Source organism: Myzus persicae, unplaced genomic scaffold (assembly GCF_001856785.1).
Source record: "Myzus persicae strain clone G006 unplaced genomic scaffold, MPER_G0061.0, whole genome shotgun sequence".
Taxonomy (NCBI): domain Eukaryota; kingdom Metazoa; phylum Arthropoda; class Insecta; order Hemiptera; family Aphididae; genus Myzus; species Myzus persicae.
The window spans coordinates 187,425-259,513 of record NW_019102844.1 but is presented as its reverse complement, the minus strand read 5'-3'; the positions used below and the strand labels follow the sequence as shown (position 1 = coordinate 259,513).

At 30.6% G+C, this 72,089-nt stretch overlaps 2 protein-coding genes and 1 long non-coding RNA gene across 3 annotated transcripts; all 3 read right to left on the bottom strand.

Annotated features, from left to right (window-relative positions):
- Positions 1 to 1,221: 1,221 nt before the first annotated feature.
- LOC111033232 (facilitated trehalose transporter Tret1-like) lies at positions 1,222 to 10,626 on the bottom strand. Its single transcript, XM_022313882.1, has 5 exons — positions 10,472 to 10,626; positions 10,243 to 10,378; positions 7,615 to 7,800; positions 3,598 to 4,407; positions 1,222 to 1,862 (listed from the first exon to the last, which is right to left on the bottom strand). Exons 1-5 carry the CDS (start codon positions 10,508 to 10,510, stop codon positions 1,621 to 1,623), a joined length of 1,413 nt encoding a protein of 470 aa, XP_022169574.1. The 5' UTR covers positions 10,511 to 10,626; the 3' UTR covers positions 1,222 to 1,620.
- Positions 10,627 to 47,193: 36,567 nt separating this feature from the next.
- Positions 47,194 to 49,747, bottom strand: LOC111033233. The gene is made up of 3 exons (XR_002604388.1): positions 49,431 to 49,747; positions 48,557 to 48,757; positions 47,194 to 47,515 (listed from the first exon to the last, which is right to left on the bottom strand). It is a non-coding gene; the product is annotated as an uncharacterized LOC111033233 (long non-coding RNA).
- A 4,316-nt stretch (positions 49,748 to 54,063) lies between these two features.
- On the bottom strand, positions 54,064 to 71,861 carry LOC111033224 (plastidic glucose transporter 4-like). The gene is made up of 5 exons (XM_022313867.1): positions 71,649 to 71,861; positions 71,379 to 71,514; positions 64,163 to 64,348; positions 55,814 to 56,623; positions 54,064 to 54,555 (listed from the first exon to the last, which is right to left on the bottom strand). The coding sequence occupies exons 1-5, from the start codon at positions 71,682 to 71,684 to the stop codon at positions 54,314 to 54,316; spliced, it is 1,410 nt and encodes a 469-aa protein (XP_022169559.1). The 5' UTR covers positions 71,685 to 71,861; the 3' UTR covers positions 54,064 to 54,313.
- Between the last annotated feature and the right edge of the window lie 228 nt (positions 71,862 to 72,089).

The following is a 72,089-nucleotide window of genomic DNA, read 5'->3' as shown; positions in this document are numbered from 1 at the left end:
TAGTTTTATCAAATCTTTTTTAATTATTGACAAAACAAAATTTTTCTCTCGATCAAAAAAATTGAAAATGTAATACAACGTTCCTCATAAGTTTTCGTTTGAGTAAATTAAAAAAAAAGTTGAGTTTAAGTCCATAATAGTATTTTTTTGAACGTTTAGAAATTGATAAAAATTGACGAATATTGTAGTTAAAAAATTATTAAATTATAAATTTTTATACCTAAAGATTGAAAATTTAAGACAACTATTCTCGTAAATATTTCTTACTGTAAATTAAAAAAATGGGGAACCAAAGTTTTTTTTTACAAACATTTTATGTCAATACTTGGACTAAATTACATATTAATTACAAGAATAACAAGAAAAACGATTTTAGTTATTTCGTTGTAGTATAAAAATATTTATTGTTTGTGGATGTAGGAACTTTAAGAGTAAATATATTATAGGTATTATATTTTATACCCACAAGGATATTTTGAAGTGTAATTTTTTTGGAAAAAATGAATTTAACCAACTCTAACACGTATACCTAATAGTAAAATAAATACTAGTACTTGATTCACAATAATATAATCACTATATTAATAATTGGTAATTTTAAAGGTTTACAGGCCGTCTTCGCTCAGAATCGTTTTTCGTACACAAAGAATTGAATCACCAAATTCAAATTCAACACACCCATCACACTGACCTCCAGACACCTAATGTAGGTACAGCAAAGCGTAACCCACTTCCCCGCTTTTTAGTTAGTTAAGGGTAAATTTGAAATAGTTATTTACAACCAGTATCGCCTAGATTTGTTGTATCCAAATTTACTGAAATGTATTCAAAATAATATATAGTATTTTTTACAAACAATAATACTTCAATAATGGCATATTATGAACTTTTGGTAAGAACTAAAAAAGTAGAACAAATAGGAACATTTACAAATTATTATCAATTTTATTTTAACCTGAGTGATCACTGAAATTATGGTATTTGCATATTTTTTATGTGCTACTATAGAAATAAATAGTTTTAATATGCGCATAATAAATTGCTCATAGTAATATGTATTGTATATATACAATACGTAACTGTAACAATAACGTATACGTAACTGGTTTTCAATCTATTTTTGAAAATGACAACCTTATTTATATCCTCGAATATGGCGACAGACTGAAATAAACAAAAGGGTTTTTGAAAAAGTAACAAAATATAAACAAATATGATGTATAAGCAAAAATAATTCTTAAAATTTTTTTATTCATTTTTTTTTGTATAGAACTTTTTGATTCCAATCCCTGCCAAAGGCGAGTTGTGAGTTTATGCCCCTGCTCATTTTATGTTTTCGATTCGCACTTAGCGGACAGCAGTTTTAGACTGGCCTTCTGGTCTGTAAATAATTATTATATGTAAAATAAATTACGCACAAACAGATTTTTTAGTATATCACATTTAATTCTTATCTATACCTACGAGGTACCTATCATCAAATAAATTACAATATAAACTATAGCACCGCAATGCACATTGAAGAATATTATACTTAAAATTCCAATAAACGAAATTGCAATACTGTATTATGTTTCATAAAAATAAAAACAATAATTATGATTACAGTATACGATATTATTAAGGCGAGTTATTTTTTATCGATTTTTCGCGGGATTCGAACGACGATAATATTTCGTTGAGAGATTTTCCTTTTGTTTCTGGCATTATGAACGCACCGAACAATGCACTTGCAAAACAGAATATTGTGAAAACTGACCAAACAAATTCCACTCCGAATGTCGACACACACCCAGGATACACTTTGATGACTAAAAACATTAATTCGTATCCAATCACTTGTACGATTCCGCCCATTACTCCTAAAAAAAAAACAAAAACAATCAAGTTCATGATTCGAAAAAATTTAAGAAAATTATAAACTTGGCCGTCTGATGATGAATCTAACTAGATATTTTTAGACGAAAAAAAAATAAATCGTTGGACTTAAATCGTCCACCGTCTACTGGGGCTCTTTACAAATATATCTTGTGATTCATTCAACCCAGTACTATCATAATTTTAAACACTTTTTGATGCACATCTGCGGCTAATATTCTATAATCTACAATAACTCTGATATTTGGTATTTTAATGCGATTTGTGCGATGGACTTAGATAGTTGGATGTGGATTGATACACACTCGCTCTCACCACTGACTAAAATAATGTGAGCTGGAAAAGACGGGATCGCAGGGCGTGGGGAGTGCGTCTGGTTTTTGTACGGATTTCGCGTGGAAGAGGAAATTGACTGCCCATCCTGAACTTGCAGGTGGTGAACCACTATCGTTTAGCAATAGTGCAAATCGAAATCGCAAACACAGAAATAGACCTAATTCACTTTTTACGCCGGTCGATCTGTCTCACACACACGTGCTCACCACCGTGAATTGGCTCGCGGGCCTGACGGCCTCAGAAAAAAAGATGGCAAAAACTATTTTTTATATTGTATTACGATTTTATTTTTAGACTCTACTGCCGATCCCTCGATAGTGAGGAGCGACATTTCAAAACGTACAATTTCCAAAATTTAAAAAATTGAGTTATATATTGATGCTTATGGAAAAAAGGCGGGAAATCGAATGGAGTGGTCAAATTGAACCAAAACGTACTATTTCCCTTGTTAAATTGAAGTTGTTAATCTGTTATTTTGGCACAACGTACTATTTCCATGTCAAACATTAGGTCAAAACGAACTATTTACAAATTGCATCAAAACGTTCTATTTCCTTTGTTAAATAGGAGTTTGGTTTAGAAATATGCAGCAAAACGTACTAATTCCTAATATTTTTACAAAACGAACTATTGCCATATTACTTCAAAATCTACTATGTTCTATGTTATAAAGATAGGAAACGAAATTGAAGTAAACACAAAACGTATTATTTCCAGTTGTTTGAAAATACATAAAATATTTTTTGTAATTAATTCATTTATATAAATTAACTGTGCAAATTCATTTGAATGGTTTATTTATTTATTTCTACATCTTAAAACATTATCATCATACACCAAGCATTGTGATTATTGATAGTAAATTGCGCCAAAAGTGTTGATGGTCAGTGATAACACCTATCATATTGATTTTATTCATCTCAAAAACCTCAAACCACGGCCTTATACTTTATAATAGTATAATATAATATTTATATAATGTATAAATCAAGAACTAAATGCCTTGTGCATCGAGCAATACAGGAGGTAACTATTTCCATAAATCAGACCAAAACGTACAATTTTTTGGAAACAGGACGTTATGATGCAATTTAGTAATTAAAATTATGAATAACTACATTAAAATTAAAATTTTAACAATAAATGACATCATAACTAAAATAACTGAATTTTTATGAATTTTATGATGTTTTACGATATTTCCACGAGTTTCTAGTAATGCGGAACAGAAAATCGTGTTTTCTGAAAAAACTGTGAAATGGAAATAGTACGTTTTGAAATGTCACCGCTCAATTATCGGCGACGCCCCCGAGAGCCTCGACGCACACTGCACAGGTTGGGAACCACTGTATGTATAGAAGATCACAATATCATTTACGACACCTTTGACGGCCATCGGAAACACCTCTCCGCAAATGGCCCAGGGCAACGGGAGCATGGCCAGCAGGGCGAAGAACACGTACGCGATGAACGCGACGATCAGTACGAAGCCGTAGGGCGGCGTGGCCTCGTCCTTGTAAATGCGCATGTAAACGATGATGGTGGCCAGCGACAGGCCCATGCCGCCGCCGGACACTACTACCAGCGTCTTCCGGCGGACGTTGCTGCACATGGAGTACACGACGCTGCCGTTGACGCGGGCCAGGGACAGGAACGCGGTGAGGGTGACGCCGTCCCACTGGACGCGGCAGTCGCGCAGCACGTCCACCGAGTAGAACAGCAGCACGTAGAACCCGCTGCCCTGCTGGCAGACGAAGAACAGCGTGGTGATCAGGGCCGGTTTCCAGACGGCGGGGCCGGCGAACAGCGTCCAGTACGCGGCCTTGTCCGGTCTGCCCTCTTCCGCGCCGCACAGGCGATCGTCGCCGTTGACCGCCAGCGCGGTGTCCGGCGCCGGGACGGTGGCCGCGGCCGGTTCGATGCCCAGCCACGCCTCGGCCTCTTCCGCTTCGCCGGTGCGGCCGCGGTTCCGGAGCCACATGGGCGTCTCCGGCACCAGGAACAGGGACGCGCAGTTCACGGTGCTGACCGCGAACAGTATCAGCGACACGGTCTGCCAGTCGAAGAACATGGACAGCACGCACTCGGTCATCATGCCCATGCCCACGAACATGGTGACCACCGAGAAGTACAGCGGCCGGTGCTGGGAGGGGCACACCTCGGCCAAGTACAAGAACACGCAAGTCCCGGACCCTGCGAAATGAAAGAAATCGTTGAAATGCAAAAAAAAAGGTCAAGACCAGCCGAGGGCACGGGGCCTGGGCATAAACGAGTCGAAAACGTCAAGGTCGAGTTCGGTTAATTTTCATATTTTTCAACTCGGTTTTTACCTTTACCGACCGATTTTTATCCGAATAAACTCAAATAAATGACGGTTTATTACTTTAAGTCGAATCCACGTGTTCAGTTAATACACAAATAATTAAATAATTAAATGATAAAATAATATTATATTGTTGTCGAAGAAGCATATTGCGCTAACGTTAACCGTTTAGTTGTTTTTACCATAAAACCATATTACTAGCTACATTTATGTGTTCCAAAATACATATATTTATATATTTTTTCTCAACTCAAATTTAACAAGTTCACTGCAAATTGTCATATAACTCTTACCTCAACTACGAGCTTAAAAAAAAAAATGATTTATAACTATAAACTTTAGCCGGTTAACAGATTCACAAAAATCGAAACCTAAACCTAACAATTGTTTGATTTTACGGACAAATCTTAGAATTAATTTTGTGACTTACATTGCTAACTGCAGTAACTTGGATGATAAAAAAAAATGTGATGATAATACTGTTATCATAATATTTTCATGAAATAATATTGTTGAATAATGTTCGTGACTCATAATAACATCGACAGTCGACATACCTGTCATTCGACGGGAGAATAACGTGAAATAAATGTTCTTTATGCGATAATTTGATTTAAAAAAAACATTTCTTTATTCAAATGCAGGCACCTATATGTTAAATGTATCAATTTCGTTGTTCTTTATTTAAGATTTGAATTTTCTGCCGTTGGAATACGTGGTGTATACGCTATATGATAATTGGCACACGGCGTCTTAAAATCAAAAACTAGGTATGGCAACAAGTTGATTGGAAATTTTTTTTTTACTTATCACATAGTTACAAAATATATTTCCCCCGCTTACCCCGTGTAATCGTACCGATAATGTTGTAGAAAAACATGTACAATTTGATGTACGCATTCAATGTTGAACGTATAAGTAGGCGTTTAACTAGGTATGACTACTCAATTATTACCCATATCTAGTTCTCGTTACTCATTAGTAATATTGTTTATTGGAAATAATTGTTTCAATAACATGTATTACCTACCTACAGGTATTACATTTATAATTGTTTTAGCACATTTATTTATTTTTATCCGTAAATTATACCAGACCATACTACGGTTTTTTCTCTGCGACATCTCGCGTCGATTTAAGGGAAAAAAACATTGATGTAATAATGATATTTTGATATTTCAAACTTTGAGAATTGCTTCATTTTTCATTTATTATTTAGCGAAATATGTCGTCCGAAACGCGTAAATGATTTTCATCGTGTGCGTTCACACGTCAATATAATATGTCCCAACGTTAATAACTGTCTATAACATTTCGGCATGAAATTATAATATTATTATCATATCATGCTTATTTTTTATTTTATGACCGACGTGTCCCGTAGTGCGGTTAATCGAATATCGTCAGTATAATATAGCCGAACCAGAAGACACGCCTACCCCGGAGTTCGAGTAATATTATAATTTAATAACACGTCATTTTATACTGGCCGATTCACCAATCATGCTCACCCCCGTTTTGGGTTTTAGTTATGAATCAATTCAAATATTGATTTTTGAAATTTTCAAAATATATTTTTAAGAACACTCAATTAATACGTTTAGATTTTTTTACTACCTATTTAAAGCGTATCGCGTGGTTGTATACAAACTTCTGATGAAAGAAAACCCCCATTTAGATATAAAATATAATTGATTAACTATAGCGGATCTTTTTTTTTGAAAACTTCAATGTACCTACCTAGTTCAAAATCGAATTAGTTATTTCTCGTATATTAAAATGTTAATTATCAGTATGAAAGTCTTTAAAAATGATTTTATAAAAATATAAAATACGTGCAATATAGTATTTATATACCATATATATATATAATACCATATGGTATTTATTTCACTGTACTTGTGCCGTTTTTACAAATTATAAACGTTAATTGCTTAATATATTAATTACAATGATAATTTTTAAATCACTGTAGTCCCTATATTATGTTCCGAGACCGTTATCACACAAAGTTGAACAACTTAAACGGCTCGTTTGAATTTTGATTTTGAAGTCATAATTTTACCTACTTTATTAACTGGACTTTAAGTTGATGTGCGAGTTTTTTCTTTTATGTTAATAGTATTCACCGGTATACCATCAGGACCACGTCTTGCTTTTTCAATAATGGAGTTCTTCAAAAACTCATTTTTTTAGAATATTTATATTTACTATAGTTCAAATTTTCAAATTATTGAGATTTTGTATTTTTAACGATTTTTTTCAACATTAAAAATCGATTTTGAAATTTATTTCAGGCCTCGAATTTATATAAGGTTTGCACTTGTATTTTACTGAGGCAAGTTTTCCACTCGTGTTTTCTATTTATTACTTTGGCATGAAAGTAGAAGTAGTTGCATATTTATCTATATATGCTCTCGATTTACAGCAAAGCTAAAAATCTGAGCTTCGTAGTGGTGAGTTCAAAACTCGAAAATTTAAAATCTAGCCTAATTTTATTTTGGATATTTAGTCCATATTAAGGGGAATTAATTTAAGGCACATTTCTTGATTTTCATAAGCATATTATGCATAATATATTTCCTAAAAAATTTGATAATTTCCTCTCTTAAGCTGTTTGTTTCAATTATAATAATTTAACATAAAAACCAATATTGTTTAATGTAATTTGTTATTATTAAACTACTGATTTAACGACAGCAGTGGGAAGTGCATTTAATCTCTATCACACTAATATTCTGATGGACTATCGAGTATATTTTTTGAACTATTGTTTTAGTCTGATAAAATGTACAAATTCAAAAAGTTTGCCAGAATATTTGAAATATCATACATTTTTTTTACATATTTTGCATTTTTTTTTTATTGTAAATTATGAACAATATAAAATGGTTTGTTTATGAATTTTGATGAATATTTATTAAATTTGTTTGCATATTTGACGTTTTGTCATGAATATTTTACAATTTCTTGTGCATATTTTCCTTTTGTAGTTTGTACAACTTTCGAGCTTTGTGTATTACGAACATTTGAATAAAGCACAATAATATATTAATATATTAATTCGGGTTACTTACCAAGTCCAATTCCCAGAATAATTCTTCCGATAATAATGGCTTTTAGAGAATTGGCATATGCGAGTATCAGCCAACTTATAATTAGTGGTGTATAACCAAATTGAAGAGCTTTTCTTCGGCCAAGTTTATCTGTTAGTATTCCAACTATAAGTAAACCGACAGGGCATACCAGTATTGGTATACTCGCTGAAAAAATTAAATATATATAATAATATACAGTAGGTATGCTCAAAGATTACAGTTGTATATAGTAGTTATAAATGTTCGAAAGAACAGTTTTGATTGAAACTCATTTGAAAAAAAAGTAAATATTATCAGTCCTAAATAAATTCTAATTAGCTAATAGAACCTAAAAACACCCACTGTTAATAATATTGACGTAGTAGTAGTTAGATATAATATAAAGTATATACTATTATTATAGTACTGAGTGTTTAATTAAAATTTTCGAAACTAATTAATTTATCAAAGACTAATTTAAATAGAAAACCGATCGATATTTTTCAAACATTTTCAGTAAAAAATTAGTAAAATATGAGAAATATAATATAGTTATTGTGATTTTACGTAGGTAATAATAATATTAAAACCAATAAAAACTGAATATTTCGTGTTAATTGTTTGTATACTGCTGTTCAAGGACTCATTACTTTCAAATTGCTCAGCACGCACATTTTTTTACTAACAAACATCAAACACTCGGTTGTTATAATTAGACTTAATAATTTGGACCGTTTTATTATTCTCTTAATCAAGACTATATGACGAAAAATAATATAACTTCAATCAGACGCAATACTAACCGTTCTATGGCTTGCACACTTTGATGTTTATTCTAGTTATCAAGCTAAGTGTATTTTATTTGTTTTTATTGATCTCTAAAAATTGCGCCGACGGTGAATTGCAATGGTCGTAATTTGTTCTTGTGGTGGAGTCGCAGATTAAAAATTTACTATATTAAACTTGCCGTGGTAGTTTGGGTAAGAAATATAGGTAGGTAAAGTACCCCGTGTTTAGTCTTTACTAAACGCTGTCATCAAATTAAAATATTTTATGTTCACGAAACCACAACGTTCAATAAATTATGGACAAAACATAGAATCACATGAGTTATATTATTGTATTCATAGGAATTAATTCGTTCTTCTTAATAATTATGATCGAGATTTTAAAGTAAAATAATAAAAATAAATAATTTATTCCAAAAGTATTCCAACCTCTTAAAAAGCTTCTTATTTTCAAACCATAAGATGTATTTTAATGCAAATATATTTTTAAAAAATGCATTAATTGCCTATGTAAAGTTAAGTTTTGTTTACTGTTCATATTTTCATCGCTAAAATAAAATGTGCATATTACGGTAGTCTGTTTAGAACGGTTTAATGCTCTAGTTAAGTAGGACGGTACAATTTTTATTTTAAACCAATTGTTCCATTTCTTATAGGCATAATCAATTAGAAAGTAATAGCAAAGTTTAAATGTATATCCTCAATTGCGGTCCTTGTTGTGACTCGCAAACTTTTTTTCCTATCATTATTATGTAGGAGACTGTATCTATGTTGTACACGATGCTTTCATCTTGTTTTTATGTACATAATTTATTATTGCAATTAAAGAATTAACTGTTCGTAATTTTTTTTGTACTCACACAAATAATTCAAAATACCCTGACGGAGGGTAAATAAAATTCTGTTCTTGCATACAAACAAAAATATTTTGATTCGCTATAATTTTAAGAGTTAAAGAATTTTATTATAATAACAGCGAAATATAATGACATGTTTTTCAAACACATTTGTGTCGATGTCAAGTCACAACTCCTGGAATATAATATTTAGTGCCTACTATGATTGCTACCATATGATTTGTTATTATTTTTGATCGATTATTATAGTATTTTAAGGAAACAAAAATTTGAAAAAAATGTACATTAAAAAAAAAAATTTATTTTGTAAAAAGTAAATATTCAATTAAAACTACATAATATTATGATCTGAAGCAAAACTACCGAAAGTATGAAAGTCTCAATGCACTAGAAAATAACCAAAGATTTCGAATATAAAGATTTAGTGATTTTGTTGTTATTCAAAATTTAATGACCTAAAAATATTTGAAGTTTTTACCAAATATTTATACTGTAGTTTTGTAGATATTGTATGATTTTCAACATTTCTTTTTGAACATTTAAAATTGTCGACTTACTTTTTATTTTTTTATTTATGACGATAACATAAATAATTTTGCTATAATTAATTATATTATAAGTTAAAAACTCGAGGATTTTTATATGTAAGGTTCCCCATAATTTTCACTCGTGTCAATTAAAAAAAAACACATAAACGAAATCTTTTCTTTGTAAGCGTTTAAATTTAATAATTTGATGGCGATTGTTGATATCATGAAAATTTGCAAATTCATTTGTAGTTAAAAATTCATGACATTCTCAATTTCAATAAATAAAGATTTTAAATACTCAAATAATAATGCGTTGACACGGTTTTTGAAAAATTGAAATTGGACGCGAACCGTGCAATTACACAGACCGTACAAGCTTTTATTTCTGGTATACCAATATACCAATGTAGAAATTATATTTGTATAGAACATAATAATGACAAATACATTTACCTATCCATGAGGAATCTTCAATATTTATTCTTATCGTAGACGTAGGTTCTTTTAGTTTGGACAAAAGAATAGAAGAGAATACGAAAGAACATCCGACAATGAACGGGTGGCATGACATTAAACAGGCGCAAAATGCCTAAAATTGAAATGAAAATTATTCAACGATGGTAATATTCTATGTGTAGGAAGCATATTACACAAATATGTTATATTTTCTCGTCTTACTCACAAGCTTTAGATGGTAATTGAGTTTGAATTTCAACATCATCAAAAATCAGTGTACTTAACAAAAAAAAAAAGAAACGCAGCCACGATGTAATAATTATTTGTCCACGACATACAACTGTGTCTGTCAACTCATTCTCGGCTAATGATGTGCTAGGCGAGAAGCACGATCATTATTCATTGCCAATAATCGTTTGTTGTGAATTAATCATATTATTATGTGTATATTGTTATTTCGTGAGTATCATTTTGCCACTTAATTCGCGTTTTAAAAACAAAAAAAAGCGGGGGTAACGATAACAAAAATAGAACGTTGAAAAACATTTTATACCGATCATACTATGTAAGCCGTCATAAACACGAGAAAACATATTTAGGTTTTAATTTCACCTCAAGCAATATTTCGTGATTTATCTGCGTAAGTACCTAGTTAATTTAATTGAGTTTTGCCTTTTCAGTTTTCGAGCTTTTGCTTAAAAAAAAAAAAAATTATTAAATTAAACTGAAAATAAAGTGTTGGGAAATATAACGAGGCCCCCTCTACTGCTCCCGCACCCGAGACTGCCTGTGTGGCTACTCTAGTGACCCGGTCGATGGGTGTCACCTCCATGTTCTGGACCCGCCTTTCCACCACGGTCAGCTGCACTTGTTGTGCCGGGCGTGGCTGCAGGACTGGTTGCGAAGCATGGCTGATGGGCCGGATGATGCACAAGCCGTTGAACTGGTGGCTGCTCTTACAAGGAAACGACCTCGGTGACCTTGGACGTCATGGCGTTGGTATCTCTTCACCACTGATCCTGTAGGTCTAGCCCTTAACCTCGCGGCCTCTTCCTGAACACCAACCAATTGACCGACATTCTTAGACGAACCCACGATCGAACAGGACCCATGAGATTAGGCTTTCCCGTATTCGGCCGAATGATGCAGTAGCCGCGCGTTTGGCTTACCAACCACCCATTGCGTCTTTCAGACCGTTTGCCGACAACAGCCTCCAGCAACAACTGTTCCGATATTGCCCGTAGCTTTTCCACATGAGTGACAATAATGCCAGAGAATGTCGTGGGGTGGTAACGGACGGTAACTCGTTCTCCCATCTAAAACAAGGTACAATAAGTTAGTATCAGTATTACAGTAGTTATCTAACGGTCCTACACTATACAGCTCACTTCTTTGCCGAGACGTGTAAGCATAGTGGGCATAGTGGGTTGACGGACCGGCAATGTGGCTATTGTGCAGGTTTAGTACATCTGCTGGCCCTGGTTGGGACTCTTAGAAGTGCTCCTCTTGACCTACATTTTATACTATCCACTCACTGTATAAGTTCACCCTGCAGCATTGTGTGCGAAAGTTCCGATGTGTAGAGTACGCGTGCAATGTTACCGTCTCAGATACATTGAAGAATCGCAAAATTATTAGAAGTAAATTCATTATTAGTTATTTTCTAAGAGCGAATTATCGTATTCTGATTAAATCCAATTTTTAGATCTTTGCTTAAACACAAAATTTGATAGCTTTTGTCGTATTTTTGGTTCAGTTAAATATTTTAATCTACTATAAAATCAATAATTAATCAACTCGTCAGAGTGTAGGTACCATCCATTTTCAAAACTATGAAATGTAACTGATTGTTTGTGTACGAAACATGTATGATAGTCAAATAATTTTGTTACGAGGGTGGAGGATGTGGCTGCTTTTTAGCATGCACTATATTATAATTTTTTATTGTTCTGAATATTGAAAAAAGATCGCTGATGGGTCTATGGTAGGATTTATGTGGCTACGAAGGGCCCCTTACATCAATGACTGCAATAAGCAATAGATTATTATTGCGATCCGTCAGCGATCACACGATCAATGAGCCAAGGTTACGGTTGGAACTTTAAATATATATATTTTATAGTGATGAATCTAGAATTTTAGTGGTGATGGGAGGGGTACAAAAAATGTATTTCCATTTAATTAAATTTTCTATTATCGTGCGTTTAGTTATCACAGTATATAATATACACTAATTATCAATTACCTAGGTTGGTAAAACGAAAATAAATGCAATTCTAACTTTATAATTTACGAAGTACCATGCTGCAGACGGGTCCTCTCCAACAGTTCGACACTGGTATCAGACAACACTATAATAATGCAAATCGGATGTATTTTTAACTCCGAGAACGTGTTGAAGGGGATAATGAAAATTGTTTCCCGTAACTCCTGTATACTTACACTCAATAACGTCGCCATAATGGGAAAGAAAAAAATAAACGACATTGTCGATGATGTTGATCGACAAGCTCAAGTCATGTAAACTGCTCCGCGTCAACATTCACTTGTTGAAAAATGCATCTATATGTATAGTCGGTTCTTTATAGGGAGGGGGGATTGACCGTTGACGATTCCCAGTACTGCAACTTTCCTAAATAATTAAGATGAAATGCCAAATAGTAACAAAAAAGTGAAGTATACATTTTTAAATTGTTTTATGTCCTTACCACTTTGAATGCCAACATGCATTCAAAATTAAAATGTAGGTTCACCGTACTTCTAAATCTACATTGGAAGATTAAAAAATGGAGGGGGGGGGGTAGGATTCACCTTCTCCCCCATTTTTTTTGAAATAAGATTGAATATTTTTAAATGCCTATTATATTTGAAACTTGTACATCGTACATGCATCTGTGTCACTGTGACATCAACTTACAAGACACAATAAATAAAACGGTGTATTTTATATTCATACTGTGTTGGATAAGCGATAACTAATCTTAATGTACTTTCGTAAAACCTAATGTATAGCCTACGGTATCTAATCTTAATTATTTTGGTAATAGATGGCCTTGTGTTGATTTTTATATTGATAATCCAAACTCACTAGCTATTGAAGCAGAATTTTTACCATTGCAAACAAAAGGGACCAAGATTTTGGAAAAAGATAGACCATCAAATGTTTTCTGACGCGTTTCTTTTTCCCTCAATTTCTTATTTATTAAATGTGTTGAAAACTTTGCCCGTATCAAAATCAACACCAAAAAGGACGTTTTCAACTTTAAAGCTCCTAAAAACGTTTTTAAGAAACAGAACCGGCCAAGACAGATTAGTAGGACTAGCCCCTATGAGTGTATACAGAAATATTGAATTGACACTGAAGAAGTTATAAAAAGATTTTCAAATACTTCAAGGAAAATTAAATTAGTATAGTAGTATTGTAGTATGTTAAATATTTTTTAATTTTTTGATATATTTATATATATTTAACTTGTTTACTAAAGTATAATAAACTATAATTAATGTAGAAATATAAGATAACGTACGTGGTAACCTACCGACATTTTTTTCAAAAAATGTCATGTTCTTAATTTAAATCATATTTTTATAATTTCATATTTTATTATACAATATAACACATTTATATTTACCCCCCCCCCCCCAAAAAAAAATTTTTTTTGGCTAGGGTCTTGAATACAAGTATCTATGTTATGGTTTGGTCTAGGTGACACAATTATGTCTCCTCTTAGAACCGTTTTTCGTACTAAAGTATTAAACGGTATTAATTAACCATCGACTATATAAATTAATTCAATATACGAGCTCCTAGTGACGTATCTGCACTGTTTCGAGGACATTAATTTCAATTCAACACAATAATATTATTCCATAACTAATAATACCAGATAAAAATAGTTTTCGATATTATACAGATTATAATTTACTTCATGCTTTAAAATGATTTTTAAAAATGTTTACAAAATGTGGAAAGTTTACTTACGTGATGGACAACGTTTTATACTCTAACACAAGCCAAGTCGATACCTAGGTACGTGCCATTTAAAATTGAGTGTTTGTTAATTAAAATTATGACACAATATGTCACAATTTATTATTACATTGTTGTACAAAAAAGTACCGGTAAAGCGTGATTTTTTATTGTCGAGATAACTTTTTTACTGGCGTAGATTTTGACGGAATTAATACTATAAGTTCACAATCATACTACCCATTAATCATGCTTAGGGAATTAGCAGTCTATTAAAAAATATAAAAATACATATATATCTTACTATACATATCTCGCATTATATATATATATAAATATATATGTGTATAATATACACTGTTTATTTATTTTTGACTGAAGTACACTATATTATGTAGGTAGTACTTGCGCCTTAACTCTGTGATAATAAATTAGGAGTATTTGCTTACAGTCTAATTTCATACCTATCGGTGGACGAGGTATTATTACTATTAAGAACTACTTGTTTTGATACCAATTTCGTTAAAACATTAAAATATTAGATTGATTAGAGTGTTATTGTGAGGAACACGTGTTGTAAACTCGGGACACATGTAAGTGCACATATTTTCATTTTTTGAACCAAAAGTGGTCTTAATATTCGCTGAAATATATTAATTTGTATTAAGTTTATATCTTGTATAGTATAACAATTATGGTTCACGGTAAGTGTCAAATTTTTATGTCTACATTAAAAAAGCACATATTTTGTATTAAGTAATTTATCAAAACTGGGTACCTTTGTTAATTAGTTCAAACGATAGGCGCTTTGTACTGTAAAGTAGGTACCTACAGGTTTATCCAGTAAACATTTGATTAAACTTTTATAATTGTTATTTATGATATTCCTCTAGTTCACGGTGGCCATTTTAAATTTAAAAACATAAAAAACAGGAGTAAAATATAATGTCCGTGATATTTTTAAACTCATATTTATTGTAGTTTTTTTTTGTTAACTTTTTTAATTATTGTAAAATAACCAACACGATAGATACATAATATACAACATAGTTGTACATGCAGCTTTGTACTAAAGTATAAATAAATTCGACAAAAATCGATAAATAATAAATCGGTTTTCGTGATTATTATTTGTCATGAATATTCACGATTGTTACACTGTCATCGTCAATAACATAATATTTTTGACAGAAAATTCAAAAATAAAATAAAATATTCGTATAATAACATATACGCATAATACCGCAATTATTATACTAATATTACTATTATTACAAGAATTAATTAATGCTACATAATTTGAGTTTACATTTAAAAAAAAACGTTGCTCTTTCTGCTCGTCGGTAAGGCGTGCAGCTGCCTGCTGTTTATCGTGGACATTATATTAATAGTAATAAACTAATAACTTAGGTTTTGCTGATTGCTATATAACTAAAATGATTGTAACGAAAGTGGTTGTTTTACAAATTGTATTAGATTTGCCTATACCAGGTACTACTTGGGTAGATATTATATTCTTATTTGAGAAATCACTGAGTACAGAATACCTACATGAATTCTCTAAAGGCTATGAGCGAAAGCATTACTAATTAGTAATTACTAATGAGTCATTGCATACCAGCGAAGCACAACGATATATTTTCAGTTATCGATATCGATTCATCGATAGCGATGTCAAAAACAAACGATATCGACATACATAAGAGAGATACTTAAAGATATATATATTTTTTTGCAATTTATATTTCTTACATTAAGAAAATTGTGCATATTATTTTATTATTAATTATAAACAAGACTTAAAATCATATTTAAAAATAATAAGTATTTAGGTAAAAAATATTATCATATTTAAGAAATAATAATACTATTTATTAATTGTTCTCATACCATTGTGTGTATAGAATGTAATAGATACCTACCTACTCATATTGTTTATATATTTTACAGATAAAAGATCGGGTAAATAGGAAGATTTCAAGAATAGAATTTACTTTTAAATTAGTTTTATTTTATTATCATTTGTATAATTTATTTCTTTAAATGCAATAAATATATATTATTATAAGTAGAGCAAGGACTTTCATGCATTTGCATGTTTTTTCTGGTTTAGTTAAACGTATGCAGAGTAAGTAGACAATACCTTTCACAACGTTTGTGACCAAAAGCTAAAAGTTTTTAGTGCATATTTTTGCATATTTGGACATTTTTTGATTTAAGGGGCATAATTTTGATTGAAAGAGCATATTTTAAGCTTTTAGTGCATATTTTGATGGTTTATCGAAAATCGAGCACTTTGGTGAATATTTCCCTTGAATCAAGATCATCATCAATTTATTATAAACTTATAAAGACGATAGAGTTAAATTTTATAGTATCAAGTAACTATCTATAGTCAGTGGGTGGATTAGATTAGTTCTAGTAGATTTGCCATGTGTGTGTAAGTTCCGCGAGTTTAATTTGTATACCTATAACGTTCGCGAGTAATATGCCAAAAGAAAAATTCGACAAAAGCTTATTGTTGGTGTAATTTTGTAATCGAGTTTGGTGAATCTGTATTTTCAACGGATAATAATGAAGAAGAATAGGATCCGACATTCAAAAAAAATTAAAATCAATTCACTTATAGTGAATAGTAATAAAATTAATTTTTTTAAGGGCATATTTAATCGCATATTTTTAATTTTTTGATGCATAAGTGCATGTTTTTAAATGTATATTTGATGATTTTTTAGTGCATGAAAGTCCTTGCTATATTTATAAGCATCCTATACGGCTATAATATTAGTTTGAATAATCGTCTGCAATAATAACTAATAAATACAAAGTACATTCAATTTTCGTATTTGTACGATCATAACTACTAGAACCTGAGGTTTAACAATGGATCATTATTCATTCAAGGACCGTTATCTTAAATACAAAAGGTCTAATAACTAAAAACACTCTTTATGTGGTATAAAAATAAAAGAATTTGAAAATATGATATTTAAGTACACCTATTTAAGTTATATTATTAAAATCAGATTTTGTATAACTGCATTATTGAAAAAAAAGGTGGGTGAGCATCCTTGGTGAATCAGCCTGTGTATGTATAGCAATATATATAAATATTGTTGTCATCTTCTCCGACCTCCCACTAGTGCACCACTGCAGGTTAGTATACTAGTGAAAATGGAAAAATAAAGCTAACATTTTGAAACAATATGGATGGTAATTTTTTTTCCTACTTACAAATAAAAAGTACTTCAATCCAACCAGATTCCAAGAATTTGATCAGGTGAAATAATTTTTTATATCGTTTTGACTTTTAGAGTGCCTTGAAAAATATATATAGTGACCATAATAAATATTGACACGTGTCTGAGTGAACGGAAGTGCCACCGAATAAAATATAAAGTATAAACCATTCGTTCTCGCGGGTGGTGCAGTTTCCATTTTCAAGTTTAGACTACACACACAAATGTTCACTTACACGCCATGTCCCACACCGACTAATAAGCAAAATGGCATCTAAAAATGTTTGCTTAAATTATTCTTTTTTAAATACTCATTGCCACAAATTATGTATCATTAATTTCTTTATTATTATTATCATAATAAAAAAAAAAACTGTTTGGTGTTCTTTTTTATTTTCCACAGTTTAAATATTTGTGAATCAAATATATATATTTTTTTAATATAATACTTGATTAGGTTCAGTTATAATGAAAATAATTACAATCTGATTTTTAACTCTTACATTATCATACAAAATTTGTAGACTTTATGCTGTGTTTATTGTGTTATGACTGACTACAGATTAAAAATTGATTATATATGATTAAATAGCAATTTGAATTTGCTGTGTTGCAAATAATTAAAAATATTAAAACAGAAAAATTGTTTTAAAGTAATATCCAAAACTCAACTATTGAACATTATTGAATAAATGCGATTCTCCTATAGACGTTTAGATTATGTATTATTGTTAATCAATTACTCATTACAATAGGTATACCATATTATACAGTCTGCAATCAAAAGGTTTATTAAAATATTAAATTATAAGACTAAGAAAACAAACACAAACGTCACAAACATAAAGCACTATACTTATATGATAGAAAATCCTGTCTAAAGTTAATGTGCAGAACAAATCATTTGTTTTAGTTTTTTATAACAACAATTTTTTTGTTCCTAAGGCTTCAAAACTATACGATGTGGGTTAAACGTATACAAAACAATGTGGTTTTATGTAAAAATTAATATTTCCATGCATGAAAAAAAGAAATGGGTACCGGTAGGCACATATCTAATTAGTACACATATTGAATAAATGTTAAATACAATTTTGTCAACATATAAAAATTGTATTAAATGAATTAACTAACTATTTTTTTGATATTTGTCTCTCATATAAAAATACATATTAAAACCTACACTATTTTATTTGTCATAATCATTACAACATGCACTTATAAAATAGTAAACACTAATTATAATGAGACGAGTGATTTAATTATTGTTAATTACTTTTGGGCAATTTCTAAATTTGAATAAATTAATTTTGTTATGTTGTCGAGAGACTTTCTTTTAGTTTCTGTAAGTATTAAACATATATACCAAGCATGAAAAAAAAAAGCCAAACATATAGATACCAAATCGGAAATATACAAAAGAACTAAACAACCATAAAATACCAAACATTCTAGATATGGCAATAGATTTGCTCTGTGGACCAAATACAGAAAACAACTAATAATTATTATTATTAATCTAAATAAAGGATAATTTATATCGAATTATCGTTCTTAAAAAAGCTGGTTAGTCAGTAACGGTCTGCTGTACATTGGGTGTCTAGACGGTTACTGTAGTGGATGTATTAAATTTGAATTAGATGATCTAAAATCATAAATTGTATATGAAAAACAATTCTGAGATTATACGGCCTAGCAGCCTATTATATTACTATGTAGGTAAATCTCATGACATGGTTGTGATTAGAGTGGTTTTTTAATATTAGCCATTAATATTTAATACTGTTGGTAAAATTCATTTTTGTCGAAAAATTTGCATTTGCAAATGTCATTAGATAATATACCTGCTCTGCAAGTTTCAAGTACCTACCCACGAATAATATTCATGTATTACAACAAAATAATTAGAATCGTCATATTTCGTCCAAATTTGACCTTCGGAAATCGAAGTATAATTTCGACTACTTATCGTGTACACAGACACAAAATATTAAATTTATTATTGTAAAATCAATACATTCATCGCTCCTCTCAGAATCAAAAATATCTATAAATTGTAGGTAGGTGTCACATAATGACATTTATTTCACAGCATTGAAACAAAATGTTAAACAATTTATACAGTTATGAAGTTAGTCTTAACATTTAAAAAATTTCATTTGGTACTTTTAGAAAATAATAGTTAAGTAACAGTGCCATACTAAAAAGTTTCGAGTTGTTAAAATGAACAATTTTTGAGCTACAACATAAAAACTACTGAGATGAAAAATCATTCATTTACTATTCATACCATATTTCATCAGAATTTAAACTCCAGACACTCATATAAAAATATTTGTGGAATTGCATTAAATTTGTTATTACAATAATTGTGATGAATTTCATACAGCATATTTGAGCTGAAAACGCTATCGAGCTAAATATTCAATAAACATAAGTTATCATTATAATTGAATGTTTTTTTTTATTTATTTGTAGGCATATACTTTTATAAACAATATTTTTAAATTGTTTTATGTATAAGTATATCGATAAAAATGTGTTCCGCTGGTTCAAAAAGCTTGACAATTTAAAAAACGGTTAATCACATGTTGTTATATAATAGAAGGTTAAACATATTAAAGATACCTATACATGACCACTTTTTTTTTTATAAGCATTTAAAGTTCAAATGTTGACAATATTCAACAATACCACTAAAGTGATCAATTTATGTTGTAGTTAAAAAATGAAATCTTGCAAAATATCATTCTAAAAGCAACAAACATTTCTTGAACGAAGTTATCATTCGGTTCGAAATACAGAGATTGCATACAAATTATATTGAATTTACATTTGTTTCTCTTTGATCTCTTATTGATCTGAATGGAGTTTTAAATTTGCCGTACATACGACCACGGTGAACTCGGAACATATTATAACCTCAGATCAGCGAGGAAACCAGCTGTAAAAATCAATAACAAAAACAACACGTCATAATATTGAACAGGCAATGTTGTGTCAAGTTCAGTAACGATTCTCATAATAATAATTTATTGATAATTTATCAATATTGAAATGCAACAATCATATACCGTCATAGTGAAATAGGGTGGGAAACAATAAATTCATTGTAATAACAATTTCAAAAGGATAGAATCATACATACGAGTGCACTGCTGAAGTTGCGGTGCCTCACCATACTCCGGTAGGACGAAAATCTGTATTAAATATTATTAATATAATTGCATGCCAAACGATGCGTTTTTCGATTGGTGCGGTTTTGCTGTTAGTCGCTCACTGAGTCAGATGAGCTTCTGACCGTTACGACGGTGTATGCAAGACATGTTATACAATTTTCATCAATTTATTAAAGAGGAGCGGCAACGAATATTTTGGAGAGTCCGCCTGCGAGTGAACCAGAACCAACTGATGATATCGTCTTCGAAATCAGTACAACAATAACAACTACTTATTCATCGATAAGATATCTCTAAAACATTGTTTCCCAACCTTTTTACTACTACGGACCACTTCGACACAATATTTTATAGGTCACGGACCACCTCAATTTTACGAAAACAAGAGAGACCTTTTTTTTCTTGCTCCTTAACGAGTATGATACGTTTTCTCAATAAGTCGCAATGTTTTTAGCTATTTAAAAAAAAAAACAAGAAAAAAATCGATGGTACCGCGTACCACCTATGACTGGCCCACGGTCCCCCTATGACTGGCCCAAGGACCACTGGTTTGGGAAACCCTGCTGTAAAGGGTCTTCGCTGGACTTTGCTCAATCGGATTCTACTTAAAAGGGAGAATAAATTAAGTCTTACCACACAAGCATGTAGAGCAGGGGTCGGGAACCTTTTCGTAAGGAAGAGCTATTTTTTCGAAAAATTACAAATGTCCATGATGTTCAGGGAGCCACATAGCCGCACACGTTTGAACAATCTGTTTTTTAGTTGCAATTGTTAATATAGACAATATAATATAGAATATTAGAATAAAGAAAGTATTATTATTTCATTGAAAAATTGGTGGGCATTAAAAAACATAACGATAAGTCTAAAATTTAGAAAATATAGAACAACTTTGTTTCATTAATTCATTATTATTACTATTATTGTTTATGCAAATGTAATATTATTTAATTAAATACAATAACACATAAAAAAACGTATCTACTATTAATATAAGTGGGAATTTTCCAAAGAGCCGCAGGTTTCCGATCCCTGATATGAAGGATAAAAGTCATCCATGGGTATTATACGTAAGTTTCGTTTTAAAAAATGCACCTGTAGGTACGCTGCAAGTTCCCGCACGAAAAATAAACTGTGACGAATTCTGTTAATTCCCTTCCACTCTATCAGACTTAGGTCTGCACACAACTCACGAACGTAGCTGGTGTGGGTAAGATTTGTTCGTTTTCTGGTTGCATGAAAAATGTCTACTCCAATTTTTAATTGAATCCAGCCCGTACGATACAGCACGGTGTGATCCTCGTGGATTAAATTAATCCACGAATTCGACTTTTTTATGCGACACAAAAACAAACGAATTTCAAATTCGAAAATTCGAACGTTTTTTCGTATGGGAACTTACGCGTAAAGGCGTATCCCCCTAAAGTGACAATATTAAAGAAAATTGCAGTTTTTAGATTTTTCCCCTTACTCGCACTGTTAAGACCTGACTTTGTGTCAAATTTCACGTTTCTACCCGCACGGGAAGTACCTATATAATAATATATCCTTTATAATTTTAACGATCAGTCAGTGTAACGAAAACTGAAACTTTTAAATGCTCCCCTTTTGAAAATGCTTGATATTATTAAGAAATTTTATTTCTTTTGCGAAAGGATGTACCTATTCAAATTTCTAATTTCCTGTTTATTTTATTCTAATGTTGCTATTTTAAATTACTATTATTATTATTATTTTGATTATCACTATTGTTACTATTATTACTATTATCATTACTATTATAACTATTGTTAACTCTCTGCTTCATCACAAGCTTAGGCTTTTCTTTATTTTTACAATTTATTGTACATTTAAAGAAAAAAAATAAAAAAAATAAAAATAAATTATTAAGGGCTCGACAGTTCACAACGTCCCGAGATGCACTAGCTTACAACATTTTTCGATTTTCGAAAGTCCATCTGAAGGGTAAGCGGAGAGATTAGGGTTGCAAAAACCATCGGTAGCCATTCGTGTTGGCTGGAACTTGGCCAATATGATTGATGATAGACAATGAAACGCGCGATATTCAAATAATTCAATAAACTGACAATAATTATAATAATTACCAATACGACCTGACATACCAACATGGTACCCACGTACTACCCGGTTCTAGGAGGTTACATAGAGAAATGTCACCGTTCTCTTTGGCGTACGAGCTTGACCGACGAGCACAGACGTCGCCAGGAAAAATCGGCGGTACTAGGAGCTCATGTGGTCGGTAACCATTGGTGGTCGTCGACGCTCCGCGGCGCTCGCCGATCTCGTCGGATACGACTTTCGCTCGCTCCGCGTCCAGTCTACTGCATGCGCTCCTGATCGGAGTCTCCGATCGGTTGCGTAAAACGCGTATCTCCAACAGGTAGTAATTTCCCGTGAATATTGTGCGTCGGTGGTCGCGATATCAATACGACAACGATAATATTATCGTGTTCGGTGGCGAGTTCCCCACGAAGAGTATCATCTTGACTTAAAATTGCTCGTGACTAGGGCAGGAGAGGTTCCAACCTCTTGGCCGGTCGATAAACACCATTTATGAACACTTTGGAGGGGGGGGGAGGGGTCGCCGAGAGAAAAATTTATTCGTATTTTGTTCTACGACAAACATATTATGATAAAATATAATGTGACATAATACACAAGTTATAACATTATAGAATAAGTACGGATTAGTTGCAGATTAGTACTGCCACCTTGCGGTATCTACCACCTACGTTTTTTAAAAAAAAATTTATCACACTTAATATCATTATGTATTCTGAGGAGGGCCAAGACAACAAGCTTGAAAGGTCGCAGGTTGGACTAGGACCTTGATGTGGATGGCTTTTACATCTTTTTCCGGAGCATCATAGACGATGCTTTCCAAGTTTAAAATATGACTCAATAACATACACATCTATTCAACTAGTTTTTAATTTGAATGTATTACGTTCTTTTTTGATTTTAATTTATTTGTGCCTTTTTAAGTAATTTTATGAAGTCTTAGACAAATTTTACTACTTTGTTTTGAACAATTGAGAAAAAGTAACAAGTTAATAACAAATAATATTAATTATTTGTCATTATTATGTAATGTATTTTGAATATTTTTCAATATGAATATTACAGTGAAACTTAATATAATTTTGTCTGCATATTATGAAAAGTACTTGAAACAATATTTCTAATTGTTTTTTAAATTAACATTTTTTTTTGAAATTCAAACTTAAATCAAAATAAATTGTAAATTGTAATTTTTAATTTTAAAATAAATAAATTACTGTATTAACTGAAACAGTTTTTTGGGGGTTTTTAAGTAGATCTTATTAGATCATTTATATATTTTAATTTTTCGAAATATTAAATTAAATATATTTGTATCGTCATTCGAAAGATTAAAAAACTTAAAATTTACATTAATAAAAAATAGTAAAAATATATTTACTTTCCAAAAATGTATTTTTTTAACGACATGCAATTTCGTCAAAGATTAAGGTGTGTTTTTGAAAAAAATAACGAGTATTTTACGTCAAGTATCATCTCGTATTAATTAATAAACTGTTCAACTATTTGTTGAATGTTGAATTTGTTGGATGAGTTTAACTTAGGTTAAAATTAATTTAAACCATACGCAGATGGTTCAAACGAACTACATATAGGTTAATATTTCAGTTAGATTAACACAACCATAAACACACGTTTTAGATGGGTCAGATTATCAGACTTCAACTGTACTTTGCTTTGATGTGAGCTAACTTGTTTTTTTTTTTTTGGTGGTTTTTGTTGTTCAAACAGAAGTTGTCCTTATCCAACCTATCTAGAGTCAGGCCCGAACTAAGTGTGCTCAAAGGAAAATACGGTCCCGAGATACACATAATTTTCCACAAAATATTTTTTAATGCGCACACCCCTGAGATATCTCAAATAGTAAAATAAAACATTTTTAAATGTCTTATCAATAAATCGATGTTTGAGAAAAATTTTAAGACTACGTCATGATACTCACACTTTGTAAATAATTAGTGAAAATAGGAATTGCGAACAGTAATATACCTAGTCTTTTAATTGTACATTTATAGCTATGTAGTAGGTACCGACTTGAAATGATTACAGTTTAATTATTGCACTGTATTTAATAATAAATAATGTTAATATATTATTCAATACTTTTATTTTAATCTATATTAGCTGTTTTAGACATAATTATACGTTCGTTATAAAGGTGACAATATTTTATGTCGGTGTCTCTAAATCTTAAAATAAAATTCATTACAGCTGGGTTAGTTAATAATTTATAATCACGAAGTATGATACGATATTTCAATATTATATAGTTATAATTATTATTATTATGATTTTAAATTATTAAAATTATTTATCAATTAAATTTAAATACTTTTATTTCTAGTATCGAAACATAAAAATAAAATATGTTATGCTATATTTGTAGCGCAATAGTCTGTAAATTATACAGAGTGATTCAACAAGTATGTTCACCCCCTTTTTTCTTTATTAATGAAGTTTTTCAAAAACTGATTTTTAGAATCTGTAAATATACTCAACATTTTCATATTCTTGTGATTTTTTGTGCCATTTAATTAGTGTCTTGTGGCGATACGAACCTTTGTTTTTCAAATGAGAACCCCACTTTTTTTCCATAAATTAATTAGCGTATAATTTTTTTGAGAATTTCGATGTATCGAAATCAAAATTCGAACGTTTGTTTTTCTAGTTATTGGAAAATTTGTACTAAGAATAATAGTCTATAATAAGGATATGCTTATGCAGTCTTACACGTCATGGAATATGAAAAATAACTAAATAAATCAAGAAGGTTTTTACTTGCTATTTACCTAAGTGTTTGACTAAATAAATATAAAATTACGTATTATTTTATATTATATATGTAGACTATAGATAACAACGTATACTGTATAAGCATATCCTTCTTCTTTATTATCCTTATAGCTTAAAATGTGTAATAACTAGAAAACTACTGGTTCGAATTTTGATTTCAGTACACCAAAATTCTCAAAAAAATTATCCGCCAAATAATTTACAGTAAAAAAGCGGGGTTCCCATTTGAAAAACAAAAGTTTGTATCGCCACAGGACGCACCTTAAGTAGTAAGTGAGTATACTTGTTAGATCACTCTGTATAAACAAAAATATATATTTACATATTGATTGGAACAAAAGTTATTTCATTTGTAAGGTCTCTCTGTTACATCTTGTATAATTTACGAGTTTATTCACAAATGATCAAAAAATGTTGAAAATTTCATTGAACATAGAATATGATAACAGTAGAATAATGATTCAAGTTTCTACGACCGACATTTATTGAGCTTCAACTTAAAAACTATTATTGTGTGATGGAAAATCGTCATTATACTGTGATGAATATTCAATTTCGTTAAAATTTAAACTTCAGACGTCGTAAAAATGTTTTTGTATCTACGTTCAACTTTTTTTTTAATTTAGAAAAAAACGGTATAATGAGAAACATGACATTGTGTTACAATTTTTCAAACTAAAGGATGGATCTTAAAAATGTTACGAATTTCAACTACAAAATGATTTGAAAAAATACAAAATATGTTATTAAAACTCTAAACGCTTATTAAAATATTGTGACTATGTATTTTCGGTATAAATGGTAAATGAACAACTGATGAGAAATCTTGTATTGCATTTTCAAGCTTTTTGACGCAACAGAAAAAAATTTAAGAAAATTAAATTAAAGTATCAAAGAGTCTATACATAGCTCAAAAGAGTCTAATTTTTTTTAAAAATCTATCACGTATAAACAATCAAATAATAAAAACTTTTGGTTAAAATTTCAATAATTTGAGATTTGTCTGTGTGTGAAAATTTCAGTTTTTTTTTTTAGAAAATTACTTGTAATTTTCAAATTTTTATCCCCTAATTATACACGTACCAACTAAATCTAATTAAGTACCAAAAATCATCCTCTAAACTGAGTATTATGTTTTCGATTATTAAAAGTGGCAACAAAAAGACACAAATAATAAAAAAAAATAAATACAGAAAAACACGCACTTTAATTATATCACTGTAAAATAAATACGTAAATCGCTCCACTAAGATTCGATTTGTGTTAAAAGATTAAAAATTAAAAAATTAAATTAAACAGTTAAAAATTGTGTTTTTAAACGAGAAAGGTTCGAGTCTCAGTGTTGAAATATGTCCACTATGTGTCGGAGCTCCGCGTGGATCATTATTCATTAATTCGGACTCGTACGTGACCGCAATTCATGGCTTAGGTATGCACGGTGAGCCAGTTGATATACATCTACCATGGTATAGCGTCGTTCATGCTAACTCCCGTGAACGTGCTGACCGGGTCGAGGGGGGTCTCTCCAGGGCCGAAGTGTGTTCTGTGTGTCATATTTCCGCCGTCGAGTACAGACGAACACGCACAAAAAATTCATTCCACGCTTATAAAATTGTAATAAATTTCCTTGAAAATCCGTTCGACTTTGGTGTGAAATAGGTTGTGTATAATATTATTGTGCCGATGATAGTAATATAATTAATTTATATTATATGCTGCATGATAGCAGTCGAATCCCGCCGTTATACGTATTGTTGATAATAATTTAAAACATTAAAGCAGGTAAGTGATACTTACCAATCGTATTTTTTGTCGGGTCATCTGAGTAACTAAATTTCGTACTTATCGAAATTACAGTATCGACACAGTTTTAAAAAACTATAGGATCGATAAAAAAATATGCAATTAAATTTATTGAAACTCAAATTATTAGCAAGTCTATAACGACAAAGATATTGATATAAAATTATGTTATTCATAAAATCTTAACCATTATAACGTTTGTCAATTCTCATACATTTTCACTCAATATCAACTATTGTAATGATGTTAAACATTTTTTTAAATTATTTAATACATGTACAAGTACCTATAGCTGTACGATTATATCGATATTCGAGAAAAGTACACATACAATGTTGAAGATACAATTTTCGATTCGTTTAAGTTAAATATTGTACGCAAAGTGACTATAATAGTTAACATCGTGCACCGTCAAAAACGATGATTATGTTTATTATTTTGACGAATAATCCTTCCATTTTCATTAGCTTTTTCCAGTTAGTCAAATTTATATTCAAAGTAAATTCATATTGGACTGCATTAAGAATATCATAACATGAGTTTTTACTGTTTTTAGTATGGATTTATGCACTAGCTGATATTTAAAAAGAAAAAAGGCGGACAACTATCAGTCTAGTGTACAGTAGCTGGTTACAAGTGGGTCAGTCGTCAGTGTACACAAAACATCATTGTATAGGAAAAACGATTCTGAGAGGAAATGGTCTGTCAGCCTGTATTATTATAATATTTTTAAATTTCTGCAAAAAAACTAAAATTGTTATTCTCCGTTTAGATAACTAATTTCTTCCAAACTTCAAATTAAAATAGTAATAAAAAAAACTGTGCATATTATAAAATATATTTTTTTTCTTTTTTTGTGACAGAATGAACTATTTATGAGATCCTTTGTTTTTAATTTTTTAATCTTTAGCTATAGAACTGAAAATTGTATACATTGTAACTACAAAATAATATTTACCGATTTTCGAGATTTTGACGAATTTTGTCAAAGTTCTAACTTCAGACACTCATAAAAAATTACAGTAGGCTTACATTAAACTTGTTTGATTTCCGCATTAACTCCAACTTTTTTCAAATTTTTAATGACAATAATTTAAAAAGTTATATAAATTGATATTTTCTTAATATATCTATAAATAGCTGAAACAGAGTCAAATAATTTAAAAATTTAATTGTGTGTAGATAATTATTGTAATATACATATATTGGATGGAAATTCAAAGTATCAACGGTTATTTATTAGTTGTTTTAATAACTCAAAAAAAAAAAGACTAAATGAATAATGTCAAAAACTGATTTTAAGTTAAAATATTGTTTTTCCTTAATTTTGTTTTTTTTTTTTTGGTTTTACTTGACGCCTTTGGGAACTGAGAATTGCATGTTTTGAACTCTACCATTAAGTACCAAATAAATTCACTTTTCTACCAGAAAAATACTGGAGTTGGAAATCGAAGAATTATTAACCACTTATCGTGAATACATATGCAAAAAAATACACACACACCCACACATCTTTGTGAAATCAATATATCCATCCCATATAATCTAAAAATAGGCACTGAGGAACCAAAATATTTTTGAATCAAATATATGGAATTTTAGATTACTTCATTCATCATTGTATTAAAATGCGTTTAGAAACCGGATATTTATCACTCTCGCAGAATGAGGTTTCATAACTTGTTTTTCGTATCTACCGATTCACTATCGAACACGCAAGTAAAATATTTAAAAAAATATATAGCATGGACAGTAACATTTACCTATACCTATTATTTATTATTTATTATTTTCCTCTACATAGATGTATCATAAATTAATACAATATATTTTATTGTATAATAATAATATAAGCTTGAAATTAATACTCTAATCGGTTTTTAACTAAATCAAAAAGTGTAATAATATCATATGAAATATATGTGAGATACTGAAAAATTACTTTATAATGGTCATTATAGTCGTATTATTATTATTCTTAGCTAGATATGTATATTATTATGGAAACAATAATTAATAATTTTTCAATTAGTTGTTCACTGGCCACTCTCCACATCGACAATATAGAGTTCGGATTCACTAAAAAAACTCCCATAGAAGGTCCTAATTTTATAAGGTACCCACATACATTATATTATATATGCACGTTGAAGTCGATAAAAGTTGAGCGTGTGCTATAAACCGTACGACGTTTGATTATTTGATAAATTATTGATTGTTTACCATTTTCTTTTATATCTTTTGGCTTTTTTATGCTACTTTTTTCCTATATAAATTTGATATTTTTTACTGGTTGAGTGACCGCGTTTTTTCCTGTAGTTTTTCTCCTGCATTACAAATTGTAATATTCTGCGTAGCGGTTTCTTCTAAATTAAGTTTTACGTTTTATGAAATGTGCATTATACAAACGTATTACAACTATAAAAATCAACTACCAAATCTGGCTCATACCAATAGAGCTGTCACACTTGAAAAGAAAAAAATATTTGCCAATCGAGTCCCTTGGTCATAAACGAAAATTATACTAATCGAGTTACAGGATTTCTAATTTTTTACACTAAAAGAAAAAATTAATTGTATACATATGTGATTACCTACCTACTACATACCTACTTTCTGTCGTCAGTATATATATATATATATAAAAAAATTATAATATTATTACTACATGTGTAGACTGAGAATTATTTGGATTTAATTATACAATTTATTTTTACTGATTCTATTTTGTAATATATGAATAATATACTAAGTCAGAGTTAATCTTAAATAAATATGTAAGATGAGTAAACCAATTACAAGCATATAGGTAACTTGGGCGTAGAAAATCAAACACCATTAAAAGATATTACACAACATAAAATTATTTTAATAAACCAACATTCCGTACCAATCACGTCTTGATTAAAATACAAAAACAATGCACTATTACCATAGCAATCAATATTAACATTCTTCTCCATCTATATACTAAAACAGTCCCGAACATTATGGTCATAAATAAATAAGACGAAAGGGAAAAAATGTCCATGCAGATTACACCAATACATTATGAATCATAATCACGGAATACATTTCCAACAAAAAAAGCTTACATACATGGAACAAAAAATTACACACTATAAAAGTGTGAATTGTACAAAATAATAATGTAAAATATTAAGTCCCCCGTAATATTAATCACATGTCTTGACTTACACTCCAATGCAATATTATGCACTCTAAAAATGTATAACCCTCAAGTCTTCAACAAAACAACGTAACTGCAGGCCTCCACTGCTTATCAAAAGACGACATGAAACAGACTGAGAACCGGGCATCTTACACATTGCTGCTTCATGAAACTTGAAGAACCTACCCAATGTACCACCTGTGGAGAGGCTATAACTCTCAAACACGTCCTCCCCGCAATTATGCTGACATCAGAACCTCATTAAATATACCTGATATAACTATACGAAGCATTTGGGCCTGAACAAAATCTCAATTTTTCTAAAAACAACCAAATTTTATAACCTTATATAACAGGGGTGGCCACAACGAGGCTCTTAAATCAATTTCGTGAGGCTCTTGAACCAAACTTAGACTAAAATTAATAAATATAAAATTTCATTAGAACCTTAAGATAGTGGTTTTTATTGCCGTCGGTTTCGTTATCATTTCAGTCGTTATTAGGTATAGATCGTCACGGCAGCGACGGCGACGGAGCTTTTAATATGTGTAGGTAGTTAGCCAAAAATAATCACAGTGTTTCGACCGCGCCAGAGTTCCTCCGTTTTACGAACATTGCTGTACAATGTGGCTCACCCCGAATTAACTTTAGAAATTTTCGGCTCCCAAAATTAAGGTTAGTGGCCACCCCTGTTATATAATGTTATAATTTGTCTGTTTTTTCTTTTTCTACGTTGTATGCACTAAGATCAATCATATTTTAATATTGTAAAATTCTATTCAGAGTGTAATAGTCATATTGTAAATATGTGAGTTAAAACCGTAGTTGTTGAGGCTTTAAAGTAATAATAATAACAAAAAAAAAAAAACAACGTAACACCTTACGCATTACCTCTACACTACATCCCCTTATAGTGCTGATTGTGCGGAGACAGACGACAATAATATTCCAAAACACAAGACAAGCAACCGTAGACACGAGGATCACGGGGCAAATGCGAACAATCAGTTCTAACGTGACGCAACCACAATTAAGTGGGGATAAGACATTCACTAATCTTTATAAAGACAACGCACAAACAACAATGACGCAGTGTGTGACATTTTATACAATTGACACGGTCCACAATATGTTCACGTCACTTGCAATATTACAGATCTCGTGCGGCACCGTTCACTTAATCTTTTCACTGAACTGTCTAAACTTAATTTTTTCTTCCTCCCTATGATAGTACGTAACTATGACGTTGGTTGAACTTGCATGAACTTTTATTGGTACATCAATTGTATTCGTTAGTCGCGAAAAACTCACATGTTCTTTATTGCACTGCCCAAACAGTGCTTCAATAATACACCGGCACACTCGTGATAATTCCTAAACCACGATATCTCGGTATCACACTTTCGACGACGATTAAATCCATTAAAAAACAACATACCTTTTATCAAACATGTTTCGAACCTTAAAAACTATTACAACTTCATTTTAGGTGCTATCTGAAAGTTTATGTTGTCTCTCCTGGACTTTGACATCTCATGGTGTACTTGCAAGTTTATGTTCTGGAATGCGGGAACAGAGTTATTAATTTGATATTTTTCACTTGAGACTTCCTAAGAGAATTAAAGTTCAAACACATGAGCGAATAAAATCTATAAGATAAATAAAACACATTAACTCACAAAAATAACAAACAGATAACTAAATAACTCAAAGAACACACATATAGGTACATCTTGCAATGTATACCGGATGATTATTTTATTATTGAACACTCGCTATTTCACAAACTATAAATGTTGTTGAAAAAAAATCCTACGCGGTTTCTAGCCGTTAAAAACTTTTAAAAAAATGTATTTATCATCAACAATTTTTACTTTTTTTTTTTCACTTTTTTGAATGACCACATAGGTACAGTTTTAATTTCAAATTCCAACGGAGAGCGCTATTTTTTAGTATTTTGGTACATAAAAATCGAATTTAAGATGAGTATTTTATGATTTATAAGTATTTAAAGTTATGAGTGGAGTGGAGTGGTACGTGATTATCCCTCAAAATGTTGGTTCACTACTCCTCTCATCTAAACTATAAATACTTGTAAGTTATAACTCATAAACTACTAGTCCTAAATTTAATTTTTATGTACCAAAATGATTAGAAAAATATTCTACTTTGGCATTTTAAATTAAAACTGTATGTTGTAATTCAAAAAAGGAAAAATTATAAGGATAAAAAATATTTAAAAACATGACTTTTGTCATTATTCAGCTACAAAAATAATGAGCTATTAGTAAATAATGAATAGTGCATTTAATTGTGATAGGATATTTTTATCGAAATTATAAACTAATAATAACGCCCATCGACCCCCCCACATCAACCTGAGACGTTTTCGTTCCAACAAGGTCGTTTGATACAACAGTTATATAATTATTGTAAGTTTATGACTGTAGACTTTACGGTATAATAAACTACTTTTTTTTCATACAGAAATATTTCAAGAAATATGTTTTACGACATTTTAAAATCCTATGTATATGTAGGTATGCAACTTATGTGGCCCACACATGTGTTGATAGTTTGCTGCGTCGAATTATATTGGGTACTCAATTTTAAACATATACCTCAAGTGTTTGAAATTGTGTGTTATTATGCAATCGTTACGCGTGTAGGTACTTCCGTTAACTATAAAACACAATAAATACCGTTTATCAAAATAATAACTAAAATAAATCCATGCTGTAAAATATTGTACAACTCTTAATTATATAATTATATATGAATAGGTACCTATTTTAGCTCTGCAAATACTTAAAACAATCAATAAAAACATATAATAAATAAATAATCGACAATTATCCGCACAGATTAACTCTTTTGTGAATAGACCTTCATACAACCACTACTGCAGATAGTACGCAATAATAATAATATGACTAATTAAAAAAGTGTGTCTGTGCTTAAACAGCGAGTGTAAATACCTATCGTACTATTTTATGTGTATAATAATTCGTACTTACCGCATCTTTTAGTATAGTAGAATAAATTTATTTGGCACTCATACCTTCTTTCCACTTAATGTTATTATTGGTATTAGACAAACAATATTGAATAGTGTCTGTGAGTTTTTTTCATTTGATAATTTAACATAATATAACAAAAAAAAAAAAAATTATGATTTAAACCACCTATATAGGTGCACAATGTTATCATGACTCGTGATATCCTTGATCGGAGAATCCACCCTTTATATTATGTGGTATGGAATTTCACTATTGGTTCAATGCAAAGCTTACATAATTACGTACTGCATGCAACAACAACAGTAATACGTCAGCTGGTATGAATTTTTTTTTTTAGCTTTTACGGTCAGTAACTGCCACAGCTCGACAGTATTATTCCATTACACGATTATACAATTTCACTACAGTTTACCGCAATATTAAATTCGAAACGAAAATAATAATTATTAAGACAGTAATGAAGTGGTGTTAAAAATGCATGCGGATCGAAGACTCATTAAAATGTACGGGTTACAGATAACATATTAAAAGTATTATACATTTAGTCAATGATGTAAGACTAAAATCATCGAACTATGAAATACGCGGTCTGTTTGCTGAGAACAATTAAATAGATTTTCATAAATATCAAGGTATACAACATATATAGTGTTATATAAATGTAGAACTGTACTAGTCACATATAGAGGATGGACATATGGGCATTTTGTATAGATTGTGGGCCATACATTGAGAGTTTGTCTCTATAAGGACGGCGAGAAAAGAAAGTAGGCGGGGGACTTAATAAGGTTTTGATTTCGGCGAGGAAGCTAGATATTGTCTCGGAATTTTCGTTTGATTTTTGAGCTGCAGCTATGTTATAGCGTACGCTGTGGGCCAGCAGAAGGTGTATCGTTGTGACGACGAGTGCGACACTCTCGATTTTGAGCATCAGCAGAGCCTTATTTACAATTTTTGGGTCCTGAGTCAACCATAATATCTTACGGCCCCCCTACCCAACCAAAAAATAGATCCACTTTTTTCATTTTTCTTAGTACATTCTTAGTTATAATTATTTACGGTTAACGGGTTAAGTCATGGCTGTCTATCTATACAACCGTGGTTACGCTGAAGTAATATAATTAATTATACTCTATGCTAGGCGTTTGGCACTTATCCTCTATCGTTGCACTGCTAAGTTCGCAAGGGTCGAGTACTCGAGTCACAGTACAAATTCTTTCAAAAAAAAAAAATGTATTGATGCAATACTACACCGAGTTACGGAGGTGCCCGGCCGCCCCCTAAATGAGATCATATTTGGCCCTCGGGGCAAATCCCCATTGCTCCCCCCCTAAATACGGCCCTAAGGATCAGCAATAATGTTTGCCTTGGTTTTTTATTCGAGTAGGACACCCTCTGTAGGAGGCTGTACTGGATGAGCATCTGCAGATTAGACTTAGATCGGTAAATATAATATAGTATCTCGTACAATTTAGTAGGTAACCTATAAGTAGGTTCATATATTTAGTTATACTCGTTTGTTCAAACAAATTTTGATATTTTAATTTTAAGAACGTATATTTTTTAAGACAATTTTAGTGCAATAAATGTTTTCTCTCTCGGACTCGGACGCAGCACACATAAACCGCATTTGCATAAAACTGTTTTTATTTATTTTTTATTTTTTGATCAACCAGAGGGTAAAATCGATGATTGCAAAAATTACAGATGATAATTTGGCTCTGAGTTATAACACATAACGGGTTCCCGTTTCAAAAAAACGTAATTTTTCAAACTGTTCACGATTTTGCCAACTGATGACTGCACATATTCATTCCCATTCCATGCTGTCGACACGTGATTGCCTGAAGAAATGTGTCGGTGTTCTTTTAAATGGTATAATATGCAAAGTAAGTTATGAGCATTGGACTGATATATAAAACATTCTAAACATCATTTTAGTGTTCTACAAATATTTAGTAAATTTAATTTAATATTAAATTGTTTTGACAAAATATTTGGACAAATCGTTATGCCATACCCTCTCAATAGTAACAAATATTATTATCTATAATTTTCGTAATGAGTGATTATTACACGCACTAAAATTATTCAAAATCATAAAAAAAAATGACTTAGCTCGTGTGTGAGAAAACAAACAATGCCCAGACATCCTCTTAATTACCTACGTAACCAAATGTGGAGGATCAGTAAGTTCTTGATTCCTATTACGTAAACTTTAGAATACAGAAATTTACAGCGACTCGTACCCTTAAGCTTATGTAATCTGAACTAAGAACTTATATAGGTACTGTTTATTGTACCTCCACATTTCGTTGAATAGGTAATTAAGGGGATTAGTCGCTCTAAATTGAGTCCAATTTTAATTTTAATTTTTGTACATTTTGGCGTAAATATTTTTTATGCACACGTAAGTTAGGTCTTAGGATGTTTTTGTGAAATCTACATTTTCCTACAATTTTCTCGGACTTGGAACATGGAATATAATTGTTTAATATTGATAGTACTTACTTTCGTATGGTTAAAGTCATATTATGTGTAAATTGGGCGTATTGCCATTTGCCAACATTGTCGTGTAGTGTAATTTTTCTAAAAAGGTGTCAATCTAAGCATGATACACAGCAGGAATTAAGTAAATTAGTTTTGATTAATTTTGAGAAGTAAAAGTTTCAATAACAGCATTATGTAACTTAGAATGTATGACATGGCTTTGTGAACATATTGTTACCGTCATATTTTTTTTTTTTTTAACTATTATTAAGTTTCAATTAGGTTTCATATATGGTGCCTAATATAAAATGTTAATAAGTTAAATGTTTATAAGTCAATAGACTTATCAACCAATGTTAACGAATCACTATGATAATAGTCATAAATTATTTATATATAATATATAATTCATATTTTAATATAATATCGCTTAAGTGGACGCCATACCCTCATGCTTTGTCTCGGTCTTGCAAAACATGACACAGCTAGCACGTCAGCACATTTTACGTTCTGAATAATATTAATTTAACTCCGTTGTGTGTTTAATCCTAGAGCGAATAATTGAATTGTAATCAAATTTAGTAGTAATTAATAAGAATATTATATAGTAGGTTTTTTATATTTAAATTTTAATGTGAGTTACGTGTATTTTATGATGTACAAATAATTTACTATTTTAAAACGCTCATCATAAATCGCTTTAAAATTTAAATGTAAAAATACCTACGCGTCATCGACTATATAATATTCTGACTACTAAATTTGATCATAGGTCAATATTCACTCTAAGACACATAACGGATTTATAATTACTCAGAACGTGCTGTGTTATGTGTTTGTAAGATCGAGACAAAGCATGAGGGCATGGCGTTCTCTTAATTTATAACACATCCTCTTGGCTGTCATGTAATAGTATTTGATACAATAAATCAACTTTTGAAACTGTTATCCTACGGTAAGCTTATGACTAGAAAACTTTTGGGTATAATATACAATTTTTTAAATTTTTTTCTCGACAAAATTGAAATGGTTCAAGAAAATAAATTTCATGAAATTTCAAAATATCATAATATAATAACATATATAATCTACATCACTCTTTCCCAAACTGGGGGTGGGGGGCGTGTACGCATTGCCGGGGAAGAGCAAGCAGTTATTACGAAGTACAATTTTTATTGATTAAATTATTTTTCACTCGATATTTTCCAAATTTTTCGAACAAAAGTTGGCAACATATGTTAAAAAGTTGTCCATTCAGTACTAACGTAGACAGTAGACACATTGCCAGATATAATTCAAGAACAGGCAATCGAAATGAAGAACGATTCACGAGCAAAAATTGATCTTAACTTTTAACAGTGGTATAGCTCTTTGGAAGAGTTTCGGGTAAAATACCAACCCATTTATCCTGAAATGTTCAAGCTTTAAATGTTCTCGTACAATTTTCATCCATTTATTTATGTGAATCTGGGTTCTCCACCATGGCAGTTATAAAAAACAAACATAGAAATGGTTTAGATGTCGCATCTGACTTAAAGTGTTCTCTATAAAATATTGAGCCGAACATAAAAAAACTGTCCAAAGAAAAGTGATGCCAGCATTAACATTAATTATTAATTTTATTGTGTATTTTTTTATTTATTACAATAATATTTCACCTTAATTGATTTTTACATTTTATTATTTACTACCTATTATTTATATTTCATAATTATTTTTTTTTTTTTTTTTTTTTAATTGATCCTGAGCCCGGCAACTGAGGCCATTAGCTATTAGTAGGTACTGTAGGTTTTTTTGTATTGATGGTTTGTAGGTTTTTGGAACGGTAGGGGGAACACGTGTGTGTTTGTTTTGGCAGAATTTCGAATGGGGCACCCGTAGGTTTCTGCCATGCCCCGGGGGTGGGGGATGGCAGCACTTGTTCTCCGGTCACCGCGAATTGTCCGGAGAAAAATGCCGCCCGGTGGCCGAGGATCGAACCGCGACCGGCTGCGTCGCAGCTGAAGAGTCAGACCACTCGGTCACCTCGTCCCCTCATAATTATTATAATCAATAAAAAAGTTGTCATTCTGAATATTATATAGATATAGTTTATATGTAAAGTACACCAAAACAGGTGATCGAATTTTACAATTTATAGGAGGGGGCTCGAGATTTTCGAAAATCTACAAAGGGGGTCGTAGAATAGGAGAGGTCGGGAACCACTGCTCTACATCGTAGATTGTTATACTGGCGGCTATTAGTGAATACAAATTGCGTCGTAAATTTTTTACTTATCTTTAAATTGTTTTGCTAACTGGAAATGAACATTATGTCCCGTGATGAAATTTACCTCCGATTCGAATATACCCGAGACTCGAAAATATACTTAGTTCATTTATAACTGTGGATCTTTTTGGTGGATGCAATTTTAAATAAATGCATGTGTATTTAGCCCTATTATCTGCAGATGACTAACGGTAGGCTGCGTAGATATAAAAACATAAACTCTACTAAATCATTTGAACTCAAATTATTTAAATATATATTTATTTTTAGTGACAACATCTACAGTAAGGTACCTCCATCTGATTGTACAACAAAGTGTAAAGCGAGCCCGTCCATATTATTATAGAATATAATAATAACGCGCTTCAGTGGTAATGAATGTTGAGCTTTAGTTGTATGTGTTTGTATGTTCACAGTTCGTTTTTCCACTGTAAACATTTTTGTTCCAGGTGGAATATCTCGCTCATTGTCCACCTATTTTCGGGTCATACAAAAATATTTACCGTGTAAACATCAAACATTTTTTTTCGGTTTGTTTAAACTTAACTAACAAATAAATATTTACAATATTTTCATTTTTTTCTTTTTTTCATTCATTAATTTCGCCTTATTATATTAATATGATATATTTTCATGAATCGTAGTATGAAATAAGTATACGGAACCGGCCGATATCGCAGATAGTCCTTCTATTTTCCCGTCAAACTCCCCAATCGTAGTTATCGATAATTTATTCAAAACTTAAAGATTCAGCTGCAGCCTCAGCAGTGGGTGTTCAATTGGAAATTGACAAAGGTGGGCATTAACTAGTTAAAAAGTTTAAGTTAAGTTAAAAAGTTTTTTTTTTTAAACTTTTAAACTTAACTAGTTAGTTTGTTTTCTAATTAACTTATGAACTTAACTAGTTTAATTTACAGTTGATATAACTTAGCTATTCTCAGTTGATTTAAAAAAAAAACCAATAAGTTAAAAAAATTTTGAAATTTTTTGTTTATACGCAAATATTACTATATATCAGTATAAAATAAAAATAATCCAATACTATAATAACACAAACATTTCTGTACTTTTTCTTGATAACATAATTTTGTGTATACTAATATATTTATTTTATAGTTTAATTTAATAAATAATAAAAAATTAAAAGGGTATACAGTGCACATTATTATAAAAGTTAAATCAAATTGATTTATAATTTATAAATTAGAAACTAGAATGACACATTCACTCTTTATGTGATTTACTTAAAAAAAAAATAGATTAACTTTTTTCAAACTGAGTTAAGTTAACTTTTTTTTTCTATATTAACTTTTAACTTATCGAGTTAAGCTTATAATTTGTTAACTGTTAACTTTTAACTTATCGATCTTTTGTCCTCTTAACTTAACTTAACTTGAGTTAATTATTTTCATTAACTTGCTCACCTTTGGAAATTGAAACACCGAAATCCTTTACAGGCGTAACTGCTTATTGTTTATTGTTCATTAATATTATTCATTTTTATGTTCACTGCGGGCCAGCTACATATAGGAGATCAATCATTGTCCACTATTTCGTAATATAAGTAATGTGGCTACGTTACTAGCCACATAAGTAATTTCCGTTTCCCAGCCCATATTATTATTATAATATGCCATAACACAATTGATGAGTCGATATGTACTACAAGTGTCGTTATTTGGCGGTCAATTATTATATTATACAATTATAACCAATTTATATATAGTCGCGATTTAAGAATTATAAAATTTAATATTCCAAAAATGTTGCTATGATTTGCAGTACAATTTGTAAATCACTCGTCGTACGCGTAACACGCGTCGTCTTCGTTTTTCGTCAAGTTTTTGGTTTCGATTAAAACATTCTTAATTTTTTCTAAATACAAATATTTGAAAATGGATTGTGACGTATCGTCACTATAATATCTAGAACGAAAGAAAGAACAACGCGCGATGGAATAAAAGTATTATACATTTTATAGATTTAAAATAAAAATATTACTTCACTAAATGCGTGCTCACGGAGGCAGCCACATTATATACTAAAAATAATATTATTATGCTGCTGCTTCTATCCCGTCGGATTTTTATATCATAATATGTTCATAATTTTAATTACTCGGATGGTCGGATAACCTAAAAGTTTGCCTTTTGAAAATCGTACATACCAAGAATTCTAAATATTATGTTCAAAACATATGCGTATGATGCTTACGGTTATTATATTATTTCGTAAGCACCCGAGGGTCGGGCATATTATTATTATTATTATTATAATCATCTGTCAAAATAATAAAAAGTTTTGCTTTCGAAACGTTACATTTGTTGTAATGCTCGCAAAGTTTGGTATTATGCGTAATCGAATTCCCGAATAGATTACTACTACAACAGTTGTACTTATCAATCCGATTTTGACTGAAGTGTGCAGTTGTCATGGAACGCCGAGGACAATGCAGTAAATTTGATTTCGTAAACAAGACAGGCATAATAATATGTTTGTTGAGTTTCACAATGACAATATTAATGTGTGTTTTTTCGTGTTTTTCATATTTAAAGTTTTTATGTACTCGTAGTTCAATATTGAATATTTTGAACATACAATAATTCATGTTACTTGTACAAAGAACCACTTTTCGATTGCTGGAAGTGAAAATTAAAATTAAAATTGAATCGGTGATTAATAAATAGCATAAAGTGCGTGTAATTGCAGCAGTCTAGTGTGAATAACTGTGACCAATTTTTTTTTTTAATTTAATGCTTTTGAGAATATATACCAATACGACACCTTCATGATTTAAAATATAAATTTTATATTTATTTATTATTTTACGATACATGTTTGATAAAAATTGTTAATGATCAATTTTTTTCCTCTGTTTTGAACAAAACTAGGCAAGTTAATGATATTTTTTAACTCAGTTAAGTTAAGATTTAACATACTAGAAATTCGACTTTGATTAATTATTTTTTCGTATTTAAATTAGGAGGTTGTGCCCTCTGCTCGTTTCGCTCAAAAATCATTTTTTTTTGTCAATATTTCCCCCCCCCCCCCCTTATAGATGGCTTAGACTTTAGAGGGTTCCCACTTTTGCATCTTGATATCTGATATCTGTATTTTTAAATATTTAAAAATTGAATACTCAAGACTTATAAAAATAATATTGAACTTAGGGTTTTAATTAATAATTAATAATAACATGAATTTCTTCATTATTTTGTTGACATGGTACCTAATTATTAAATTATATTATGTGGAAAATTAAATGTACAAACAATTAAAGCTTTTAGATGGTTTGAAATAAATGGTGTTTACATCGAAAATAAATTTGTTTTTTCTCGAACATGTCTGTCTAGTGGTAACAAGAAAAAGTTGAGGAATAAAACATTTTTAGTCTTGCATTATATGATATCGTTGACAGTGATTTTATTGTATTAATGTAGTATATTGTTACTTAATCATTTTAAAATAAACGTAACTTGGATTTGGTTGAAAGTAACTCGTCATTTATTAACAATTAATATCAATAAAAATCGATCGAGTTAAAAGTCGATAATCAATAGAAATAAAACGCATAAAGCCATAAAGTTATAAGAAATTTAACGATAAATGTATCTATATTATATTATAGAAAATCATACAACTAATCCAAATGCCATTTGTGGTAGCGACGAAATGACACATTGTTCCTTCTTAAAGACACACTAGTAGGCCAATAAAATTAACATATCAGATACCTAACGTTTATCAATAGGGATTGGTACATTTTGTCCCAGATGAACTTTTATCGGTTAATTGCGTCCCGGAAAAAAAGGTTAGTCCTTTCACCTCTTATTCTTAATATCTAATCATTTTTTTTTAATTGGAATTCGAATTTTATAACAATGGTAAAAATTGTATGAAACAAGTTGTTTATAATGACGTAACCACAAAAAGTTGTATTATTGTAATTGTTTACGAAAATATTAAACGTTGAAAAAATATGTATTTTTTTCCGACATGACCTTATATATTGCTACACGACGGGCTGTTTCAAAAATATGTGCCTAAAACTGTGGTCAGGCTTATAGTCCGGCTCCACCTGTGCCCAGCATATTTTATTGGTCTAAGACATAATAATATATTATACGATCATGTATATTATTATGCGTACAATAAAACGTCTCGCTGTACACGCAATAATTAATAATACATCGTCATCTCCTCAAAAGTTCTCTATAAAGTCTGTCCAAATAATGCATTATGGAAAATAGACGCCTGCAAATTCAATAGTGCGAACACTCGGAGAATATTGTAGACCAAGATTTATAATCAAAGACGTGCCAAAACTTTGTGCGGTACACGGAAACGGACTTACATGCACGCTGTAATGGTGCAGGCAACGGCGGCGGCGATCTCCAACTCCTCCCGAAATACCGTCGAACAACTACAATAATTGCGATCCGTCATAACTCACAATAAGTATTAGGTAATATTGTTTAATATGCGAGCTACACAGTGTTGTCGTAAACATATGTCGCTCGACTATTAGACGAAATCCGTAGAAGTCACCGCGTCGAGTTGTGTTGCAAATTCAATTTTCCACATTGGTTCTCGCCCGACTAAATTTGCTAATGGGTGTCCATACACAGTTACCAGTAACCATGTACCCGCCACAATAATGCGTGATTAACGTTGTACCCTTATTGTATAGTTTATAGTATTCAAACGTTTCACCGACGATTTCGAACGTCACCTGTTGTTGTGTCCTCCAGATAAAATATTATTTGTTGCATTATTTGCCTCCGATCGTACACTTGACGTCGTATCGCTGAAATCAAAAAAAAAAAAAAAAAACGTGTGTAATAATAATTGATATTGTAACAACAGGCAATAATATGATGTACGGCCGGCATAACCCAACAGAAACATGGCAGAAACCTACGGGTGTCCAATAAGAATTCTGCCAGACACAAACACACACGTGATAAGACCTACCGTTTCTGCCCTCTGCAAACCAACAAAAACCTACAAAACAGCTAATGATCATATAGGCGTAGGGCTTAAGATCAATTAAAACAAATCAAAAAATATTTGATGCCAAAGATGGGCAAGGTGGTCGTTTTTTTCAACCAGTTAAAGTTCAGTCGTTTTTCTGTAAGACCTAGCTAAGTTCGAATACAAGGTGGTTATGTTAGGTTTCTTAAATTTAAATATTTTAAATTTCTAACTTAGTTCGTTAGAAGTTACTTCGGTGAAAATAATAATTTTAATTTTACTTTGAGTTTGTGTAGAAGTTAGTTTTTTATAGTTTAAAACCCGGTATTTTGTTCAAAATATATTAAGTATTAGATAAACCGATTACTCTCGGTGTCCCGGTATCTTACTTAAGTTATTAGTGATCCATTTGATCAAATTCCTCAACTTTTAAGTGATTAGGTAAGTAATAACTATTACAACTCTTATTCAAACGAATTGGAATATCAGTCATTGGGACACGGAGAGTATAACGAAATAAGATGTTTATATTATTTATCATAATAATATGATACTATATTCATATAATATGTACATCTTCTGGACATCATAATTATAGTCATCAACTTGCATTGCAAGAAGTCAGTGTATCGAGTATAAATAATTATTGTTCACTGATATCATGACGAGAAAAATGTTTTTTTATCTTACATTTGAAAATAACATATTTTTAATAACTCAACCCTTAGAGAAGAGCAACGTGGTCTCCGACCGCATCTATCAACAGTTGCCTGCAACCCGACCTTCTCCGACTACACACCTTCGACGTTTTTAATTGTAGATCGCAAGTGGACGATATTATTTGTAACGATTTTGAAAAAGCGTTCGATCGAGCAACACAAATCAAAGTAGGTATTCTACGCGCAACTGTTTTTGGCGACCCGCTCCACCCGTCGTTTAGCACTTAGCTCTTTTCTCTCGGAAAGAAATCAATGTAATACTATTCACGGTGTCACGCCGACATCTCTGTAGCTTCTACTGGCTCCCCTCGAGGAGGTCACCTCTGTTGTTTTCAATATTGCAAGCTATATAATATTACGTCGTGTGCGTTTGTCGGCTGCATTTTCCGACGACGTGAAATCGTTCTTTCGCGTCGACTCTACTGCAGAGATCGTGCTAAACTTCAATTTGATATCGACTCACTCGTGTCGTGGGCCGAAAACCTTGGATTACCCTTTAACATTCACAAACGCTATTCCGTGAAATATATTAGACACCTCATATTATGTCCTATACGCATTTCAAATATAGAACAGGTGTGTCACCATATATTGTGCAGTTATATGGCAACGATGTATGCGCAATCACGACGCATGTGTATCCCGCTGGACGACATTCCAAAGTTTACAGTGACTCATATAATAACTTATGATAATGTGCCGTAAACGAAAAAAAAGTTTGGGAACCACTACCCTAGAGTAAATAAATATATTTGCAATGGTGCCTAGGTGGGTCCACATTTTTGTAAAGTATTATCTGTAACGAAATAATTAATTTCAAAATGTTTTTGAAATCTAAGTGGTTTCTTATATTATACGATATACTATATACATACCAACTACATATTAAAATGTAAGTGTTTTTTATTATAATTTGATTAAACGAACGTCTTAATATGATAACAATATGCATTAATTAATAACGGAATAGTTGTTGAAGAACCCACCGTCAACTTTTTAAGGGTTTTAAATTCCACTCTAATATTAATTTCACGATTATTATTCGAAGCAGAATACTTTCTACAAAGTTTTATAATGTTTAAACACCGAATATTGTGTAAGCAGTGTTTTCACAAAATAAGCTTTTAACAATTAGATGAGCGTATTTTACATCACATATTATTTTAATGGGTGCTTAGACGTACCCGCAATATTTTCGCCAAGGGTACCCGCAAAATATATTTAATGTTTACGAATATCAAGTGCGCATAGTCAGAAATAATGTTATTTCAGCTGTGTTTGTTTAGTATTATTATTGCAAGCTTGAAGTGAAAAGTGTTTTTAATTTGATTGTTTTGAAAAATGTTTGTTACGAAATGAAAAATATTTATTAATTATAGGCTGTTATACCTATTACCTGTTATACGCGATATACCTAGCTAAATATTATTATTAATTTATTACTTTAGGTACTCGAGAAAAGTACGTATGCACGTCAGTGTACATTATAGACGACCGGAGTGAATAGGTACTCAAATGAATATTTTACTTTGATTTTAATTAAAATGATAACATCGAACTCGACTGGATGGTTGTAGACCGTCGAATAATACTAAAATTCAATCGTAGAGAGATAATTATTTAAAAAACAATACCTAGGCAACTGTAAGAAACATAACGAAATGTAAATATACGCGTTTATTTTTAAATTGAACAATTCTATTTACAATAATACTTCGCAGCGATTACCTCGATTTACATTCTGACAAAACGTTATTATAATAAAATTATTGTATTCGAGCAGTTGATTAAGTATTTAAGTTTTAAATTTAAAAAAAAAATGTGTTGGATGTGTTTACGGGACGCTGTCGCCTATGAAGTATCATCCACTCCTAAAATTAGAATGCTATTTTAATGAAATGTGACCGTTTTTAAATCATGTTTTGGAAATCCGCGATGACATACCGCATTTTAGTTTACAGTAAATAGGACGATTATGGTTTAGGTTATAATAATTTCTATTGTATCATTGATATTTGTGAATTCTCGTGAATGATGTTATTACCTATCTATTGTATTAGGATGCCAAAAAAAAGCAAAATATAGCACTAAGTTCAGACTAAAAACATTTTAAAAAAAGGGAAAAGCTATAATAATCTACGAATTGTATGATAAAAATGATATAAAAGTGTAAGACAATATTATTGTTGTGTCCTTGTACATTGCCTATATTTATTTGAATGCAAAATATATATATTACCTCCTCGATATGTTGACGGACTTTTTATAACACACGACCCAAGTATTAAATTGTTATCATAACTTTATCATATTCGTCCAAACCACATTTTTATGACATTACGTATTCAAACATATTTATATGTCTGTGTAGGTGGCATAGACAATAATAATCCAATAATCCTTTGCGTGATTCATTATCGTCAACATTGTCAGTTTTAATACCATTATCGAGTGTTAAGTACAATGAAAAATTATATTACTTCCGTATAGTAACTGTAAAAATATATTATAATAGACGCTATAAAAATATTGACATCATGTATATAATATAGGTAGCGAAATAATAGTTCGCAATAACTACAATACTTGATCATCAATCGGTATTGAATAATTATTAAAAAAAAGTGTATTTAGAACATTGATAAATATCTTGTTGATATATCATACAAATAATTGATTCAAGAAGATTAGACATTGTTTTTGTAAATTTGAATTTTGCACAAGAATGGTCATTAACGAGTTAAAAAGTATTTTAAATTTCAACTTTTTAACAAAATTATATAGTTACTTTTGAGTTTTGTAAATTTAACTGCTAACACTAAACTTCGTTGTTTTTCACTTAGCGGTATACCGACGAATCCAATTTTAATTTGAATGTGTTGAATCGTGTTATTATGTTTTCCATTTTATGTAATTACGTACATTTCAATCGATTTTGTTTAGATATCAAAATATATTTCAGGTAATATTTGATCTGAATATTAGTTTTTTGCTAATAAAAACGCTTTATATTTTTCAGTTGATAGAAAAAATAAAGTAGAGTAAAAGCAGCGTTACCTAAGAGGTTAACCCAACCTAACGAAACAATAAATAAACATTTAAATTGAACTTAATACACATTTAAATAAAAAAAAATTATGTATTAATTTTAATTTTATGTAAGTTATTCAAAAATAAAATTACCTTTTAACCACTTCTTATTAATGAATTTTAACTATAACTTGACCAAGTAAAAGAAAAATGCATTACTGTCTCAGCTTTGAATATGAAACGTAACAATGCATTTGATAACTGATTTTTGTTACATATTACATAATTATATAAAATATTTTTCTGGAATAACGTCATAGAATTAAATCAATTTTAATCCCATACTTGTTTTATACAGTGTGGGGTCTTCTTCGCTTGAAAAATGCAGACTTCGCAAAATATGATTTATTTGTATAAATTAATTGATTTTTTTTCGAGGGAGGGGAGATTGTTTGAGCCGCTGTACGTGACTTAGAAAAGACGCGCTTACTAAAATATGAAATCGAGTACAACGCTGTGGGACTCAAAAACCTGCCAAAAAAAAAAAAAAAATTAAAAAAAATAAACAGCTGTTTTTGCTAAATACTTCGGGTATATTTTATAATTGATTCGACGCGTAACGATAATAATACGTTACTATAGCGGGGACCCTAAGTATATTGACATAAATAAATTTAATTATGTGAAGTAACATCGAAAAAACATTATGTAAACGAGACGTGTATCTCAGTGACTCGTAATTATTATAATTTAAAACGTTCGAGAGTGCACAGAGCAACTGTGTACAAAGTTTCTCCAAAGACAGCGAGTGTCGCGATGTTCGAAGGCAACGACGGGATGTCGGTTTAAAAATATTATAACGCAGGATGGATTTTAAATATTATTGTTTGCCTTACGGTTGTAAATATTTTATTTAAAAAAAAAATTTAAAAAAAATGGTCGCTCGCTCTTATTTCCTTAACGATCTTAGATTCTGACAAAGCGGAAAGTATATCGTTGTTGAGTTTAATTGGTAGGTATCCTGACATAACAGTAACGGCTGTATGATTTTTACGTTCTGTGTTCATAATAGTGTATCTCAAAAATAATATGAATAATATTATAAAAAAAAAATCCTGCGGTTTGAAATGAAGTCATTTCAAATAATAATAATAACAAATAAAACGACAAACATAATAATACGGGATTTCGCTTTGAAAAATTGTGATGAGATCGACCCAGAGGTGGATTTTAAGCAGCGTAACATTTTATCGTGCTTAAGAATCCGCGTGCGTTGTCTCCGTCTTTGCAATTAATGCACAACATTAGCAAACTTTACGTTAACAATAAACCATTTTACTCTGTTCAAACTTAAAGCGAACTGAACTACGATGTAATTTAAAGGTAACATAATTGTTTAATGCGTCCCGGAAGGTTTTATAAATGTTATTATTTCTAAGTGGGTTTTGATCGTTTTAAAATTTTGCAAAATAACATGACGTGCAGTGTCAAAATGGTCGCAGCTATTGCTTCTTAGTAAAAAAAAAAACACCAACAAAAGCCTCCCAAATGTTCTACGTATAGTAATCTTACTTGTAAACCGCATACCCGGTCGATTTACGATAATTGTATAAATATACATAGCGAAATGTTTTATTGTGATAGTACGATTTTCCGTGTTGTGCATATTTTGTGAGACGGAGACAAAACATGCGTGTTGATGTGCCACAGATTTACGTCACACGTCCTTGCGCATTGTGACGTAGGTACCTCCGTATGGTTTTGAATTTTTACCTAGGCATTTAAAATTAATTTAATAATCATTAGTCGACTTTGCCGATTTTTTTCTTTGCAATGTCCCACAACAATTGGTAGAAAAATACGTAAAAACAATTATTTTAAGCCCCATCACTATACAGGAGCCTAATATGCATTTTTATTTTGTAACTATTTACTTCTTTTGAAACTGTTTCACTGGCTCTAGTCGATTTGCCCTAAATTATATTATATAGTATGTGTAATTTTCACTAACGTTTTTTTGAAAATCGGTTGTCGTTTGCCCCATTTCAAGTAGTAAAAAATTAGCAACAAAATCAAAATTGAATATTCTTTTGATAGTTCGTAGTCGATATAGATAGTACACGATATCGCGGTATGAGCAGATGCTAATTATAACATAGAACGTTCCATTTTAGATTTTCAACAGTCACTAGCCCACACAGTTCTACGATATTTCAGTATTGACTTTTAACTTGAGCGTACTGTAGAAAGATCTATCGGTTTACTTTGATGAAAATTACAATTCATATTTTTGGTTGTCGTCTATTTCCCCGAAAACCTAACCTAACCCAAAATATATATATAACAGCTAGCTGTAGTTTTGTCTAAATATACAAACATAAAATATGCGCCGTCGAGTGACACGATTCGCTCCCACCAATTTTCAATATTATCATATTTTACTTACATGTTTTAGACGAAGGTTTTTTACAATTTTTCTTTAAATAAATCGTGTCACCCGACACCAAATCATTCGAACGGATATCGTCCGTGCAAACGAATCACATAAGTTTACGACGCACTCCGAAAACATATATTTTATTTGTTACACAATAATATGTCTATTTTCTATCTGGCCATAGCGCACATAATATGCTAGGTACTTGAACAAAACTACTAAGGTCTTAAAATGATAAGCACATATGACAGCAACATATTATTATTATATACCACGAATAACGCTTGTGTGATACAACTGTTAGCTTTCAATACGTTTTATATGTTCCGAGTGAACCAGAACGTTTTTACAATTGTTTTTTTTTTTTTTTACCATCTCCTTAAAATAGAATTAGGCACAGTGTTGTAAAAATACGGTATTTTATTTTCTGTTTGGATAATACCAAATCATACCACGGCAAAGAGCGTCGATGTACTCTAAGTTATTGAAAATTAAACACAGGTTAAAAAACTATTGTACATAGGTACTATGTGGCCAATTTTAAAACGGCTTAATAATTCCAGAAAAGATTTAAAAAACCACGATACCTAATACAGAAACTATTTTAGAGTAAACTAATATTTAAAGTCGCATTCTATACGCCAATACCAGTCCTGATATACCTGCTTATAGTGACTAAAACAATTTGAATTCAAAATAATGTAATTAGTTACAACGATTTACAGTACATCATGTTCTTAAATATTAAATTAAATTTCTAATAATAATATAAACTATTTTTTTCCATATGACAGTGTAAAATCATTTTATACCATGTACGTACAGTTCCTTGCAGTGTAATAGAATTGTATATACCACTCTATAACACAAACTCACAACTGTGGTAATAGGTAATATAGGTATTTCATATTTCATATTATGTAATCAATGTAATGATATAAAATTGTTTCAGTGATTCCAGAGGTTATTTCGTTTTACAGGACTCGATAAAATACTAGAAACAATAAACAGTTCGGTTATATATATATGTATAGGAACACATAATCAAATTAATTTCCGTCTTCACTTCTATACTTAGGTAGTCTGAGTTCCATAAAAGTGTTTATTGACAAAGAAGAAGCTTCGGATATTGTTTAGCGAACATCTTTTTAAGCAGTTTTATTAAATTAATGTTAGTGCATGGAGGAGAAATGATTAATGAAAGATTCCAATTAATTAAAGATAAAAGTTTATTTTGTACTGTCAGCTTTTTAGTGTGCAAGTACACTTGGATGTTGCTACTAAAAAATTATTTCTGAGAATTCATGTGACCGTTGAACATTTTTTAAAGTGTACCTATAAAGTAATGAAAATTGAATAAAAACATTTAATAAAAAAAAAAAAAAAAATAGTTGCCATGTAAATATGTAATATATAGATTATCTATATATTACATATTTATAGCAAGTAGATAATCAATATTGAATAGTTTTAGTTTTTTACTGTTAACCAATCATACAAACTTTAGAAATAAAGAATTATCTGATTTTAGTTAAATATAAGACCAGAAAACTGCATTACCTACTTATTAACTATATTCAGTATAGTAATACATATTATATGAGATTATGCACTCTATCCATTGAGGATATTATTATTACTTTTTTTTAAATTTTCATCTACTTTTGGCTGTTGCGAACTAAGTAAGCGGATTAGCTATAACCAATTATAAAAGCTTTTAAAAAAGTAAAAAATTACAAAAGTTGAAGATGTACAAATATTATCCTGCACCTACTCTGTATCTTAAGGATTAAATGTCTGAATTTATTATCGGACTAGACAAAATAAAAATAATACAATTTTATTTTATTGCCAATTAATTTTCATAGCACCCTCCTTCCCCCCTCTCCATCTCAAAATGATAAAATCTTACTAATGAAACTGCATAGATCCATTAAATTAGGTAATAAAATGGTAATCTATCCAAAAAAATCAGATTGAAAACACATTATAAATTAGGAAATCAATAGTATTTTCACCAAGCATGCTCTCGCCAATTTTCACTTTAGTTATAAGTGTATTCTAATTCTTGACATTTTTAAATATACTTAAAGACCATTTATTTTCAACTTATTGGAACTTTTCATACTACCTACTTAAGGAGTTTATTGTGTTGATATAAACTTTTACTTTGCGGGTGAAAACCTTTGTTTACTGTAACTTATTTAGCCGACAATTATTTTTAAGAAAATGTCTACGCACTGTGTGTTTTTTCTCTCTGGCCGTGCGCAACATGTACAAAACGCATTTACGCAGAATCTTTTTTTTTATGTTTTTGTATAATATAAGATTAAAATTCTTTATTAAAAAATCGATAGAGAATAATATTTTTTAGGTAATGATATATCGATTTGCCTAAATATTGTCTCAAAACAATTTAAACACCATTTAAATGTACAGTTTAAAGTTTTATATTTAGAAAGCGATTACGAAGTCAAATAATAATAAAATATAAAACCGATATTTCAAACCATCAAAAATGTTATCCTTTAAAATTTTCGTAATAAAAGATTTTACTCTAACGTTACTCAAAAATCATAAAAAAATCATTTTAGGTGAAAACTAAAATTTCATGTTAGCAAATAATAATGTAAGTAAATACGCACTGACATCATCTTCAAATTCTCATTTAAAAAACAAAAGTTTGTACAAAGTACTGCAGAAATCTCCTTAAATAGAACAAAAACATTCAAGAATTTTAATACACGGTCTTTAAGTGTATTTGAAAATTTTTAATTAAATGAAAAATGGGGGTTAGCATGCAAAGTGAATCACTCTGGGCTAGCTCTGCAATGACTGCATGTAATGAGGAAATAAAAAAATAAAAAAAATATGTAGTATTCATGTTTAGCGAGGTGAGAGTAATATTGTTCAAAGAAATATCAATTTAAAAATTAAATAACTTAAAACTTAGCACATAACTATAAATACATTTTTAGTTGCGTTTTGGATATCATGTATCTGTGATAAATGGATAATTTAATATAGATATGCCATAACGAGGTTTTCAATTTTGTTTTTCCTTCGATTGGTATTCATTTTGTGAAACTATAATTCTTGGTTTTATATTTTGCGCCAGTAGAGGTGCATTTAGCTGAAAATAATTTTTAAATAATAAAATAATAATTTAGAAAGGTACATATTAAGTATTTTTCGTTTTGAAAACATTATTTTCTCTCTCGCCCATAATATTATGTAGTTTTTAGTTGTGTCGTAAAGACTTCTTACGCCGGACTGCAGTAATTAAATCTAACGTTTCGCAGGACAACTACCTACGGGGTGATAACAATTAGTAAGGAGGATAATTAAATAAATAAATAGGTACCTTCTTAAAAATGATCTTGAACATATTTTATAATAACTAGTATAAATAAATTTACTATTAACAATAAAATGCTTACGGCCCCCGCCAATTGGGAGTGATAATAATAATAATAATAATAATAATATAATAAAACTGTACAGTTTGCTCCGCGTATTCAGAGTAATGCTCAGGTAGAATAAAATCAATAAAAAGTTCTATGACGTAGATACTGGATGAAAATAGCTCAACAGAACTTTGCTATAGATGTATAATAATATCAACAAATTTAAATGTTGCATAGTACCGAGAACGATACACCTTCAAGCCTGACGTTCAAAAACTTCTGATGTGTAAACATCTTTATATTATAGATACGCCCCCCCCCTCCCACACACAAATTGTAAGGCTGCGCAGTAATACATTTCGTGTAAACCAACGGAAAACGCTTTACATGCAATGAAAGCGAGTTGAGAATGGCTTGTAATATTTTAAGCTTAATACATATTTACGGTAATTAATACTTGGTATTTTTAATTTTAGAGCACAAATTATTGGAAATCTGGATTGATTTTCAATCTTTTCGACAGAGCATAGATTTTGTTGCAACATAATATTGTGATATTTAACAGAAAATTAACAAACAAAATGTAAAAGATCTAAAATGTTTATCAATACTTTGAATTACCATTGTGTACCTACCTATATACAAATAAAGGAATAGTATTAGATGAGTAAAATGATTCTAATTTTCTACGATTCATATTTCTAAGACGATTACAAAAATCATTTGAGGATTAATCGTCGTCATTATACTGTGTGTCAATACCAAATGTTGTCATGATTTGAATGCTAAACAAAAATTGTGAGTGTGTACGTTCGATATATATTTTTTTTATTACCACAAGAACAAGTTATGCGGAATATACTTTTATAATAAATTGATTCCAAAACCGAAAAAAAACGAGGAAAATAATTCTTAACCCAACCGCAAAAACCATTTTTGATTTTTTTTCGTGTGTAGAACTCTTTAGTCTTAATCCATGACAGAGGCAGACAAACTATTCGCTCATAATCGTTTTCCATCGAATATAAGTACTATACAAATTAATTCATTGAATTCAAACATTGAACACATTATTATTATAACAATTGCAGTGGTCAGTGACGAGGTACTGCCCCACGTTTTCTTTTTTTAGTTTTAATCCCCAATACTTCCAATTTTCTTTTAGAAACCGCCTTCGACGGTGAGAAGCAGCATTAAATTAACACGATGGTCTGAAAACAATTAATATACCTTTGTAAAATAAATTAACAATATACATTTAATTATATTGGAAATTAAGAATTTACATTAATCTATAAATACACACGAGACACCTACACATTATGAGGTATCGAACAATAAATAAATTACAATATAAATAATAGCTTCGCAATGCACATTGAAGAATATTATACTTAAAATTCCAATTAACGAAATTGCAGTACTGTATAATTATGTTTCGTAAAAAAAAAACAACAATAATTATTATTATAGTATACAATATTATTAAGGCAAGTTATTTTTTAACGATTTTTTGCGTGAATCAAATGATGATAATATTTCGTTGAGGGATTTTCCTTTTGTTTCTGGCATTATGAACGCACCGAACAATGCACTTGCAAAACAGAATATTGTGAACACTGACCAAACAAATTCCACTCCGAATTTCGACACTAATGCAGGGTACACTTTGATGACTAAAAACATTAATTCGTATCCAATCACTTGTACGATTCCGCCCATTACCCCTAAAACATAAAAACAATTAAGTATAACAGTTTACAAAAAAAAAAATAAATTTTAAATTTAAAAAAAATTAAGAATATTAAAAATGTGGCCTAATAGTGATGAATCTATAATCAGGTGTTTGACAAAAAATGAAAAAATAAACTGTACTGCTTTTAACGTCCACCGATATTCAGCTTACACACTACCGTGTACCTGTATACGCATGACCCTAACATATAATTTTGGTTTGAAATATTATTTAATATAAAATGAGTATTCCTGTTGAAAAAGTTTTAAAATTTCAAATATTACAACTTCATTTCAACAGCGTCCTAAAATAGCTGGGACACCGTACTCCAAGGGCTACAGTAACCCACGTGGGCGCCCTGTTTATACCCCATGCGATTTGTTTAACGCCAGACCTAAAAATTGCCAACGATTTGAAATTATTTTTTTTAAGTACATAATTTTTAAGCTGTTGAAAAACAAGGTTTCGATGTTAGGTCTCATAGGGAGTAACCCCTTTAATTGTTTTCATTAGATCGGTGGTACGGGGAAGTTTTATTTTATAAAAAAAGTATTGTAATTTTGTTAACATTGTACGCGGTGATTGAAAGGAACTCTGTTATTTTTTTCTAGTCTTTGGTTCCCCTTTTAATTATTTTTCCAATTTGAGCAAACACACACATTGATTTTCATATCGATTTGTAACAGAAGTGGACAATTATAATTAAGGCTGGGATTTCGATGCACTTTGCATTGTTTTTCAAACCTTACTGTGCCATGCTCGTCTTGTCACAAATTTGTTTTATATACATTTTGAATGAGAATAAGAAAGTTTATTTTGCATTTTTTGGCATTTTTTAGTTTTTAGGACATTTCCTTAATTTTTTAGGGCATTTTAGAGTTTTTGGAGCATGTTTTGAGTTTTTGGAAACCAAGTGTATGAATTTGAAATTTTATTTTAAGATTTTAAGATTTTTACACCAACATGGTTTTTAAATAAAAATAACAGATTATAAGTAGGTATTCGTACTTCGTATTATATTATCGGACAATCAACTTTTTTTTTAGATTTATACTAAAACTATGTGTTTACAGTTTACACTTGTAATATAATTTTATAATGCATTTTTTAAAACTTCTTATTATTATTTATACTAAAATTATTAAAAATAAAAAAAATTGTAGATCATAAAAGCATTTTTTTTTAGGGCCTTTTGTCGGGTTTTTTCAGGACATTAAAATCTCAGCTATAATTATAATATAATACGACACCTTTGACGGCCATCGGGAACACCTCTCCACAAATGGTCCAGGGCAACGGGAGCATGGCCAGCAGGGCGAAGAACACGTACGCGATGAACGCGACGATCAGTACGAAGCCGTAGGGCGGCGTGGCCACGTCCTTGTAAATGCGCATGTAAAGGATGACGATGGACAGCGACACTGCCATGCCACCGCCGGACGCGACGACCAGCGTCTTCCGGCGGACGTGGTGCAGCATGGAGTACACGACGCTGCCGGTGACGCGGGACAGGGACAGGAACGCGGTGACGGTGATGCCGTCCCACTGGACGCGGCAGTCGCGCAGCACGTCCACCGAGTAGAACAGCAGCACGTAGAACCCGCTGCCCTGCTGGACGATGAAGAACGCCGTGGTGATCAGGGCCGGCTTCCAGACGGCCGGGCCGGCGAACAGCGTCCAGTACGCGGCCTTGTCCGGTCTGCCCTCGTCCGCGCCGCACAGGCGATCGTCGCCGTTGACCGCCAGCGCGGTGACCGGCGCCGGGACGGTGGCCGCGGCCGGTTCGATGCCCAGCCACGCCTCGGCCGCTTCCGCTTCGCCGGTGCGGCCGCGGGTCCGGAGCCACATGGGCGTCTCCGGCACCAGGAACAGGGACGCGCAGTTCACGGTGCTCACCACGAACATTATCAGCGACACTGTCTGCCAGTCGAAGAACATGGACAGCACGCACTCGGCCATCATGCCCAAGCCCACGAAAATGGTGACCACCGAGAAGTACAGCGGCCGGTACTTGGTGGGGCTCACCTCGGCCAGGTACAAGTACACGCAAGTTCCGGACCCTGCGAAACGAAAGAAAATCGTTGAGAGGTAAAAAAAAAGTCCAAGACCAGCCGAGGGCATAAACGAGTCGAAAACGTCAAGGTCGAGTTCAGTTAATTTTCATATTTTTTAACTCGTTTTTTACCTTTGCCGACCGATTTTTATCCGAATAAACTCAATAAATGACGGTTTATTACTTTAAGTCGAATCCACGTGTTGAGATAATACACAAATAATAATTAAATAATTAAATGATATAATAATATTATATTGTTGGCGAAGAAGCATATTGCGCTAACGTTAACCGTTTCGTTGTTTTAACCATAAAACCATATTACTAGCTACATTTATGTGTTCCAAAATACATATATTTATATATTTTTTCTCAACTCAAATGAACAAGTTCACTGCAAATTGTCATATAACTCTTACCTAAACTATGAGCTTAAAAAAAAAAATGATTTATAACTATAAGCTTTAGTCTGTTAACAGATTCACAAAAATCGAAACCTAAACCTAACAATTGTTTGATTTTAAGGACAAATGCTAGAATTAATTTTGTGACTTCCATTGCTACCTGCAGTAACTTGGATGATAAAAAAAATGTGATGATAATACTGTTATCATAATATGTTCATGAAATAATATTGTTGAATAATGTTCGTGACTCATAATAACATCGACAGTCGACATACCTTTCATTTGACGGGAGAATAACATGAAATAAATATTCTTTATGCAATAATTTGATTTAAAATTTGACATTCGTTCCCGAACCTGTTGAATGAAGGGATCGCCGATTTAGTGATGGGCATAGTAATATTTAATGACTGAATCATAATATGATGCGTCATTATAAATTATTTTATTTCACTCACAATAAATCTTATGAGTTTCGACTAATTTTGGGGCTTACATTTACCTGCACCTCCAGAAAGTAGTATGAAAAACATAACTACTAGATGATAGCCCCGTTATCGTAAATCGTGAAATAACATTATTGGGTTTTTTTTATAACCAGGATAATGAGATACCGTGGGCAAGTCAACATATCAATCACTCGACAAGAGAAAAGTGAAATAAATGAACTTTACGCGATACTTCAAAGAAAAAAAACACATTCATGTTACAAATGTACAGTGTCCATTCTTCATTTTAGAAGACTTAAGAATTAAGATATCTACTGTTGGCATATCAGGTTTGCGAGGGAGCTGAATGATACCTTTGCACTCCCAAAAAAATGACACCAGTCCTCAATTATTCCACTATAAATAGTGAATACTATAGGTACTAGATACCATATGTGACTAATGATGGGACACGCCTTGACCAAGTACAATAGTGCACGCACGTTCCCGAACCTGTTGAATATTGTATGGATCATCGTTTTAGTGATAGGTAAACAACTTAAAACTACTAGTCTAAGGCGTAACAGCTGAATGACTAAAATGTAAAACATACAATGCGTCATAATAATTTATTTTATTTCACCCACAATAAGTCTTGAAACAAATTTTCCGGCTTACGCTTGCTACCCCCTGTCACTACGAGTAGCGTGAAAAAAATAACGCGATGATAATCCTGTTATCGTAAATCATGAACCACTGTTATTGAGTTATTTTTACAACCCGGATGATGTGATACCGTCGACAAGTCAACATATCGATCACTCGACAGGGGAAACGGGATATAAATGAACTTTATGCGATACTTTGATAAAAAAAAAAAACATTTTTATCTTATAAATGTATATTATGTACGTGTAATGTGTTATCCGTTGTTTATTTTAGAAGATTAAAGATTTATACTGCGAGCATATCAGTCGGGGGAGGGTGGCTATACGATGCATTTGCACCCCTAAACGATGTCACCGATCCGCAATTATGCCACTAAACAATACAATACATACTAGATAATAATATATGTGACTAATGATGGGACGTGACTCAACCAAGTGCAAGTACACACACGTTCCACAACTTCCCGAGGGGTTAGGCGATCGTTGTTTTAAAAAAAAAAAAAGGAAAAATTAATGTACTAGTGCACAGTGTCTTAAAATCAAAAATCTAGCCAAAAGTGCATTGACAATTTTTTTCTACTGAGTAGTTAGTTACAAGTCAGTTCTCTGCTTGGGTCCCCCACCCGATCGTACTAATGATGATGCAAGAAGAAAAATGCATTTTTCGAAATATTCACTGTTGAATGTGTAAACTATGAATATACAAAATTCTAACAAATCATGCAATCTGTTAAATACGACATTTAGCAATTCATAGGTAATTACCTCAGTAGTAAAATCGTGATATTTTCAAACTTAGAGTTGTTATTTACGTTATTAATAATTAAGTAGGCTTTAAAATTCAATGATAGTCCTTATTAAGAGTCTTCAATAGGACAGGCATCGTTGTGGAAAAACCTTCATATAGTTATGATAATTTAATAATTAATAATAAGTTATATTTATACACAAGACGCATATTCTATTTATATACCAATTGAAGTACACACTTCAACCTTCGTTAATACTGAGTAGTTAAATAAAATAAGATTAAATTAAATTAAATAAAATAAATTAAATACTATACGTTAAATCAAGCTGCCCGACGTTCTCCATTTTAATTTAAAACCTATCGCAACTGCATGAATTATAAAAAAGGGGGGGGGGGTGAATCCAAAATTAGAGAATATATCGATCTTGAATTCACTTGCATTTGAAAAAAAATATTGTTTACTTTTTTTTTTTTTAATTAAATGTTCAACGAATTTCGAGTTTACCGATACTTCGAATTAAAACATTATATGCGCATTTTCTGTTTACTTTTATTTCGTGTTTAAATTGTAAAACTCCATAAAGTTTTACTTTTGCGTTTAGAATTAAAACGGTTTGGATTTTTACATTTGAACGGACATTATTCCAGCTGTGTTGTATCCGTCGTAAGAAAGTATAATAATTTAACAAATTTTTAATTTACCCCTCTATTTTTAGTATTGGAGTGAAATGACTTACAGAATGACCGATCATCATTTTGAAAGCAAAAATAAACATAATCTAGGGCTTCATTTTAAACCATTACGATAATTTTAAGGTTGAACATTTTTTATTGCATCAAAATAGAAATATCAAGAATACCTCTCGACCCTCGAATACCCCTAGCTTGAATATAGATATATTATTTGTCTCCCTTAAATGTAATATAAAGCCAATTCACTGGAATATTAAAAATTAGAATGAAATGGATTTTTTTTCATGTACAATTCGCTGAGTTAGTGAGAAAAAACAAATATGAGGGTACAACTTGCTTAAAATTCTACATCTCAATAATCGTCATATGACGTGGTGGTGCGGCGAGCGTGTAATGTTAAATTTCTATTTACTGTTAATTTTATATTTAACGATAACATTAACAAGTTTAACGACAATTTTTTATTATTTAAATGATTGGATATTTTGCTAATTATGTATTGCTAAAATTTATTCACTTGGAAAAATCTTCTCACGAAACCGATTTTATAAACTTAAAATATATTTTATTTGAAATGGCACGGGACGTGAAGTAGCTTTAATTATCTCGTTTCAGGTTATTTTTTTTTTTACCGAACATTCGCTTCAACCTCAATGGTTATTACTATAATTAGCGTATTAGCTTGACGCATTTTTATTTTTTTAATAATTACGATTTGTATTTATTAAAACTAAAGTGTATTACTATACAAGTATATATTATAGGTACTTTTGCTTGTCTTATACATTTTAGCACTTTATTAGTTACTCCCCGTTGGTATCCCAGAAGTTCTTAAAGGTGTTTGGGTAATTTATTTTGTTCTATTTTGTTTTCGAATCTGCAACGAAATTCTGTGAAAATATGTTTTACAGTGATTTGAGTTCCACATGTGGTGCATATTGGATTATCTTCTTCGACCATCAAGAGACGGTGTGTATAACTATACATGGCCAACAATTCTTAGTATATGTTTAATGCATTAGTTTTCGTTTGATTAAATAATTCTATACAATTTATTTTGCGTTATATTTTGTTTAAACACATTCTATATATTTCGTTAACAATTATACATTGTTCCGTGGTATTTTGTTATTTTAATCGTGGTTAAAAATGTCAATAGCTTTTAGTCATGTAAGATTTTCGCAAAATCCGAAGGCTCCAGAACCCTGAGTTTAGAATGTCATGAGGAATGCCAATGTATCAATAACTAACCATAATATTGTAAAGGCTACTTACAAAATAAGTACTTTAAGATTAAAACACTGGTTTAGTGGATGTCGTTTTGGTGTACATTAGGTGTAATCATTGTATTGGATGTTTTAAATTTGAATTCATTGATATAAAATAATTGTACACGAAAAACGATTCTGAGCGAAGGCCTGCCTATCTTATTAATAAATAGATATTAAATATCATGCTCTTACTGTTGTTAAAGTAATTAATTGTAGTTTACTGTATAATAGTCTTTATTACTAATGATATAGTGTGTTAAATTAATGTTTGTCGAAAAGATTGTACTTTAAAATGTCATGAAAGTTTCGAGTACCCACGAAAAATATTTTTAAATTACAGCAAATAGCTTGAATCGTTGTTCTTGGTTTAAATATGTAATATTTTTCAGTTTTTTGGCTATAGAATTAATTACTAACGAGCAACCCTGTTTTAAATTTGCAATCCTTCACCAAAAAAAATTGAACATTTAATACATTTTTAACTATAAAATAATTTGTAAATTTCGAATCTAAGAAATGTTGTCAAAACATGAACTTTGAGTAAATGCTTATAAAAAAAAATCGTGAGTATGAAGATTTAGTGTTTTTCAACTCTACTATTATAACAATATATCAGGATAATTGCATTAAATTTTCAAACTTTTTGACCCAATGAATAAAATAAAAATGTTTACATTTAATGTTATTATTGACATCTATAGAATAAAAAAATTAAATAAAAATTTTTTTTAATATTTGTAAATGGCTCCCAATGAGTCAAAATATTTTTAAAATGTCATCATGTATATAAATTTATAAAGTGATAATTTGATGAAAATTTGTAACTTTACGAGTAAATATCCAATGTCTAACTTCAAACGCTCGTAAAAAAATAATTAGACTTTCCTGTGAACTTTTTTCTTTTGCTAAATATAGGAAAACCTAAGGGAGATTTTTTTTTCACATTTTTAAAACTTAGATATAAAAGAAAATTTTTTTATGAATTTCTAACTCTGTCCCCGAACGATTCAAGTAATCGAGGTTTCACAATACCAATCTACTGCTAAAAAAAATTGAGATTCAAAAAAACAGACTAAAACCATTAGAGCATTATTATTATTTGCGTTTATAACATTTTTAATAACAATTCTGTGAAATATAAAGTACACATATATATATGGGATTCAATTAACCTGTCTGGCTTGCAGTAATTCGATCGGAACTCCGTCGACTATGTCCTCGTATGTTGGTAATAATAAATTATAAAATCGCGATATTTCTACGACGAAATCTCGTTACCATATTTATGAAACCATTTTTAAAAATGGTTACTCAAACCCATCCTTATACGTTTTTCGTTTCAAAATATTCTGCATTATGTATAAAAATAATTGGTACCTATATAATATAGGTACCTTCAACCTACTAGCGACACCCGCAAAAACACTTGGACAAATCGGTTCGATATTCGACGTGCATGCTAAGACAAGTAGTTTCAGAGAATTCGCTGATGTCACATTTATACGTTCTATATTGTATTATTATTATGTTTTTGTCGGTTCGCACTTGGTCGCACATGTCCGCGCACAATTTATTCTATACCGTCGGATACCCGAGGTCAAACGAAATCAATGCAGCACAAAAACATCTACGAGCGCAGTGCATATTGTTATAGGCAGTGTTGTGTGAAATCGAAATGAAATGTTTTGATTTTAATTTCGGTTTCGCTCGTCGAAATTATCATTTTTTTGGATGAAAATTGTTTTTCAAAAATGTCAGGTCTCGTGTGTAAATAATAAGTGTGATATTTCTACACGGCAAGTGCCTAACGTACAATACTCTAATATTATATGCCTACCGAAAAACTGCAGAGTATTCTATCCAGATGCTAATTATTAATAGTTACAAGTTATTAAATCAAAACCTAAGTGATGTATTGCTATCGATCGTCATGATAGAGTATTTTAAAATGTTATGAGTCATGACTGGCATGTGGTTGTACGTTAAGTTGTTTTGCGTCATCCGATAAATATAAATTATTATCCTGGTATTATCCTGGATATTGACCATAATTTGTATTTTATAGACATGTAGTAGTATTGTGTGAAGTATTGTCATTCGTCTAACATTACGACTCGAGTCACAGGTACTTTCCCGTCTTGAAATGAATTAAAATAATGTAACTTTATAAGAATATGACAGACATTTCATATTTTTTGTAGGTACCTATCGGTAACAAGAAACAATTTACCGGTAGATATCATATTGTATACTGGCCGCACGGGTGACAAAACAAATATTGATTTTTATACCTATTGTTGCAGAATATATTCTGTTTAATTTTTGGTTTTTTGAAACATAAATATTGTTATTTTGTTTTTTATTGGTTTTACATTTCTACGATTTTAATTTTGATTTATACCTACGAGCCATACGTGCAAAGAATCGCTTTCTATTTCATCGTCGTTACGCGTGGTCGTGAAACGGTCCTAAAAAAATCGAAATCATCCAAAAGTGAAAAATATTATTTATCTAGTGTTTGTTATTGTTGAATTGTTGATTTTAATTTGATTTAATTGTTTTAATTTTAAATCAACGATACAAGATACATCATACAATTATTGTTATTTCGGTATAAGTTATCGATTTTGATTTTGGTTTCAATATTATAAATGTTTAGTATCTTAATACAAAATTTCGATTTTGACATGATTTCTGATTGTGTTCAGTATTTTTTTAACAATTTTTTGGGTATTCATAATTTTATTTTGAAATGTATTTCGTGCCCTGAATTTTAAGCACTTGTTAGTGAAAACGTTGCTGTCATGATAAATGTAGATATGATATCATATACTTAAACAGCTGTTAATCGTACAGCGAGTACCTCCCATGACGAAGTCAATATTACACCACAAGAGTGTAATTAAAACACCTCTATCCAGACACAGATTAATATCGTACATTTAATATTGTTCAACGCTTCTTCTAAACTTTGACGGTGGCTCGTGTTTTCGTATTATTCGTATTATCTCATCACACGCATGCACATAGAGCCGTATAGTCACTCATACTAGGCAGAGACACAATGTCGGAGACGGCCGGTAGTCGGTAAATGGTAATAGATAAAAGTTGTAAGATTATAACTTTTAAATAAAAACACTACAAAGCAGTTTTTCACTTTGATTTAATTGGTATGTAATAATTGCCAGAAGGTCGAGACTAATTCTTCGACAAAGGATGATAATTGCGTCACCGATGCAAGTTTTCCACTCGCGTTATTTACGACTAACATTTGAATAATTATAAAGCACAATAATGTATTATCTTATTAATTCTGTAAACTCACCAAATCCCAGTCCCAGTATAGCTCTTCCGATCATAATGGCTTTTAGAGAATTGGCGTACGCGAGTACCAGCCAACTTATAATTATTGATATATAACCAATTTGAAGAGATTTTCTTCGGCCAATTTTGTCGGTTAGTATTCCCACTATGAGTAAACCGACCGGGCACACAAGTATTGGTAAACTCGCTGAAAAAATAAAATTTATATTATATTATGTGCAGTATATACACGACGATTAATTATAAATCGTCTAATGATAACTATTTTGTTTGATTCGAAACTTATTTAAAATTAAACAAGTTCCAATAAGCCTATAGAATATAAAAACATTCACTTTTTATTCATTTAATGGTAGTCAGACACAAATAAGGTATATTATTATTGCTTGTTATAGAATTGAGTAGGTATGCTTATTTAAAATGTTCACAACTAATTGATTCATCTATCAAAGACTAAATTACATAGAAAACCGATCGATGTTTTTTAAACGTTTTCAGTAAAAAGAAAAATTATAATATGAAAATGTATTGTTATTGACTGTTGTGCTTTAACGTCGAAAGTATAATAATTTCAAAACCAATAATAACTGAATATTTCGTGTTTATCGTTTGTATACTGCAGTTCATGGACTCGTTCTTTTCAAATTGCTAATCACGCCCATTTTTTTTACTTACAAACGCCAAACGCTTAGTTATAATAATTAGGCGTTTGAATAATTAGTTTGTTCGTTATTCAAGACTATTGCACAGAGAATAATATAATTTCAATCAGATTCAATACACTAACCGTTATATGGCTTGCACACACTTGTACGTTTATTACAGTTATCTAGCTAAATGCATATTTTATTTGTTCTTATTGATCTTGAAAAAATAACGTCGGCGGTGGAGGCCAATGGTTTTAATTTGTTTTGTGACAGTGTCGCAGATTAAATATTTACAATTTTAAACTTTCTGTGGCCGCGGGGGTAACAAACTAACAACTATATAGGTAGGTAAGTACTTTCGTTGGGTTGGGTTTTGTCTTTCGGCAAAATTGATATTAACTAAACCCAGCAGTCACCAAATTAAAATATGTTATGTTCACACAACCATAACGTTCAATTAGTTCTGGAGAAGACATAGAACTACACAAGTTTCGTTGGTATAGTATTATTTATGAATAAATTCGTTCTTCGTAATTTTTGATTGAGATTTTTCATGTAAAATATTAAAAATAAATCATGCTCGAGTATTGCAACCCTTTGTAGAGATTTTTAATTTCCAACTATAAAATGTAATTTAATAGAAATATAAATACATTTTGAATCAATTGTTTTATTTCTTACAAACAGGCGCTATCGAATAACTATGTTATAATTTTTATTTTATTACAGTTGAGAAAGTAGCAACGTAGGTCGCAGTTGAAATAATAATATGTATTCTCCACAGTGGTTAATCGATAGTTGTTGTGACTCGAAAACAGTAATTTTTTTCTATCATTTTAATGTAGTGGACTTTATCTGCGTTATACACGATGCTTTCATCTTGTTTGTATGTGCATTTTTTATTATTGCAATTAAAAACGTGATTGTTCGTGATTTTTTTTTTTGTACACAAATAATACAAAATAAAATCCTCTGACAAAGGACAGATAAAATTCTGTTCTTGCTTACGAACAAAAACATTTTGATCCATCACCATTTTACGATCCATAGGATTATAATATTATAATACCGGTGAAATATACAATGACATTTTTTCAAGTCACAACTCCTGGAATATAATAAATAATGACTAATGATTACAGTGTTATTTGATTTGCAAAATGTTTTGATTTGATATTAAGTGTCATAATATTTCGTGGAAAAAAAACATCAAAACATTAAATAGACATTGTATTTAAAAAATATATATATTATGTAAACAGTAAATATTTCACTAATATTGTGTATTATGAATTAATATCTGAAGCAAACTCACTCAGTCTGAATTAAAGAGTCCGTAAACGTTTGAAGAAAATAAGGAAATATTAAACACAGGTAATAATAACAGTGTTTCTGATGTATAAAAATGAATTGTTCCAGTAAGTGAAGGTAGAATTATTTTCAATACTACGCTACATTGTATACAATGAAAAATTATTTAATATTTTTCAAGTATAATGACACTCATTTATTCATCGACCATAGTGGACAAAACCATATGGAATTATGAGATTAATACAAAATATATTAAAATATCACCAGTGAATCGATTTCATACTATTTGGCAAAATCAGTATAAAAATAACAATAAAATATAATTTAGAAACGGGAATAAAATATGTGTATTACCAGTTTTCAATTAAAATGATCTGGTAACTTTGTTGTAATTCGACATTTAATGACCTAAAAATCTTGAATTTTTCATCAAACATTTATGAATTATCGTTTTATAGATATTATATAATTTTCAACATTTTATAAGCATTTTAAATTGTTGAATTATTTTTAATATTTTGATTAATGATGATAACATAAATTATCTTGTAATCGTTATTTTGTCGAAAACTTAAATATTTAAATAGATAATGTTCCTTGTTAATTTTTGTTCTTCTTAAAATAAATAAAAAATATTTTTATGTAATACACATTAATATGAGAAACAATTAAAAACTTTTAAAGTTAAACATTTTTGTCAATATCACGAAAATTTGCAAATTGTTTTGTAGTTAAAAATTCATGAAATTTTCAATCTAAATAGCTTAAGATTTAAAGTCATCAAATTATAATATTATGTTGATACTATTTTTTTTATACATTTACATTTAAAATTCAAATGTTGATTACATTTGATAACTATTTTAACGAAAAACTAAGATTTTGCCTCCAACAATTTTACCTATTAAGTTGTAATTTAAAAAATATTAATCTTGTGGACTTTGAAGACATTACCTACCTATATTATCATTTTCTATACACAATGCATTTTTTTTAAATATGTTTACAGCTAATATACATTTAAAGCTTCACCGAACTATAACTATGGTACTCAGCATTATAACAGCCAATAACAAATAATGAAAATAATATAAAAGACACAATGTCTTAAAAAAAATTAGCTCTTCTTACTAATAACAAAAATTTGAATATAACTAATGGTAATTTAATAAAAAATAAATAATAATTAATGCATCCTTAGAAATATAGAGTGACGAGCAGTCACTCTGTAAAATTATATTTTGTATGCAATGATACCATTGAATTCGAAATGGATAAATTAATTATTCTGCTCAATAACACTCGACAAATACTATACATCAAAGTGGCTGGGTCGGTTTTTTTACATTGTACGTGATTTTTTGTAACTTTAAGGGATGGAAATTAAAAATATACTTGATCGATTTATTCGTTGTTTCAAATAATTAATCTGGTAGGCCACAGCAAAACACGTCATAATATATGATATTGTCTTCATATCAAATCATAAATGGAAAGTTTTTGATTGTGTTTGCATTAAGTTCGAACTATTCACGTTCACATTATCATTCATTATAATATTATGGTTTGGCAGACAGAATATATTTGACAACATTAACCTTAAAATTATCTCCGGAAAGTTTTTTGATTGCTTGGCACATGCAAAATTATGCTACTCTAAGGTCATGAGTTTCGAACAAACGCGTCAGACGTATAATGACATCAATATATTATCGTGTCTATTCCTCGTTGTCTCGTAACTCGTAAGCCGTAACTTGTAATTATTTAATTTTATTAAAACTTTAAACCATCTTTGGACCTTTGGTGTAACGTGAGTTTCAATTAAAAGAAAAGCCAACGCGAAAACATTTTCAAGAATTTAAATAATTTTGCATTTTATATACAACAAATGGTAAATACTTTGAATGTATTTTAAAAATTACATTTTATAAATAATTATGGCACATCGGATCATTATTTTTACTATTACTATTCTGCAGCCGTCCTATAGTTATCCACTGTATCTTTACTTCAAAAACTTAGTTTTTCAAGAAACAAGAAAACAGTTTTTAATGCTAAATTAGTCCACATGAAGTAAAAACCAAAAATTTTCAAAAATACGGTTTGGATTATTACCTAATTTTTTACAATTATTTAACTATTGATCTTTTGATTTAAAGTCTTTTCATAACTTTTAATGGGTTTTAATGGACTTATCCCACATATTGGTTTACCTATAATGAATCACATGATGAAAAGCAAAAACGTGTTCATGTTTTTATATGGCGTTACTGTCAAATTCCTTCTGATGTCATATCAATGTGTCCATAAAAGTGATGTAGGTATAATATTATTATTATGTGTCTTAGAATTTTAGATATTATTCAAACAAGTTGTATAATGACATTTGCCTACATATGAATATTAGATTAGGTAACTCAAATGTATGTAATATGTATATGTTAAACAAGCATGACGAGAATAGAGCAAGAAATGACAATTTCAGTATAAGCAGAACTTTGAAAATTATAGATTTATTAACACGCCACAATAAACAATAAATTATGTTTTTTTTTTTTTTTTTTTTAATTAAAGATTATAATGATATTCCTTATCGCCGTTAACCGGTAACACGGTATAAATATTATTAATTATATTTCGGTACCGATGCAGAATTTAAACAAAATATATGAACTATTTTGCAGTTGGACATGCTGCACTGTGAGTACAATAATTACTCGGAAGGAAAGCGATAACTCCGGCTCACACACCTACTGATTTTTATTCTAGTATTAGGACATACTGAGTCAAGAAAACTCAACGAAGTAGACCATCGGTCATTAACTTTTTACTAAATTTCATTCTTTTGTTTTATCTATTTTTTGAAATTTAATACCATTGAGAAGTAACAGAGTTACCTCTTTATCTGTTGTAGAACTTCTTGAAAGCGATTCATATTATAACGTCAAATTACTCAAACTACTGCTGAACAATTACTAACAAGGTATGTCTTAGTGGAACTTACACTTTTGTATTGTTAAATTACTTTTACTTAGAATACAGGGCAAATCATAAATAAATTACAATACCGTACGTAATATTATATAAGTTTCTGTTATCATAATTTTTTATTGTGTTAAAATATTATAATATATCACTGTGTGTGTGGTACCAATGAGGCCGATAAATAGGTAAAGTCCTTAACGATAACGAAGATTTTTTTTCGCATATCAGTCAAATTCGTACTTATAAGTTCGTTGATAATAATGAAATAATGATACTTCATAAAAGTCTCGATATTGTTAATTATTATATAATATTGGATTGCAGCAAATCCATAATAATTGTTGTGTTTTTGGAAAAATTGACAATGGCACATTGAAAATAATTTGGTAACTCGAGTTATGATTAAGAATCGAGGTCGATAAGTTAGAAGTTAACAATTAACAAATCATAAATTTAACTCGATAAGTTAAAATGTCATACCGAAAAAAATATTAACTTAACTCAGATTTAAAAAAGTTAACATTCTTTTTTAAAATTATTATGTGGATCACATAAAAAGTGACTGTGTTCTTTCTAACTTTCCAAGCTATAATGAACAATTTTATTTTACTTTTATTAATGTACATAATGTATATATATATATATACACATTATATGTCTGTCAATGATAGATAGATAAATAATTAACCTTTACACATCTCAATATTAATAATCAAACGAATATTAATTTTTTTTACATCAAATATCAATGTAGGTGAGGGCATGTAATAGTAAACCTATCGATTATTTTCAATCAACTAAGAAAATCTAAGTTATTTTAGCTGTCAATTTAATCAGTTTAGTTGATTAGAAAATTAACTAACCAGTTAATGTGCACCTTTGGTAATTGATGATATACTGTTGGCGGTAAAAATAAGTGTAGCTCAATAATTTTTATATGCCTAACCTTAAAATAAAATTGTACTTGTAATCGCTACTATAGTCCATGCCCAGGACAAAAGTCATATAGCTTGTTTCTTCAACATTTTTTTTTTTCATTTAATGAGATTCTAACATAATTTATTGATATAACTGTACCTAACTCAACTGTTAACAATAAAAACAATTATTGTAATGACACTTCATGGAAAGCTCATAGGTTCAGTTAACGTTTAAACCTGTCTGGAGTGTAAAGTTAAGGATGGCTTTTATTAAGGTTCATCGTTTCTTTTGCAGTTACACGTTGAAATCTATCTGAAGTATAAATTTCGAATAAATCTCGGATGCACGTTTTATTTGGGAATACTACTGCCCATTTGGATCTTATCAATGCTATTATGTAAATTGTACATATTAAATAGTGTGTGTAATAATATTTAATATTATATCATTTACCGTCTTCATAGGTGTTTTCAAAATCGAATCATATAAATTTCTCGTGAGAAACGAACGTGCTTTTTACTACGGAAATCGATAGATATAACCAAATTACGTCTGTCTATAGATAACGAAAAATCTGTTTTTATAAAAATGGTGTTACAGCATAAAAGTGTGGCTCAATATGGCACGTTTTTGTTGTTGTTATTATTATTATTATTATTTATTTTCGCAAACTAATGTGTTATTTATTTATATTTTTATTTTTTTTTTTACTAGGGGGAATATAACATAGACTATTGGGCGTGGGGCGGTATGATACGGAGTTTTATGTATGTTATTGTATATTTTTAGTGGGTTTTTGTGTCGGTAGGGTCGTAACACGAGTATGCCCATCCGGGAATTTAGCAACACCGCGGCAGGTACTCTCAGAGCGAGTGCACAACTGAGCGTAGACACCTCTCCACACCGAGCCACCTAATATTACGATATTATTATGTGTAATGACGAAGATACCCCGTGATTTGTTTGTATACCGTTAAACCAAAACTAATCGACACATTTTATGATTGGTACCTAATCATCATAAATATTATGTTTTGGCTCAATATATAGTCAGTAGGTACAAAATAATGTCGTGCCTTTATCCTATTACGTAAGGTCACGCGTTATCACTGCGACACTTGTTTAACGAGCGTTTAATAACGGTGTTATTATTTATTTATTTATTTTTTTTTTTAAAACATTCGAGAATACTAACATTGCCGGCCAACACTAATCGTTAAATAGACGCGAACAACTGACAGTTAAATGGCGACCGTTGAAAGCTTTCATTACCGGTCGTCTTGGGCATAAAACAATGGTGCAGTTGTATTCGTAGAGAATATTTTATATTATAATAACAAACAAATTTACCTATCCATGAGGAGTCTTCAGTATTAACTTTTATCGTGGACGTCGGTTCTTTTAGTTTGGACAGAAGAATAGACGAGAATACGAAAGAACATCCGACGATAAACTGATTGCATGACATTAAACAGGTGCATAACGCCTAAAAACCGAAATGAAAATAATGGTTCATCGACAATAATAACAATAATATTAAACAATAATATTATAATGTATAGGCAGGTCGCTTCGCTATACATCTCGTTTTGTTGTTTCGTCACACGTTATTATACTCACGAGCTTTAGATGGCGACCGAATTTGAAATTCAACATTTTTAAAGATCGGTGTACTCACAGAAAAAAAAAAAAAAAAAACGCAGCCACGGTATAAATATTGTTTGACCGCCGTATACAACAACTACCATACGTGTCAACTCATTCTCGGCTAATGATTACTGACTGGGCGAGCCGCACAATTATTATTGCCAATAATCGTTTGTTGTGAATTAATAATTGTTAGGTACATGTGTGATATTATTTTGCCCGTATCACGATGCCTCTTGAATTCGTGTGTGAGTGTATACAAAAACGTCTATCGATAACGAAAATAATATAGTAGCGCTGTGTGCAATACACCACAATAAATATAGCACACTCGCTGCAGCGGCCGCCCGTCCGTATAATATTGCGTACGTATCGCGCTAATTTTAAGACGAAAAACCAAAAAAAAAAAAAAAC

Bases quoted from the DNA above. Each gene is read 5' to 3' on its own strand.
- LOC111033232 (XM_022313882.1), bottom strand. From the start codon at position 10,510: ATGATGTTGAAATTCAAACTCAATTACCATCTAAAGCTT. The intron at 7,801-10,242 runs GTAAATGTATTT...TAATTTTTTCAG, and splicing joins TGAAGATTCCTCATGGATAG to CGAGTATACCAATACTGGTA. The intron at 1,863-3,597 runs GTGTCGTAAATG...TTTTTTTTTTAG, and splicing joins GTTTCCGATGGCCGTCAAAG to GAGTAATGGGCGGAATCGTA.
- LOC111033224 (XM_022313867.1), bottom strand. From the start codon at position 71,684: ATGTTGAATTTCAAATTCGGTCGCCATCTAAAGCTC. The intron at 71,515-71,648 runs GTGAGTATAATA...TTCGGTTTTTAG, and splicing joins TCGGTCGCCATCTAAAGCTC to GCGTTATGCACCTGTTTAAT. The intron at 56,624-64,162 runs GTGAGTTTACAG...TTCGTTTCGCAG, and splicing joins TATACTGGGACTGGGATTTG to GGTCCGGAACTTGCGTGTAC.